The following is a 72,089-nucleotide window of genomic DNA, read 5'->3' as shown; positions in this document are numbered from 1 at the left end:
TCACACCACCACCAGACTTCAAGAAGAAACTGCCCAAGTTTCGAAATTATCGTGCGTAAGTCACAGCTGACTTTATTTTGATTTGCAAGTTTTCGTGTTGATTCCTTTTTTACTAAGGTAGTATCTCAATCAGTTTCTTGAATTTTGGTTACTTTGCACAGAATTTTCTACCTCTCTAGGTTAATCGCGACAATGAATTATGGCTTGATGAAGTAGATGGATGTAATTCAATAATGAAACAACCGCACCTTAGATAGGACCGGTGTGCAAATTAACGGGGGGATTCCGGCGATTCCCCCTCACAAAAAATGTTATCCCTGGCAAAATACAATTATTTTTATCCCTGCCAGGGATGTTTTTATTCCCCTCAAAGAAAAGGGAACTGAAAGCATAGGATATCGTTCCCTAACTATGGAACAAACACGATTGAAAAATCATCCTTGTCCAATAATGGTCCAGTCATCAAAGATTTCCCTGCCGGAAAGTATGCAACCTTGTGTATTAGAGGACACCGTTCTTCAACTGAACAACTCACCGACCGGAGACAACAGCATTGAACTTCTCATGGCAGAGTGATGATCATTTACATACATTAAAGTATTCACAAGAAACTTGTAGATAGGTTAGACGGCCTTAAATTTGAACTTGGCAACAGAAATTGGGTTAAGTTTTCGGTGTTTGAGTTTTTGGCTTTTCTTAGAATGTAAATATTCTAAGTGTTTCTAAATTACTTGCAAATCAGCAAATGTTATCATAAGATTTGATGATATAGGTTAGACCCAATTCTAAGGTGCTTAGAACCGCAAGCAAATAGTTCAGATCACTGACTGGTAACATAAATACAAATTTGCATAAGAACCTCCCAAAAAAGAACCTACCTACCAAAATGAAATCACAATTACGCCAGTGAGTAGGCACCCCCCTCCCCCGCCACCCCCCGTCGTAAAACAAAAAGCACAGTGGATAGGACTCGAACTTACGACGAAGTTGTTAGTGCTTGCAGCAGTGTACTGAATTAACACGAGCATTTGCCAGCCTCCGTTATGGAGTGGTTAACGTAGCGTATTACGTATCCAATGAAGCCATGTTTCTTCCTGCGCGTCCATTTTATTTCACCATTCAATGTCATCATCGAACGTGTGGTGTAATAATTATGTTTTTGGCTGACGATACGTGTCGTATACACGTTTTATTATTTGCGTTCAGTCGGTAAAATGGTGAATCTGGTATTTGTAGGAAATATTTTCATTTTTATTTCAATTGAACTGTTGTGCTTTAAGTCACAACATGGATACATGTTTCAAAAACCATGGATCAGATATCAGTATCTAAAGTCTGTCAGTACGCAACATTGCATTTAGCATAATTGCACGAACGATTCCATTCTGAATTATTAAACTGCAGACGCTGAAACTGCTTTTCTTTCTTTGTGGTTCTATGTTCCTCAATACATACTTGTTAAAAAAAAAACCACCGAAAACATCTATTCTTCATAAACTTTTTAAAATCTAAGATTTTATATGCCTTACTTGGGATTACGTTCCAAAGGCAGAAATATGAAATCCTTTCTTCTACATTCCGCAGTTTCTTGATGGGTCTCCTTTATAGCACAACGCTAGACCAACTTCGTGCTCTGACGTCAGACGAGAAATGCCTACGTTGTAATGTTAGGTCTGTTAGGTTCGGTTCCCTTAACATAAATACATAGCAAATATATTATTTATGCTAAGAGAACTAAACCTTTCAAGCCTGCTCTAACATCTTAAGCATGTAGCGTAACAATGGAAGTATTACACGGTGACGTCAGAACGCAAGGTTGCTATCGCGTTGTGCGATAAGGGAGACCCGTTTCTTGATAATTCGAAACTGTCATAGGCATAGCAAACGAGGGGTGGGTCACCGCCAGGGACCTTCCACCTTATGCTCTATCACAAAACCACAGCCAGTACCAAAACACAACAAATAAAGTTTTAAGTTCATTATATGCTCAGATCCGCTAACCTGGATTGGGCATATAATTTAAAGTGCTTGGATCTGAACCACTTTGCAATGTACTTCCACCAGGGATCGAACCCGGGACTCTTTCGTTGTAAGGCGGTACAATTACCACTACGCTACCCAGAGGCTCAGCAAGTTAAATAATTATATTTCTGCCATATTTCTGTTTGATTTTCGACAACAAATGTTAAAGGTAAGAAACCAAGCCAACAAGATCTTGTCAATGCTGCATATATTGATTTAAAAATAATAATTCACCTCAAAATATTTCTGCATCATAAGACTGGACTACAATTTAGGAAAACTGGAATTATTGTTTGTTTGAATTTTTGTTGTAAGTCCACTTTATACAGAGATAGGTTAATCGGGACCAGAGAGCTGCACATCGGCCAGAATCGCTTACTAGGCCCGCCTGGCTACAGTTCCTAAATAAACACAACATACTATCAAAAGAACTACATGGATTTATTGAAAATGAAAGCACAGCAAGTGCAACACATACATTAATCGAAAACATCTTGCAAGGTATTAACGATAAAAAATTAGTTCTCGGAATATTTTACGACTTGACAAAAGCCTTTGATTTAGTAAACCACAAAATATTAATTTCTAAAATGGAACACTATGTGATAAGGGGTAACGCACTTGAAATTATGAAATCATATTTATCAAACAGAATGCAATGTGTTGAAATTAGCCACGAAAGAGAAGGAAACGTAAGAAAATACAAATCCACTCTAAAGACATTAAAATATGGAGTTCCCCAAGGATCAATATTAGGCCCACTACTTTTTCTTTTGTACATAAATGATTTACCATGTAATATACAGAATACAAAGATTTTGTTGTACGCAGACGATACTAGAGCAATAATAAAGGGAAATGATGTGAACGAGTTGGAAGCCAACATTGAAAAAACAATGGAAGAAATGAAATTGGTTTGACAGTAATAAATTACTATTCAATGAACAGAAAACAAATTACGTGCTATTTCACACTAAACAAAACAATAAAATTAAAGATGTAGTAAAGAATAGCCATCTTCCAGTAATATTAGATAGAGAAACAAAATTTTTAGGAGTTACTATAAATGAAAATCTAAATTGGTCAAACCACGTAAAAATACTTGTTAGAAAACTAAATTCCAAAATATTTGCACTGAGGTTATTAAAACAAACACTTCAAACAAATTCACTAATTCAGGTATATTATGCAATGTTTCATTCACTAATAAAGTATGCAATAGAATTTTGGGGGAACTCACCGGCAAGTTTAGAAGCATTTAGAAAACAAAAGCAAGCCATTAGGATTATAGCAGGTATAAAGCCTAGGGAATCGTGCAAAACGTTGTTTAAGAAATTTAAAATATTAACCCTCCCTTCTCTGTACATATATGAAATGTCATTATATGCAAGAAAATATATTGCGCTGCGAAGTTCAATAGAACACACACATAACACCCGAAATAAACAGCTCTTAAAGCCTTACTTCACCAGGCTAAAATTAGTTCAAGAAGGACCCCAACAGATGGCAATTAAAATATTCAACCATTTACCAAATGATATAAAAGCAGATAGTATGACAAGTTTCAAAAATAAATTAAAGAAACTATTAGTTAATAAGGAATATTATAGCGTTAGTGAATATCTAGATTGTAAATTATAGAAAATTTGTTATTATATATTTTTCTTTTATATGAACTGTACTGAACCCTCCAAATACCAATGTATATGGTTAATATGGAGTAATAAAATTGAAATTGAAAATTGAAATTAAAACTATAGACCTGGGTTTTGACCCGTCAAGCATCGAAAGCCCACGGGTAACTGGAAGGCCTTGCAAGACGAAGCTCGCTTATCTTCAGCGTACGCTCATTCCGGTTTTGCACCGTCTCTAGATACACGAGTCACGCAGTCACCGTTGCCAACTTTTAGATTCTAAAATGGTCAAGGAGCACCTAAAATGTTCATCACTTTTATCAATTTGAAATTGCAGACATTTATTCCTTGCTAGAAAACATTTGTATCACTCACACCCAGTGGGGCGATTGGTGGCAAGGACAGTTAATTTCCCTTGGTACATGAGGTTTAGCAAAAGTGGCTAAAACTGGGGGAGGGGGGAACTGCATCCTCTCGGCCCCGCCCCTAATCGCCGCCACTGCTGACACCTGTAAAGGAGAAGGAACCAAGTATCGCAAAAAGTGCCATCGTAAATATTTTGGAACTTTGTGACTGCTGGTTGTTCTACATTATCCTTTTTTTTGGGGGTGCTCCTCTATGGCGCAGTGGTAGTGTCGTCGCCTTGTAATCAAGAGGTCCCGGGTTCGATACCCGGTGAAAGCCTATGGTGATTCGGATCCCACTTTAAACTATAGGTCCAGTCCCGATTAGCCGTATTGTGCATAAATTGACCAAATAAATGAAACAATCAATCAAACCCAAACAAATTCGGAAAATATGTGGAAGTTGGTTTGACATAATAATGACATTAATTTGAGAAGTTACAAAATCTTAGGCGCAGTGGCGTAGCAACATATCGCCTTGGGCGAGATTAGAATGCAAGGCCCCATCCGCTTTAAAGTTTGAAATATTAATGAAAATCGATACACAGTCATTAATGAAACGTCAGCAAATTATTATATTTATATAATAGCCTATAATAATAATTAATTTCTGACGAAAATTATATTTAATAGTACGCGACAGAGAAATTTACACTTGGCAGAGCTACAGTAACATGTTGGTGGAAATTTCATTAACCAAAGTAGTAGTAATAGTACGTTTTTTAAGATGTTCTTTAGGCAGTAAGACAACTGAAATATCCTTAAATGTACTAAACTTTATTTTTTAAAAAATAATCAGAAATACAAAGTAAGAATCTTGAAATAGAAACTATATATTATTTAATGAGTCGTTATTTGTTTCCTCATTTCAAAGTTTGTAGGATGTAAATGTCACAAACCATGGCTTAAGTAGAAAATATCGAAGGACGCAAATAAAATGTCGGTGCTTGATAGAGCGGGGGGGAAAGGAGTGCGCTAAACCACAATCCTGTCTAGAGGCCCAAAGTATCTACCTACAAGCTCTTCGACACAATCTGTTTCAACATCAACAAATCTTAAAACGATAGTCATTTACACCATAAGTGTGAAATCTTTGGTGTAATCAATTAATACAGCTAATTTGACTTTTTTTAATTAGCAGTTTTGACTTTGTTGCACATTAATTGTACCAGTTAACTTTGAATTTTAGGACTTAAACGATAATAATAATTGTGAATCTCATTTTGTTTTTACGTCTTAATGTTCTTGTACGTAATATTAAATATTTGACGTAGTGCTGTAACAAATTCTTAAAGTACGCGTCCGTAAGAAATACATTTGGGTCCCTCAAGTACAGTCAGATTCTTCCAGGAAATTTATGTAATTACTTAGAATGGCTGGTTGTGGCTGCACTTACATTAACAATTATACAAATCGATGCTCTACCTCTGAATTTTCACATATTACAACAGTAGTTGTATTTGTGGTGGGATAAACTCAAGAAAGTATGAACCCCCCCCTCAAGCAGATTTGCTATACTTAAAACTATCTTAACATGAGCATATGAGCTTTTTGCTCAAGTGTGAAACCCCCGTATAATCCAAGATTTTTATGAAAAAGCCCTCATGGATTCCATGAGAAAGTATGACCCCCTCAGATTGATGAGGCTACACTTATAAAAGCTACTTCTGTGAGATTGTTATCCATAAATTTGTTAAAAATATGCCACTCTTGGCCATACTTAAAACTAGGCTATCCACACACATACACATGCATACACCTACATACATATACACATATACACACACACACACACACACACACACACACACACACACACACACACACACATATTTACTTCTGGTTTAAGTTCAATTGGGCACCAGCTTCAATTTGTTTATCTAATATTGAAACAATGTAATTCTTCTAGAATTGCTCCGTGACTCTCTCATTTCTTACGTCATAAACATATGATTTTTCACCTATGAGAATGACACTGCATATGGTGTCATCGGGTAAAGCCTCGTGAAATTCACAGATAATTTTAATGTTTGTTCTGTCATTCACCACAACTTGTTTTCTTTTTGAAGCATTGATGACAAACATGGGTCTCCGTGTTTTGAATTCATCTGGTGTGTAATACATATCCGTATTGCCTGTAGTGACCCTTTTGAAAGCCGAAAATGCCTCATATAATTTAAGAAAATCATCCTTGGACATGTCTAAATTGTAATTTTCTCTAGGAAATACCTCATTTCTGCCATTTTTAAGATATATGTTCTTGATGTTGCAGCTATCAAATCTACTCGAATTTTTTTCCTGATTATTGTGTCTCCCAGTCTGAAACAGTACCACCACAAAATCAGGCATGTCAAATTGTATACTGGAGAATGAATTTGTGGCATCAAATTCATAATATGTGCCAGATGCGGGCTTCTGTACGCATTGATATGTGTAAAATTGCAGAGGAATCTGTGGATTTTTTATTATATCAGCTTTGTATTTAAGAGCGTAACTGGCCTCATATTCAACAACTGGGATTCTTAGCTCCATAGTCTGAATAATGCATTTGCCTGCATCTGGTAAGGTATTAGGCAAAGCTTCCCCTGTAGAATTTAATGTACTGTACCTCATCAAAGCATTATTATCATTGGCAGCTCTTCTAAATGTAATTCTTAAACCACCCTTCCACATAATATCTTTGTAATCCGAGAAGAATCCTGGCAACAGGCGCATCGGGAACAGCACAGTGTGGTTCTTAGATAATATTTTATCACCAGCCTCAAATCCACCTATTTTGTAGTAAGAAGCCTCGGTTTTGGATAATTTTAGAGTGGCCAAAGCCGTGGAGGTAATGCCGGGATAATCTATTCTGTTTATAACAACGCCATGCTTTCTGATCTCAATTTCAGAGAACAGATGCGGCACAAAATTGTCTACCAATCTTATATTTGAATTTGCCGGGTAATCTGTTCCATCGAGCTTTACAACATCAAATTTGATGTATAGATCTGCTCTGTGGGGGTGTATAAATCCGTCCCCTACATCAAGATCAACCTCAACCTCCGTATTGGGTTGATTTAAATTTGCAAATGTCCTCCTGTTTGGGGGGAATGATTGCAGCTCATAACTCTCAATATTTTCCATTGTATGTATTTTTATTTAAATGTTAATCTCTACGATTGCAGTTGTTGTGGCTCCAGCAAAATCAACTAATTCTTCTTTTTCATTAGTGACCATCAATTCAATGTAATCTATTCTATTATGGCACACAGGAAAATATAATGTTGGGGATGGATTGTAGATGATTGGCTCCATGAATTCGGAATTAGGTTTGAATGTTGCAATGATGCCAGTTTGTTTGTGAGTGCCTATGCCATTTGATTTGGTGATCATACCCTCAGCCACATTACAGTGAATATTCAGAGTCTCTATGGCTAAGAATTTGGGTATATTCATAGCAGTGTGTTTGATGCCTGCTTCAAGTTTCGTGTTGTTCTCAAATCCCAACAGCTCTCCTATAGTACCCAGATGCACTGTTTCTGTAGCAGATACAATTTCTACTCTGTGAGTGACAGAATTTTGACTTAATACTATACCTCTGGGTAATTGAGCATTTAGAGTGGACAGATTATATTGCCCTGGAGTGATGACAATTTTTTGATCCCCTACTGCAATTGTATTGTTGTGGTGTGTAATATTAGGGATCAGGTACATGCCGTAAAATGCTCTGAGAGCTATTGTTTTGGGATACACTATATCATCATGCAATTTGAGTTTCAATATTGAATTTTGGCTGGTGAGATGGAATACCCCCATGATGTTTCAGATACCACAAGGCCTTTTGAAAATTTTCAATTGATGGTTTATTTATTTGAGACATGTATCTGAGAACGGATAAACACAAATGTCCGCAATTAACATCTTTGAAGTTCTGAACACGGGCATTATTGTAATAAAGATTAGCTGATTTTAGATATTTTACTAAATTTTCAGGTGGAACACCTCCAAATGAATCAAACACAAATGCCTTATTGTTTAAATATTTAAGATGGCAAATCCAGTGAGTGCCCTGATTTTTGTACTCATCCAAATTAACAATGCCACACTCTTTGTTGAGTGGTTGTTCCGGTAAAGAATCAGACATGTACACACCTCTAAAATGTTTGATGCCCAGTGGCTTGATTAAAGCTTCAATATCTTGGTTTGTAAGCGGCTCTTGTTTTTTTTAAACTTACTCATGGCTCTCTTAACACCTTTGCCTTTTTTCTCCATGGCCAGGTTATGGCGCTTCTGCTCATCTAATTCTGCCTTATTCTTCTTGGCATCTATTACTGTTTTTGCTATGGCAGCTGATCCCCCAGCCAAGCTCCCAACAGCCCCGAGAGCAGCTAAGATGGCCGGGATGGTAAATATGAAACCCCCCACATGTGATTTTTTCCTAGATTGCTGTAATTTTTTTAATTGGGGGGTGCTAAGCAACAATTTCATACCATGTCCCTTTGCAAGACAAGAGCTTTTTTTCTTCCGCTGCTTTTTGGTTAAAAGACTGTCAATAGTTTTAAGAGATTTGAGACCTGCATAAGGTATTTGATACATAACACCCTTTGCCTTCATTGTAGGTTTATTATATACATATTTACAGCCCCCACCCCAGTTTTTGTTTGGTGCTCATAGCTATGGTGGTTCCCAATGCTGCTATTTTTTCACTCAAAGAAGCATCTTTGCTTACAAATCTACCAAATGCAGCCTCTTCTAATTTCTTGTCTGCAACATGTCTCTTGTCAAGGTCGGTATGTGTGTTGTATGCTATGTCATGGTCTCTACAAGCAGCATCTAGGGGATTAACACCAGGGTCCCCTCTGTTTAATCTATGATCCAGTTTTGTGCCTGGACCACAATACTGATAGCCTGGAATGTGTAGTTCAAATGGCAGCTTGTTTATAATGTCATTAACCAGGCCCCGACCCTCAGAAATATTCCAAAATTTAGGTGGTAGAGTATTAATAATTTTTATGAGATATCCAATCCCCTTAGGGTCATTCACTATAAAATTAGACAATTTTGTGCTTATCATGTCCATAATTCCAACCTTTTCATTGTAAAAATTGTGGTTGCCAGCATTTTCCTCCCCAGCTATCACCAGCAACCTATCTACAAGTTTCCTGACATCATCAACCCACACAAATTCTTTAGGCAGGGTGTTGTATTGTTTGATTCCACTGCCAGTCTTGATCTGTGACCATATGGGCTTGATTAAATTATTGTATTTTGCTCCACTGCTAGACTTGACTCTTTTTTGTGTGGGATCATTGTTCTGGTATAGAGCATCTGATTTTATTAATATTTCTTTGTAATGTTCATAATCTTGATCTGTATAGCTGCCAGGCCTTTTCCTAGTCATCAATTCCCACAATCCAGGTGTTCCGGGGTACTTAACAAAAGCACCTTTTTCTCCGAGACGAGATTCTGAATAAACAATGATATCATCCCCCATAAAAGTTACTCTGAAATTGCCGATTCTATGAATAATGCTGCCATCAAGCTCTGTGTCGGCATATAAGCCAAAAACCTCATCTTTGTTGTCTTTAGGTGTGGTTAAATATTTTTGAGCAAGAAGACCCAATTCAATAGGATCCAGAGTAGCTTCAATTCTTCGAGGGGCAACAGGACTAGGTGTATGAATGCTGGAAAGTGGGGTGAATGGATAATCTAATATGTTCCTTGCAGCTACAGGTACAAGCTCCGTGATCAAATCTTGATTTTGCTCTGTAACAGTTTTGATATTCTTACCTAAATTATTAATAGCATCAATGACAGGCTGTTCTGTTTGTTTGTGTTTTTCATAAATTCCCCGGTTCTCTGATTTCCATCCCTTAAATCTTTTTACAAGATAATCTCTTAACTTAAGATCATCAATGACTGGTCGTTTCATGGTTGTTTATTTATGTCTCAACGTCTAGAAAATCGTTGATTTTATTTCTGTATTTTCCAGTATTAGGTGTTCTTGTCATATCAATTGTGACAAACCCATAACTGTCCTGGTTCCAGCACTTGCTGCAAAACTTGGAAAAATCATTGTAGCTCAAGTCCCCACCTACATATTCATCGTGTATGTGTTTGAGGTTGGTATGATCTTGATGAAACACACATATAAAATTGCTGTTGTCTCGGATCAGTTGCTTCGGAATTTTAGAAAAAGTCTGTGCCAGGTAGAAGCAGTCAATGTTTTTGTGCCGGCCCTGTGTAAAGAAATTTCTAACCTTGTTTTGATTATCCAGTATAATGTCATCAAACACAACAACAGAATTATCGAGACATTCATCTAATGGCTTAACATCTGGTTCAAAAGTGGCAATATCCAATCCATCATATAGCTTCATTAGCTGCTGATATTTTAATTGTTCCAAGCTCTTAGAAAAAACATACAAGTTCCTGTTTTTCCAGTCTAACCAGTTGGGTGCCAATAAAAAATTATCAACCATTAGTGTAGTTTTACCACAAGCCGATGGCCCAACAATAAGACATCTAATATTATCAGGCAGCAACTTGCCATTTCTCTTATTCTGCTGTTCAGGTTCTGGCAGCCTTTTTATAACATCCCAGGTGCTCATATTATCACTTTGTCTGCATCGATCCAGCTGTTTTCCGGATGACCCAGCCATTTGACAAATAACTTGTTGCCTTTTCTGCGGATGATTTTTTCTATGAGATATGTGTCGGGCTGTTTAGTTTTGCTGAGCTCTTGTTCATAGAATCGGCCTTTGAGAATTTCTCCTCGGTGATCTTTTATTATATATGTGTTAAGGGTCCCGGGTTTAACTTGAACCACTGTAAATAATTCGGTGCTCCAGTTTCTCGTAAAGCCTCTCTTGAATAAGTGCTTATATTTGCTGATTCTTACTTGGTCGCCCACCCTGTATTTGGCCCTTCTTGTTGTTGGCTGGTATCTAGGATAATAAACAGTCCTGATCAATTTTTGCTCATCAGATGAAGTTACTTCAGAGGGTTTCATGTTGATTGTGGAATGGACAGAGTTGTTATATTTATGTAGAAGTTCTGGAAGAATATTAAGCCATTTATAATTACCTTGCAGTGTGAATTGTTTATACATAAGATTTTTTAAGGTTCTGTTGAATCTCTCTACAATTGAGGCTTTGAGATCACTGTAACTCGAGTAATGTTTTATTGACTGGCTTTTAATAAATTGTTGAAACACTGAATTATAAAATTCTTTGCCATTATCTGTTTGCAAATAGCGCGGTGATCTTCCTGAATGATTGATGATTGTCCTGAGGGCTTCTGTAACACATTTTCCAGTCTTGGATTTGAGTGGCACAGCCCAGGCAAATTTTGAAAATGTATCTATTACAGTGAGTAGATACTTGTAGCCCTTGTTGATTTTGTCTAAGTTTTTCAACTGTCCACTTGCCAACTCAATCAAGTCGCTCTGCCATAAATCATCTATGCCCTTTGTAACTACTGGGAGTCTCTTATAATTATGTCTGGCTTGTCTGTGTAATTCATCAACAATAATTTCTCTAGACATAATATGTAAACAAAAATATTGCAACTATAGGGTGTTCAGCAGCTGATACTGCAGGATTTTCTAAATATAATTTGTCCCCTATTTGTATTTTAAATTCCAAAGTGCCATCATCTTCAGTATAGGCTGTTTCTAATGTATTGGGGTCGGTAAAATCCTCCAATTCTACACTGGTGATTTTTGGTTTGTTGTCAGCATTTGTTATTGATAAGGTGGGGTAGTGGTGTGCCTGTGGTTGAAGCCAATATTTGATCTTGATTGGTCTAAGTGTGCCTCCAACAAAAAACTGGTAATAAAATTGTGCAGGGGACAGCATATATATTTTGCCACCTGGTGTAAATGGTGAATCATATTCTTTGTTGGGGATGCTGTACAATTCAAGAATTACTGTATGTTTTGGATTCTCGATTATGCCTGTTATTTCCTTTTCTGCTGTAAGCAATCTGCTTGTTACAGATTCAAGGTGCTCATTGATGGTCCTAACAACATCATCGTGGCCTGGCTTGATCTTTATGTCCACAACAAGTTTCTTGTATTGTTGCACAATCTCTTGAAGCTGGGTGGCAAAAACAGACAGAGCATTTGCTTGATTGGATTCCATGGTTCCTAGCTGTTGCTTGATATTAGCTACAATTTGTTGCAAATTTTCAACAACTGCCAATTTTGAATTTTGAGCAGTAAGATCATGGACCTGTCTTCTGATATCCTCAAACAAGGCATGCAGTTCATTAATATGTTGATTGGTTGGTAGAGTAGCCACTGTCTGAGTGAGTTGTTTGATCTCTGCCTGGATATTCTTGATATCTTCTGATTTCAATATGCGATTCACTGCCCTCTTAATATTTTTAAGTTCCTGTGATGTAGGAAGATTTGAAACAGTATTCTGCAAAGATTCAAGTGCCAATTTCACATTGTTTAATTCAGTAGCATCAGCCACATTTTGCATAGCATTTTGGAGCAGGGCTATATCTGCCTGAGAGGGTGTTGATTGTTGTAAAATTTCAAGTTTTGTTTGGATATCATCGATCAAGTGATGAAAATGAGATAGTTCAGATTCAGTGTTGAGGTTTTCAAGCTTTGTGATTTGTTGCTGGACACTGACAAGTGTGTCTACAATACCGGGCAGGCGAGTTTCTTGTACATTTGCCAAATCACTTTGCACTGCTGCTATTGTACCTTCAAGATGGGTTATGGTACTTTGAATTTTTCCAAAATCTTCATATGTTTCAAGTTGCAGCTTAATGTTGGCAACACTCCGAGTTATTGCATTCAAAGCATCAGAAGATGGCAAATTGTTCATAAAATTTTCAAGTGTCTCAATTTTTTCTTTAACCTCGGCTATGGCATTGTGCAGAGGGTCCAGGTTAGGTATCTGGAGTGATTGAATCTGTTCTTTTAGAGTGGAAATCACTAGATCAAAATCTTCTTGTGATTTTATGCTTTTGACAATTGTTTGGAGCTGTGTCTGGACATTATTTATCTGCTCTTCCAATTGTTGTTTCAATTGCTCAGAGTTGTTAGCCTGGGTCTTAAATTTGGCTTGAAGAGCTGCTACAGCTTCTTCCAAACTTTGAAAATTATCTAATGTTGCCAAATCAGTATATTTCTGAAGCAATAACTTGAGTTCGGAATCAATTTTAAGAAGAGGGTCCATGCATTGTGATTGTAAATTTGTAATCTCTAATTGAAGACTGGCATTGAGTGTGGTTTGTAAAGCTTGTAAATCACTTCTTAATTTCTTGACTCTGACATCAAGCATCAGAATCTCATCACTGTGATCTTCATGTCTTGTATGGCCAAATATATCATTAGGCATTTTGTTTTACTGGTTATTTATTATAGAGTATCTGATTCTTAATTCTATAAAAAAGGGTATAAGCTTGTCATATGATCCCGGGACCTCAATATATAAGCAGTCACCAGCAGAAACAGTATAAACAGTGCCAGAAATCATGTTTGAGTGCTTGATTCTATAAATATTTCTCCCTACTGAAATTTTAACATCACCCTCAGGGGTTGTAATAAATTGCAATTGACCACCTACAGGTAATTGGTAATGATTTAAATTATTGTTAAATATGTACAATATTTTGCCTGTTTCTTCATCATTATCTGTAAGTATGCTGTTCAGATGAATAATTAACAAGCCACTCAGTTTAGACATTACAGATTGTAAATCAGGAGAAGGTTGTGGTGTTGGTAGCTCCATAATACCTTGTTTTTTAAACCCAAATAAGTTCATAGGCATGTTTATTTATTTCAAATCATGCTCTGTAATTGGGCATTGTTTGCCACTTTTCAAATCACAATGCCCCCAAGGTAAAGTATGTATGTCACATGATAAAATGCATCTCTTGTCATCATGTGGGTCCAGGGCCACTTTTGTTACAATATTGCTAGTCAGCAAGTGATTCTCACTCTGAATTCTATTTTCTGATGTTCTGATTGAATTCTGGGATTTGATGCAATTTTTATAATCTTCAAATACAAGCTCTTTTTCAACAGTAACTCTGCCAATGCCCTTGGCCTTTTTGACAACAGCACTACATGTTTTAAAACTGTACATCTTGGCACTTAACCCAGCAAATTCCACAATAACATCACCAAGTGTCTCATCTTTTAACTTGCCAGGTACCTTTTTGTTGTGGGGTTGAACTAATGTATGTTCACTGGTATCAAAGTATTGAAACAATTCAGGCTGTGACATATCTTGATAAACATCTTCTGTTTGAATATCAAGAATAAAACTATCCGTGTCCATGTACAATAATTTTACACGATCACCATAAAAAGGTTTCAGCACATCATAATATAATATTAACATATGTAATTTGGACAATTCCAATATCACAGCCCCTACATAAATAGGTTTATCAAATTTGATCTTTGTTTTCATCATGTTGAAAAGTGCCATGTGCTCATCATAAATTCTTCTGTAATTGAAATTAGGCTTTGCAACCAATTTTTTGCTCAGGCTGGGGTCAGTAATTATTTTAACATCGGTATGTTTTCTGACATTTTCAATAGTTTTGCCATATACAGAATTCACCATCAATTTAAACAAGCCCTTATCAAATTGGCTCTTTGCAGATGTTCGAAGCTCCGTGTTTGTATCAATATATGGTTTCAACCATCTTGAGTGCCTGAACCTTAAGACTTTGCCAACTTTGGTCACTTGGACACCATGTTTCATCAGGAACTGGAGGTTTTTGTAATATATGACATATCCCTGTTTCGGCTCCAGAGTCATCATGAGCTTCTTCTGTTTAGAGCCAGGTGAGCACTTAACCTCGGGAATTGGGGACAGATCAGAAAATTTGTTGTGCAAATGATCTGGAAATATCTGATCAACCTCTAAGAAGAGGCCATGTTCACTGTCATCAAAATTCTGAAGATCTTCAATATTGAAATCTTCAACCCACTCAAGCTCTGCATATGGCAGTTTTTGCATCATGGCGTGACCATAGAGGTTGTTTGCATCTACATACAGTATATAATTTGATGGCCGTGCTGGATCATAATCAGGCATATACTTGTTATTTGCTCTGGCATATCTCTGGGAACATTGCACCATCCCTCCTCTTATACATTTCTCCATAAACAGATACTTATCTTGATCGTGGATCAGATCCAATTGCTTTTTGGTATTGAAAAACATTGCAGACCATGCTAGGCCCGGGGCACTGAAAAAATACACTGGGTCCAGTCCATAATTTTGCATAGAAGATTTTCTGAATGTCTGTATTACATCGGCGGAGATGGTCACATCAAGTTTCAAATAAGCCATGTGATAATCACGAAATGTCTTGCATTTTAAACTCTTCCACATCAATTTGGCATGGTGATAATCTTCATCAGTGATTCCAGATCCTCTGATTTTGCTGTAAAATGCTTCTTGCGGTGGCAGGGAACACTCATCAAATTTAGAAAAATCTGTAACATAGTCATATGGATATACACCCTTCCGCCTAATTAATTTCAGGTCCTGATTTGGAAACGAGGCACGTGTGATTTTCAAGTCATCATCAGATAATTGAGAGGCCAGTGTAGCCAGGCTAGCAGGTAAAAATCTGTAAGAATCAAGAAATCTTATGTAAATAGGAACACCATCAACTTTAATTATCTTGCTAATAGATATATATTTCTCGTCATTTTCAGCTAAAATATTTAAATTCTGCTTGTCAAACCCCTCGTACCTGATCAGATGATGGAAATCATAATTGGATGCTCCATGGCAAAATATGGGGATACATCTTGGTCTCTTGATCTTAATATTACAGCTATTACACAGGGCCATTAAGAATTTACCATCTGTATGAGAATGGTGATGTACCTTGATATTTGTATCTGAAAATTCAGAATCACATACCGGGCATTTTTCTGCATTGTTGAAATCCTCAATCTGTTCCTCTGTTAAAGGCAACATGGGTTTTGATTTTAATAAGACATTAGATGCTATGTCACGGCACACATTTTCTATTCTATGTGCAAATTCTTTGATGGCATTTGGTCCCTTGTATGAATATTCTTTAATAACAACACCATCCTGTACAACTACATAACAAAAGCTGGAAGGTTCATGTAGCTGGTATGGTGTACTTGAAGATTCTTCTGGATCTGGGCTACAGAATGCAAGAGATTTGAGATTCGATTCGAAATCACAGACAATATATGCTGGGTGTTCCAACAAGGCTTCATACTTTTTGAATTTGCAATTTTCACTTGGATTGGGCATCACCATATGAACAGGTTTATGGTTGCCACAGTATTTCAGATGCTCAATTAACTTGTTTTTTGCAATTTCTGCACTCTCTTCACAAACACCATTCACCATTTTTCTACCATCAAATACAGTTAAGCATCTTCTGCACAACTTAAATATTTTTTTATATTTGTCTAGTTGTGTTCTCACTAAAGCTTCAAGATTATGTATCAGAGTGTAATGATATGAGCCATCCCCTTCAATTAAGAGCAGATCAATCGGAATTGCAGATTCATCATCAAGTGTACTGATTCTGAGAGGTGCTATCGGGCAATTGCCAGTGGAACAAATAAATACATTAATAGATAATTGTTTGCCATTGATGTGCCTGGCCTTTTTTTCAAATTTATCAATATTCTGAACTGACATTGGATATTCCAAACCCTCCATTGCCTCGTCAAAATCATGTTCATGCTGTTTGTAATAATTTATTCTCTGAGGATTTCTTGAAGCTGGAAACAGAGCAGCTAATATACACCACAAAAAGCATTTCTGGTCGGTATTTTCTATATTAACCACGGCTCTTTTGTTTTTGATATTAGCAGGCAATGGCAGATATGTAGATCCTTGTAATGGGCTGAATTCAGAAATATTAACATATAACTTGTGTGATGAACCGCATAGGCTCCATCCGGACTCTTTTGCCGCAAATTCAGAGTGTTTGATGTTTAATTGATCTATTAGCCTGCTTATTATTTTGTCTGAATTTGAATTTGAATATACAGCTACAGTTTCTGTTAAGTGGGGCTGTGTAAATTTTGTGCCGTTTGGTTTCTTATATTGTACAAACAATTTGAGGGAGAGCTTATAAGAGCCATTTTGTGCATTAAGAATTGCCTGCAGATCAGAATTTATACTGTTCAAGAAATTCTCAATGCCACATCTTGGCTCTGATACAAACTTGTGATCCCTTAATTGGCCGTTAAAACTGCTACGGATAGGTTCATGGCGTGGCTGCTTTGCTGCTCTGGCATTAACAGGTGCTTCATGCCTTCTTTTCAGTGCTTGTGAGGGCAATGTTGATGACTGTGCAGAGCAAGTATTTTTATGTATATATGTGAAGTATTGCATGTTATATTTTCTATTGCATTTGGGGCAAATTTTTGTGGGAGTTCTGCTTTTGTCTGGATTACAAATTTTTTGATGCTTGGCCCAATTGGGGCTGGATATATTCTTATTGCATTGATTACAATGTTTTTGATTTGGCATTTTTGTTGTTGTTTATTATATACAATTTCCTGGGTTTCAATTCAAAACTTTATACTGAATAAAAAATATCAGTTGGGGTTCAGCACTGCACTTTGTGTGTGTGTATGTATATATGTGTGTATACACTTAATATTTTTGGCTTTGGTATTTATATACAATTTCTTGGGTTTTAAATCTAATCTCTATGCTGGATCAGTTGGGTTCAGCACTGTGCTTTGTATGTGTGTATGTATATATGACATTACTTGGGTTATTCCGCCAAATTATATGCTTCAAGTCTCCAATCCAGCAATGGTGAAGAATCTGCACTGTACCCTGGCTTTTATAGTTTTACAGAGCCAATAGAAACACTGTAGGGGTACATTCAGAAACATGAGCTATTCTCTAACATTTTTGCCGAAGTACTTTCTTCTGAATGAACCTCCCGTTTTTCTGCTGAGCATACATGCAATCCGTACCGCAGCGCCTCCACGCTTAGGGGAGCGGAATTGTCTGGAACTAATCGATGCAATCCATACCGCAGCGCCATTGCCTCCCGGCGCGGCGGTGGACAACTCTGGAACTAATCGATCAGAATAAAACTGCCGGAGCTCGCTCTAATAAGACTCAATGCGGGCAAATAGAACTGTGCACCGTGCGGAAAGTATCGATCCCACCGCTTTGGGGCCGTCATGCGCACATATTGTTCAAGTATTGATCTTATACTTTCTCGGGGCTTGATTTTATATATGAACAGATTACAACAAAGAAACTGAATGTAACAAATGCAAAATATCCCAGTTTCTATTCAATCCTTTTATCTGAATTGAAGAAACCAACAATTCACATATCCCCATACCGCCGTATGCTTGTCCTATTATTTTACTAATAGGCAATGTTCTTGAAGAGTCCTAATAGGCAATGTTCTCAAAGAGGCCTAATAGAACAAGATACGGCGGTATGAGAAAATATGTGAATTAAAGATATTTTAGTAATATACGACGTCTAAGAAAGGAATATTCAGCTCCAAAGTACTTTGTTTATTGCTTGCTACCATTTCCCTATTACTGGCAAAAGAAGTTAAAAATATTGACATAATGAAAAAAATGGACTTGTTCCCAAGTATTCACCGAGTTCAGGCATTTGCACATAGATGGGTCTGTTGTCACGGAGCAATTCTAGAAGAATTACATTGTTTCAATATTAGATAAACAAATTGAAGCTGGTGCCCAATTGAACTTAAACCAGAAGTAAATATGTGTGTGTGTGTGTGTGTGTGTGTGTGTGTGTGTGTGTGTGTATATGTGTATATGTATGTAGGTGTATGCATGTGTATGTGTGTGGATAGCCTAGTTTTAAGTATGGCCAAGAGTGGCATATTTTTAACAAATTTATGGACAACAATCTCACAGAAGTAGCTTTTATAAGTGTAGCCTCATCAATCTGAGGGGGTCATACTTTCTCATGGAATCCATGAGGGCTTTTTCATAAAAATCTTGGATTATACGGGGGTTTCACACTTGAGCAAAAAGCTCATATGCTCATGTTAAGATAGTTTTAAGTATAGCAAATCTGCTTGAGGGGGGGGTTCATACTTTCTTGAGTTTATCCCACCACAAATACAACTACTTACAACATATCTTTCTTTGACATTTATGTATTCAAAAGAAGAAAATACAAATACTTACTTATCCCTTCCCCCCAAACAGAAGGCGGAACAGGATACAGAGAACACTGGAAGCTAGTGTAGAGCTATCAAGGAGAAGAAACTTTCCCAAAGCACTTCATTTCAGATTTAAGCACATTCCTGAAAAGTAGAACTTGGATCAGGAAATTCGGAAGATAAATAATCTTCGTGCCCGTTACAGAGGGCAATAGCTGCATCTGAACTTGTAGGGACGAAGGAAGAGCTGCTAATATACTTTGCTCCGTGGCAGTTTGAGGTGCTTTACCATTTACATATTAAAATCGGGTAGGCTATACATGGCCACGAGACAGAAGAAGAGCCAAGATAAAGAGCTTTCTATTCAAGAAAATAATAAATGAATAAAAATGTCCAAGCAATTTTTGCGTTGGTTTCACATGAGAAATGAGAATTATTTTGACTTTTTCGTGGCCCCTTAGGCTTAGAGCTCCCGCCCGCCTCTGATTTGACGTATTTATTCAAATTAAAACGTTAAACTAGAATAAAAGCCAGATAAGAAAGGTTTTAATTTTATTGCCCACAAACATTAGCTTTTTCTATCTTTCTCACTTCCATTTATTACGTTTTTCGTATCAACTTCATGGGACGCGAGGTCCCTACATGTGCAAGGCCCAAGGTGGTCGCCTTATTGCAGAAATTCAAATATTTCCATGCGTAGTGAAATATACGGAAGGGATTTCTTGAGAAGCATTCAAAATCTACTAGATAAAATATGGAAGGATGAAGAAATCCCATCACAATGGGAAGAAGGTATAATATACCCCATATATAAGAAGGGGGCCGCCTACAAACAGAAAACTATAGAGGCATCAGCAAACTTAACACCGGATACAAAATTCTCTCTAATATACTTTTCCGAAGGCTCTCCCCGTATGTAAACAAAATAATAGGTGACTACCAATGTGGCTTTAGAGAGGGAAAATCGACCTCAGACCACATACATACAATTAGACAGATATGCGCAAAGACAAAAGAATTTGGAATAAATACATATCACCTCTATATAGATTTTAAATCTGCGTATGATACCATACGAAGGAACGAGCTGATTGAAGCCATGAGGGAATTCAACATCCCACAGAAATTAGTAAATCTAGTAGAAGAGACTCTAAAAAAAGTGCGATGTAGAGTACAAATAAGAAATCAGCTATCTCAAGAATTCGAAACAAAACAAGGATTGCGTCAAGGAGATGCCCTGTCATGTACGCTATTCAATATTGCACTAGAAAAGGCTGTCAGAGAATCAGGCATAGACACTAGAGGAACTATAATAAACAAGTCAGTGCAAATGATGGCATATGCAGATGATGTGGTTATAATAGCTAGAACAACAAGAGCATTGCGTGAAGCTGTAGCTAATCTCCTTACAGCAGCACAAAAAATGGGGCTTGCAGTAAATGCTGCTAAAACAAAATATATGGAAATAACCAAGGTGCATACTAGTACTACACATCTTGAAGTTAACGGGCTCTCCTTCGAGAGAGTACAGGAATTTAAATATCTTGGTGTGTATATAACAGAAAAAGGAGATTCTCTGACAGAGATTCAACACAGAATAAGTATGGCAAATAGAAGTTACTTTGGACTTGGAAAACATATGAAGTCCCGGTATATCAGAAGGAAAACAAAAGTTAAGCTATAGAAAACGTTAATAAGACCTATTTTAATGTATGGATGTGAATCATGGATTATAACTAAGAATGCTGAGACAATGATCGGAAGTTTTGAAAGGAAGATCCTGCGCAGGATCTATGGTCCTATATGTGAAAACGGATTTTGGAGAAGAAGATACAATAATGAACTATATCAACTCTACCAAGATATAGATATTGTGAAGGAAATTAAACTAATACGGTTAAGGTGGCTAGGACATATATACCGAATGCCAGATAACTCGATGTGCAAAAAGATAACGTTTATGCATATGGAGGGCAGGAGAAAAGTAGGAAGACCACCTTTAAGGTGGGTTGATTCGGTAGAAGAGGACCTAAGTATGCTGGGAGTTAGGAGTTGGAGAAGGAAGGCGCTGGATAGAGATGGATGGCGGAAGATTCTGAAGGAGGCCAAGGCCTGTGATGGGCTGTAGTGCCAGAAAAGAAGAAGATGAAGTGAAATATAATGGCCGTTGGCAACACTGACAGTAGTACTCGCGTCTACTTGCAAGAACTACATCGAGTCTCACGGGTCTTCTTAAGACCCGGGTAATAGAAAAACCTGCCAGGCATCGATGCCTTTGCTCAACTGTGACGTGAAACTCGCTTGCGCGATGTGGAACATCTGGGCTGAACGTGCGTGTTGCATATTCTTGTAGGCACGCCTCCTCGCAGACGGGTTTTTTCCAGGTCTTGTGCAGGTCTCTTCTTAACTTGACCTTCACTTTAAAGTGGGATCCGAAACACTGTACCTTGTACCTCCACCGGGTATCGAACCCGGGGTCCGTTGATTACAAGGCAACGACGTTACCACTACGCCACCGTGGAGGCAATGGTTCCATAAGATCCTTTCGAATTCTGTACGGAACTTGGAAACAGGAACAAGTTATCTGCAATAAGATCTACTTTTTCTCTGTGCTTGGACTTTGTAGTTATCAATCGCGTTCGAAGATACAGTTGAACCTGAGTTATACGTAGGTCAAGGTGAAGAGAAAATAATACGTATAAGTGAGAGTTACTTACAAATCAGATTTAGATGCCACGTCATACCATTCTTAAAATACTGTAATTGCATCTATTCTGTTTAAGAAGATACAGTATATTACAGGTTATTTGTGTCATAAGTGGTAAATTAATGAACCTAAAAAATTGATTCTTAAATACATTATAGTTGCCACTTTTATGTACCTAAATAGTGTCCACTTTTCGAATCAATTTTACTTTCTGGTCAGCTTACGTAACTTTTCCTCTTTGTGTTCTCCATGGGCGACGAGTAGCAACAGAGAAGGTTCACTGAAACTCTCATTTCATTATAGAACACGGCAAACATCAGCTATCGGCATCTATTTAACGTGTGTACTTTCGTATCGCGATTATGTTCAAATGAAAATGCGTCTCTTGTTCTGAATTGGAGCACATGTTACACCTCCGATTTCATGCCGCACCTCCATGCCTTCTCTGTGACACCGTCGCGCCGCACGTCTTTCTCGAAACTTCAGACTGACCGCAGCCATGCCCGTTTATCCTGTTTCGTATTTGAAACTGGTCTTGCGTTTTTGTAACGACAAGAAATGTATACTTCTGTGACACTTTTGTAGCTTGGATACCTACAAATCAACTGTATCTTATGAAAGTTAATACATATAACAGAGAATTACGTATAAATGCATTACGTACAAGTAAGATTTAATTAACACGTTTTTAAATTATATTTTGCCGCGACCTGCAGTAATGTACAGCACAGCATTACGCAGAACTGAGTTACGTATAAAGCAGTCTCAACTGTAATCAAATTGTTTGAAGGTTCGTTTCAAAGTCAAGCATCGCTTGTATAACTACATACATAAAGGCACTCCCTGCTCATTGCACCATGCCATGAAGGCACAAAGGGGGTGCGAGAGCTACGTACTTGTACATTCACGATATCGCCCATTACGGAGGTAATGTAATCACCACCACGCTCCAGCTGTCCTTACTCCCAGGGACATTCACAGAGACCCATCTTATTGTAGGCTGGGTAAACCTCGGAGCATTTTTATGCAGGGACTTTGCTTGCAAAATTCCCACCTGAGACCACTAACTTCGATAAAACGCGGCCTTATCGCATGGCAATCAGACGCCCTACCTACCTAAAAATAAAAACAAGCACAGAAGAAAGCAAAATCCACGGTTAATACTGATCAAATACACTGATATAGGCTAATTAGAAAAATATATTTATCGCAGTACTTTCCATGAATGATCAATTCGAATACATTTTGCCCAACCAAAAGTTCCATATGTTTTTCCTTTTTGTATTTGGGGCTACAGCCCAATTACCTTCACTCCGTGAAGGCACCAGACCGAAATAATTGGGGAGGAGGGGCTACATATTTTTGTTTCAAATTCTCGAAGAGAGGAGGGGAAGGGGTAGGAGGCTAACTAATACCGGCTAATTTTAATTTTTAAAATTTGATTTAGTTTATTTTACTTCGCTTTTTCTGCCACTTTTGGCTAATTTGCGAAGATGGGGATGAGTGATGATGTGATGAAAGTGATGAATCGACACTCACAAACACCCATGCCCAAGCCGGGATTGGAACCCGGAACCCCTAGCGTAGTAACGAGACGTGCTAACCACTCCGCAACGGGGGCCGGCTAATTTACTTAACACTTTATTACGGTATAATTTTACCATTTTAGTCAGACCCAAAGGTAAATCGCTAAGTAAGATTGAATGAATAATTATATTTTACTTCTGTTATCTGTCACTGATGGATCATGGCTAATCGCGAAGATGAGGATGAGTGGCGACAGGAGGAAATTGATGAAAGAACACTCGCAAAGAACATCCATGTCTAGTGCGGGATTCAAGCCAGGAACCCTGGCGTCGTAGGTCGCTGTGCTAAACACTCCGCCACTGAGTACATCCACTTACCAGGCAGACAGCAGAGTCAGTTTCATAGCAAGTTTGGAGGCTCATGATTGGTCAAATGATCAGTGGCCATTGCTAATTAAATCAGATCTGTGGGTGCCCCCCCCCCCCCGTACGATTTTTGAACGCAACTTAATAAAGTAATATTGCGATCTCACTAAAGAAGGAAATGTACTTCAACATTACAGTGCCCTTGCCTCTGAAGTATTGTGATGAGAAATATAATGCAAGAAAGAACCTAGTTTTTTTCCCCTTATTTTCGGTCGAAATGCTTCTACCATACTATAAACATGTGGAGTGCGCTAAGGCAGGAGCTTCACCCCCCCCCCCCCCCTAGCCCCACGCAGCGCCTTCCCTGCCTCCATTTCTCTACACCATTGGCCCATCGTAAATATTGATTGAAGGTAACCTTAGAGGCTGTGGAAAGAGTTACTTATATTGATAAATAGATGGCAGCACAAGAGAAACCTTCTTATTTTGTTCTATTTGGAAGAAGTAACTGCGGAATTTTAATATTTTTTTACTGCGTGGTTGTAAATATAACAAAAGCTTAACTTGTGTGGGTAACTAAGATATTGACTTTCGCATACGGTATAAGAAACCTCAAAGTCGAAGAACGCGTAGTATTACTTGTATAAAAGTTCTAGATCTTGCGAGAGCGAGAATAGTTTTGTGAAGACTCAAGACTTCTTAAAAAAATTGGAGGAGAGAATGATCTTTTTGGAAGCCCCATAAACAAGCAGAAAAAAAATGAGGTGAAGGCAGAACCTTGGATATTTATTACGCAGGGAGTCTTATCCCAACAATCGTTCCGCTGAATTGAAAAGGTCCAGGGCCGTAACTATGCAAGGAGCCAAGAACAGATTCAATATTTAGTGCTCTGGGAATTGAATACAGTTTCGCTCGATATCGACAGGTTATGTCTATTTTCTGCTTCGTTGCAGCTTTATTTATACGCCTTTATTTTCATGTTGTTTGAAAGGTAAATTCGTCGTACTCTATTTATTATTGCAAGGTACCATTACACTACTTACATTCGTTTTTATCTGTTACTTTGTCTATTATTACTCCAAAATGAAGTGATTGTGTACACAACTAGGATCTTTTTCCACTTTGAAAACTATATTATTATTTTTTTAAACAATAATTTTAGATAATTACATGGTATTAATTAAATCAAAAATTAATATTTCTATGCATTGAAATTTAATTGTTTATTAAAATTAAAACAGAAACTCTACACACGCACTTGCACACACCAACCTTGTTATATTCTGTCAAGATATTAGGTGGATTGAGGGATGGATTTGCTTTATTTTACTTCGTTTTTCTTCCACTTTTCGATAATCGCGAAGATGAGGATGTTACTGTAAGTAACCATATCAGAAGCTAAAACTTATAATAGCAATATTAGCCCAAAATAATTATTAATGATGAGGAAATACGTGTTTGTGATAACAGAATATGTTTACACTTTTCTGTTGAAATGTTCAAAGGCACTGCTGCCTATGGTTGCTTCAATATTTCTCACCTGATAATCTAGTTGCATTTATTAGCAGACTTTGGGTCAACCAGGAAAATTTTATTATAGTCGCATCGAGCGTTTCTAATCGATCGATGAATCGTGCTCGAGTTTCCGTACGCTATCGGTTCATTGTGACCTACATAGCCAAGTATCGTAGTTGATCACAAATGTGTTTTCGACAAATTTTCCTGGAACTCTTTGTACTGCGATTCTGTAATTGAAGTCCATGAACGACTCGGCATCAACTATATTTCAAGTATGGGACAGATTGTAATTGTAACAATACTTAAACTAAAGAGGTAGAAAGAGGCGACGCCAAACAACCCTCATGTTTTTATTCAGTGGCGGTGAAATGTTGTTTCGGTTTCGATGTATGAGCCTGTTATAAAGTTATATATTTATGTATAAAACATGAATTTTGTTTTTGTGTAGAGATGATACCGAGAACAAGACGAAACCGAGACTTTGTGTCAGAGATTCTCGGTCACATTCGGAACTTTGGTGTGATATTTTATTTATTTTCCTTCTCTTTTCTGGTACCTTTATCTGATTCCGAAGGTATGGATGATTGATGATATGATGAAGGGACACTCGCAAAGAACATCCATGCCGGGACTCGAACCCGCGACTCCTGTGTTAACCACTCTGCCACGGAGATCGCCAATTTACCAGAATCATATTTACTTTACCATGCGACTTTAGACATACCAAATGCATGCATACTTGATTATTTACAGTAATTACGCAATTAGTCCGTTATTTCCAATTGCGAGCCTCGAAATTTCCAGGTTCGAGTCGTAACCTTTGCATGGATGTCCTTTGTGATTGTCCTTCGTAAATGTCATCTAATCATCGCTCATCCTCATCGTAGCGATTAACCAAAAGTGGCATAAAAGCGATGGGAAATAACAAAACTACAAATGCAAAGAAACTGTGAGCATGTGCTGCGTGGTTGCATAAATTCAGGATGAATATTTGAGACCTCCACACACTGTGAAGATTGCTTCGAGTCGAGACCAAGATGGGAATTAAACAGATGGATATTAATCGAAACGAGACAGGGAATTGGGTGTACAGTTGCAACTCGAGGCGAGACAAACACTCTTCTAAGTTTCGTCTAGTCTCGATCCATCCCTATTTGGGTGGACCTCACGGTGGACTAGATGGCTTATTGTTAGCGAACTCTGCTTAGATTATACGCATTTTCTATTTTTTTCTTCATTTTACATCCTTTTCTGCACCACTAGGCTAATAGTAGCGATGAGGATAAATGCTAATTGCATTTAAATGGATTACCAACACTCACAAAAGAACACTTCTTCCAAAGCCAGGACTCGGAACATCTGTCTAACTGCTTCCTCGCTGTTAATCACATTGTCGTAATTTTGCTAAACATTTTACCAAGTTGCAGGTTTATTTACTAATCTTCGTGGAGTGTAAATTGCGAATTTAGCTGATGAAGGCACCTACAATTCAACATTCCCGGTTACTGCAATTTTGCAGGCCAACGATGCTCTGGCGCCTGGTCTCGCAACCAGTACAATCCTTCTGCTGTGTCGTCTATGTCTGTTCATCCATTTCGTCTTATCACCATTCACTCATGCCTCCCCGATGACGAAGTGGTAGCGTCGTCGATTGTAACAAGGGGTCCCGGGTTCGATACCCGGTGGAGGAACATAGTGGTTCGGATCCCACTTTAAACTGTAGGTCCAGTCCCGATTAGCCTCTTGTGCATAAAGTGGACTTAATTCTCAAAACTTATCACCACTCATTACCATCATCGCAATTAGCGAAAAGAGGCATAAATGCAACGTCAAGTAACGTAAATCAAACTAATCATCGCTTATTGGTGTTTCCTTTTTAGTACACCTGTATTGATTCCATCTAATCCTCATCTCGTTGCTGCCATTGATTGATTGATTGATTTTATTTTACTTCGCTTTTTGTGCCACATTTGGCTAATTTGCGAAGATGGGGATGAGTGATGATTAGACCTTGGATTTCAGGTTTTTAACCTATTTTTTTCCTTTACAAGTATGTAAGAAATAATAAGTTATGTCAGCGTTTCCTTTTTAAAAGCGCAACAACTGGTGAAGTTTTATAGTGCCAAAAAAACTGTTTTGCTTATTAGAACTGTTTTAGGTTTATGCGCCTAATTCAAGCCTTTTTTTTAGGTTTTCATATATTTTTAAAGGTTTTACAGGATTTTTATGTCACAAAAAATTCAATGACGAACGTGTTTGAAACATACTCTCTGTCAATTTTCCTTCCTCCAAGTTCACGATGGTTTTTTTCAAACCTCTAAACAAGGCAAAATGTCTGGCGCCACTGTTACCTGCATAGCCCAGTGCAAACTTCTGATCCGTGTGGTCTTGCTCATTTTCGCGTCACTTCGGTGCTTTGTGGCATTCACGCCTTCCAAACTAACATTTCGGCACTGAAGTTTGCACCACTGACTATGTTATTGTTGTAAGATTATTTTCAGCATATAAGATGATCCTCACAGACAAAATTGCGTAGTTTGACTGTGGATAACATGAAAAAGATTGTCGCCTAACTATACGGCGAAGAGTGCATTTTAATAGCAAATTTCCAATGGTACGTTTTGCCATCGCCTTAGGGTTAGGCTACACACATAACGTTATGCAAGATAGTGCATATTTCTGGTTTGTAGGTGTCCCATTTTCATTGCCGGTGACTATATCTAATCAACATTTTTCAGGAATTTTGAACTATTTTTTAAAAAATTAACCTACTTCAGAATTTTTTAAATTCTAAGATTTTTAGAACCTATTTTAGGATTTTTAGAGCCTATTTTAGGAACCTAAAAGCACACTTTTTAGAACCTAGAAATCCGTGGTCTAGTGATGATATGATGAAATTGATGAATGGACAGCCTAGGCCAGGATTCGAACCCGGAATCCCTGGCGTCGTAGCGCGATCGTTGTTCCGAATAGCCTAAATGTAATAATATAAATGTATAAAACAATAATAACAAACACGAACAGGCTATGGTCCTCCATAGCCGGATTTGTGACATTCTGTGAAAGTGATTCTAGTGACTTTGTGATTTTCTACATGCATAATTGTGAACTGTGACTGTGAGTGTGCATTTGTGTGACAAAGACAGTCTCTACACAGAACTTCTTATCACACTTTTCGTATTTTCCGTTCGTTAGTTCCTCGCCCGCGAGACGCGAACAAAGAAACTGACGTCATCAAGGCGTGGTGCTGGCCTAAACAAGCATCTTTCGTTACCAGCGTGTAGTGCAATCCGGTTTGTCAATTTTCGGTCGGTTCGCGGTTCGTGAACGCGTCAAAATGGAGCGAATACTCACAGCAAAGACAGTGCTAAAACGTGAGATTACGCGTCTAGAGAATCGTGTCAATTCCGGGACTTTAGACAATGCCACGATCTCTTTGTGTGGTGATAAAGCGACGCAAATATCAAGTGACTGCAAACAACTACTAACCGATCTTGCTGCAAGGGACGCTAGTGACTTCGAAAGGTATGAAGGTGAATTAGGTGTGGAAGAAGGCAGACTTGATCAGATTGTCTACAAGCTTCGGTCAGTACAATTAACGGCATCAGGAAGTCATCATCACGTGACAGCCCATCCCAGCAACAAGTAGGTGAAGTTAAACTACCGAGATTGGAAATTCCTTCCTTCAGTGGATCGCAGGAGGACGGGCTAAGTTTTCATGATTTGTTTAGTGCAAGTGTCGACAAAAACGCGAACTTAAGTGGTGCACAAAAACTTCAGTATTTGAAGGCTTCTCTCAAGAGCGAGGCAGCCTTGCTTATACAATCGTTAGCAGTGACAGACGAAAACTATCAACACGCGTGGGAGTTGCTCAACAACCGCTATTCTAACAAGAGGGAATTAGTTAGCAACACTGTCCAGCGACTGGTGAATCAGCCGCAAGTGAATGAGAACTCGCACACACGTTTACGTCGTCTTATCGATACTACAAATGAGTGCATTCGTGTTTTAAAGGTGCTCGGTGTACCTGTTGAATCTTGGGACGCGATTCTAGTTTATCATACATCAAAAAAGCTCGATTCTGAGTCAAGAAAACAATGGGAACTCTCTCTCACGTCGCAAGAAGTGCCTAGTTTTTCCGAGTTGGCCCAGTTCCTAGATCAGCGTGAGCGTGCATTGTCGTCAATGGCAAGTGAAAACAACAATCGGCGGAAGGCGGTGAGTCATAGTAAGCTTTCAACCTCTTCCTTCGTAACGTCAGCTGTTTCCTTCTGTCCGAAATGCCGCACCAAGCAACACAAACTACACAAGTTTGCAGAAAACAAGTTAGTTAAAACCTCTGGTGTACCACTAGTATTGTTATGTACTGCTATTGTTAATGTTAAAAACAAACAGTGTTATTTTCACCCTTGTCGTGTGCTCCTAGACTCGGCATAGGAAGTGTCCTTTGTGTCTGAAACGCGTTTACAAAGGTTGCAGTTACCTAAGCAACGCACAAACATAAATATTTCTGGCATAACTGAAAGGGGTGTTTACACAGCCAATGCTATAGCCAATGTTCAGTTTCTGTCAAAGTGCAAGACACAACTGTACAGTGTAAGGGCTGTGGTAGCGAAGAAAATTACAGGTAATTTGCCAAGGGTGTAAGCACCAGGGGCGTGCACTTGGTCACACGTACAGGGCTTACCCTTAGCTGATCCTACATTTAACGTGAGTGCTCCTGTGGATATTTTACTAGGCTGTGACATTTTTCCTTTATTGTTGGGAAGTGGATGCTGCGTGGGACCTCCTGGTACTCCATCAGCATTAGAAACAGTCTTCGGTTGGGTGTTATCAGGGCAAATTGATGGTAGTGTTGGTAATGCAAATACCAACTCAGTCTCATCTTTCCATGTGTCATGTGATTTGAATACTAACGTACGTAATTTCTGGGAACTTGAAGCATTGCCAACCCTTAATCATTTAACGTCAGAAGAGAAAAAGTGTAAAGCACATTTCATAGCTACTCAACAACGAGAGAATGGTCGATATGTAGTTAGCTTACCATTTAAGAATAATGATGTTGTGTTAGGGTTTTTAAGAGATACAGCAGTTAGGAGACTTAAAAGTCAAGAACGCAGACTTTCTCACTCTCCTGAAATTCGTAAACAGTATAATGTTTTCATGACTGAGTATAGAGAGCTTGGGCATATGGAACTTATCCGCCCTGAAGAAATACATAAGGTGCCTATTGAAAGCTTTTATTTTCCTCATCATCCTGTATTTAAAGACAGTACGACTTCACCTATTCCTGTAGTTTTTGATGGCAGTTGTAAAACGTCTACAGATGTTTCTCTTAATGACACTTTAATTATTGGTCCTAAGTTACAAAGTGATATCATTAGTGTGATATTACAATTCAGAATACATCAAGTAGCCCTAACTTCTGACATCTCAAAAATGTATGGACAAGTGAAAATTAATCAAGAGGATACAGACTTTCAGAGAATTGTGTGGAGAGAGGATCCTAGTGAACCATTTCAAGACTTCAGATTATTGACTGTCATTTATGGTACTGCTTGTGCACCATACTTAGCTACGAGGTGTCTGCAACAATTACGTGAAGATGAAGGTGCAAATTTCCCTCTTGCTTCAAATGTGTTACTTAATCATGTGTACATAGATGATTTCTTAAGTTTGAGTGATTGTACGGAGGGTGCTATAGAACTGTACCATCAACTAACCCAACTCCTGCTTAAAGGTGGTTTTGAACTTCGCAAATGGTCCTCTAATGATCCTAAGGTGTTAGACAGTATTCCAAGCGAATTGCTTGAAAGAAACGTGCCGTTTCAATTTAATGACAGTGACTGTAAGAAAACATTGGCGATTCAGTGGTGTCCTTCCTTGGATCATTTCTCCTTTAATGTAGTGAGTCGAATTGTGCATTCTGTGTTGACCAAGCGACTTCTCCTCTCAGAGATCTCTAAGTTGTTTGATCCTTTGGGCTGGCTATCACCTACCACAGTGAAAGCCAAATTATTGATACAAGAACTGTGGAAATTAGAACTTGACTGGGATGATGAACTTCCAACTAATGTAGTTGATAAGTGGGTTAGTTACTGCAGTGATTTACCAAATTTGCAAACTATTAGAATTGAACGTTGCATCATTCGAAAAGACTGTATCGAGCTTCATTTAGTCGGGTTTTGTGATGCATCTGAAGCAGCCTATGCAGCGGCTGTTTACCTTAGGTGTGTGTGTGCTGATGAGCAAGTTCAGGTAAAACTTGTTGCCTCAAAAACAAGAGTGGCTTCTCTGAAAAAGATAACACTTCCACGACTGGAACTTTGTGCTGCATTATTGTTGGTTCGCCTCATTAGTTATGTGCGAAAAGCATTGCCAGTCAACTTCACAACTGTTACCTCCTATTCGGACTCCAAAATAGTTTTAGCTTGGATAGCTTCATGCCCTAGTCGTTGGAAAACTTTTGTGGCAAATCGGGTCTCTAAAATACAAGAGGAAGGTGATATAAAGTGGTGTCATGTCAGCAGTAAAGACAATTCTGCCGACTGTGCAAGTCGTGGTATTCCCCCTTCCAGCTTAGTGACACATTATTTATGGTGGCATTTTTACATGAGCTACAATTGCTTGAAAACAAGTGTGACATACAAGAAAGTAGTGAAGTGAGTGTAGAACAGAATCAGTCTGTTGTAAGCCTTGTGTCAACACAAGACAACCCATTATTTGAGAGGTATTCTTCTCTAAATAAACTGCAACGTGTAGTGGCCTGATGTAAACGGTTCATTTTCAATGCCCGCAACAAAACTAACGAACTGCATGGTCCATTGAGCACTAAAGAGTTGTGGGACACACTTCTGGTGTTAGTGAAAATTGTGCAACAGAGTGAATTTGCCAATGAAATTAATGCTCTTAACAATGGTTTACCCATATCTTCAGGGAGTACCTTGCATAGTTTAAATCCACTTCTTGATGAACTAGGTGTTCTCAGGGTGGGCGGCAGATTGAAATACAGTAACATTCCATACAGTGCCAAACATCCTATTTTGCTGCCCAAAAAGTATAGATTAACAGACTTAATTATTGCATATGAGCACATTATTGTTTTGCATGCAGGGCCATAAATGGTTCTTGCAACGCTACGCCAGAAATTTTGGATAATTCATGGTTGTGACAGAGTGCGTCAATTAGTGAAAAAAATTGTGACGTGCCATAGATATAATCCCACCATATCAAAACAACTAATGGGAAACTTGCCATCACCAAGAGTAACAGTTAATAGGGCATTCTTACAATGTGGAGTGGATTACGCTGGACCAGTAATTCTTAAGGAAATGAGTGGTCGTTCTCGTCGAAGTTACAAAGGCTACATCGCATTGTTTATTTGCTTTTCCTCTAAGGCTATTCATCTTGAAGTAGTGAGTAGTGCAACCACTGCAGCCTTTTTAGCTGCTCTTAGAAGATTTGTGTATCGACGAGGAAAGCCACGTGACATGTACAGTGACTGTGGTACTACTTTTGTTGGTGCAAACAAAGAGCTAAAAGACATCTTAAAAACTGTGAACAATTGCAAGCACAATGAAGAAATAGCTACTAATCTGAGCAGTTTGGGAATACAATGGGATTTCAACACACCTCTAAATCCTCATGCAGGAGGATTATGGGAAAGTGGAATAAAATCAGTGAAATATAAATTTAACAGACTTTCACGGTGGCAACTTACACAAAATTTGATGCAACATTTCTGGAAACGTTGGTCTCGAGACTATCTCACCCAGCTGCAACAACGTTCGAAGTGGAGAACACAACAGAAAAATCTTCAAGTTGGTGATTTAGTTCTCATCAGAGATGATCAGCTTCCTCAACAGCAATGGAAACTTGGAAGAATATGTGAGGTTCATCCAGGTACTGATGGACTCGTAAGGACTGCTACAGTGAAAACAAGTACCGGCAATTACAACAGACCAATTGTAAAGCTATGTCTTTTGCCATTTAATAATGATCGTGAAAATTGAAAAATTGAACATTTATTCAATAATTTCAAATAGTTCTAGTGTACAATATGTGTAAAATTGTTTTTCATAATTTTTGTTTGCAGTGTACCATATTTTCTTTTTTTTGAAATTATATATTTCAAGGTGGGCGGTATGTTGGCCCCACAATGTACTTGGATCCAACATGGCGGCCAATACATTTTTCTTTATATTTGCCAAGTAGGTGTTGGCAACACTTGTCTTCGAGTGCGCAGCAAGTATGGCTGCAGGACGTCGTTTTGTGTCTACAGTTTTATCTCTTGTCATCTGTGTGACAGGGAATGTGTAATGTATGTAAACATATGTGTGTGTCATTAAACAGGTATTTTACATAAGGTGAGTGTCCTTTGCAAATTCACCTACCCAACCACGGAAAGTTTTTGGATACAAATCGGAACGGGGCTCGCTCCCCGACACAGATTATGTATTGAATCCGGCAGAAAGCGTTTCCGCCAAGATAGGAGGGAGGGAGTTGAAATTTAGTTTGCAATCGTGTTGCTATTAAAGATGACCACATGTTCTCCCAGCGATTTCGTATGCACGCAAAGCCATGGTTCAGTCTGGCGAAGTAGGATGGATATCTCACAGCTGAAGAACTCTCGCATTCTTGGTTCGTTCCTTCATCACGTTATCTTGCTAACGCCAAGACGATTTTCGGCTGCCTTCCGTCTGGTGAATTATAATTCGACAGGTGAATGAACTCATTTCCATATCCACTCGTGCTGTGCTCATCCGAGTTGAGATTTAATTTATTTATGATTCACCAGGTATTCTCGATCAATCATTCAACGTGAAACCATCCTTAAATTTGAAAGAATAATTTGGAAAGCTTCCAAATAAAATATTTGATATGTTAGGTTTTTATTCGTGAATATTTTCCGTAACAATATAAACTTTGTTCAAAGTCCACGGTGGAAAGGTTTTGTTTCTCATGACAGTGCGCGAATATTTGTCTACTGTACACAGCGAAAGGAGCATTGTACCGTGAATAAAATAGGACAAAAGCTACATTCTTCGATGGGCATGTGTCGTTCAATCTTCCTACGAAGCGAGAATATCTGAGTTTTTGAAGCCTGGGAGCACAATGGCGTTGGATCCCTCTGCAGATTTAGCCATGGATATAAGTACCTGCTTAGAAAGTGTAGTATGAACACACATTCTCTCCCCATCCTGGGAAACGGTGGTAAATATCTGAACATCTGTTACATCAAATAAATGTATCTTTGCAAGCTGCGTTTAAAAACATGTTAGTTGGGGAGGAAAAATTTCAAACAAAATTTTCAGAAGCGGCGGAACTTGGAACAACCCAGCCAAGTGATCTGTATTTCACATTTATTAACTGATTTTTTTGCACTTCACGTTTTTAGCGCTCTCCATATATTTTCGAAATACCAATATATAATATACCAGACATGTGTTACAGCCCTCTAAGAAATCGTCACGATTTGGGAAAGACATATGTAAATTGTATCAGAAATTTCAATAGACTTACGTAAGTATTAACTGTGTAACAAAATTCCACTTGAATTCTCATGTGGCCTGACATCTAGCGAGCCAATTAGTAAACGTTTGTTTTGGAAATGCGAACTGCCTACTGACGCTGTTCGTCATGCTTCCTGATGGTGTTATGTTCTTCTGCCATTCTATGGAAGCTATTAGTTCTTCCTAATAATACTATAAACTGTAACAGTTATAAGCAGGGAGTCGGAGTGATAATAAAGGAGCGCTCCAGAGGGGAGTGGTTCGATTTTTTGATACGCGGTGGTGGGTTGCCACACATTCACCACAGAGTACTCTGTGCATTCACCATCTGTCGGCCCCGCTTTCTAGTGCAGACGGGATCGACAGACATTATGCACTATAAGAAAAGTGAATTGTCAAGTTTGTGTTTATTACATTTGACTTGTGTCGTAAAGGCATATCGGATATAAACTTTATGTGACATTTCAATAAGAAGTATCAACACTCGACACGTCTTGTTCTTGACACACGCAACACGCTTGATGTTTTCTATTTCAGTTCATTTTACGTTCTACACCTTCGGTTAATCATGAAGAAGAATGGCGAACTGAGATAATGGGTGAAAGGAGGGCATGCACAATGGTACATGGTCCATGATTCGAACCTGGACCCTCTGTCTTCGTAGCGATTGATAACTATGCTCGTTTAAAGATTTTACATCGTTTTGTTCTGTATAAAATGTCAATGTACATCGAATTTATGAACACGATTTATCAAATAACACTCCCTCCCCAACATGCACCTCTGCATTCCAATGATTATTTTTTTATGAAATAGAAGGTTTTGTAGCTTCTGCTTATTTGTATGTGTTGTGGTTTACTATGACTGAGACTGAATGAAGGGACAAACACAAATGAATATGAGAGCACACATGCACAGGTCGCGATTCGAATCCAGAAGCCTACTAGTGACGTAACAAAATCGTCAGGGGTCCGCCCGCAAGAAACAAATTTGGGAAAAAAATGAGTTGCATTCTTGTCTACAGATTAAAATGTGGGGTAGAAGATCGAGAGAAAAAAGGTAAGACAAGAAAAAAGGGCTTGTTTTTTCAATATAACTCACTCTCTAGCCTTCTCAAACCCGAAGGTTTATGCCTGCTGCAACACAAGCCTTCCATCTGTCCCTATTCCGAGCAAGATCAATCCAATCTTTTCCATCCTCACCGATTTCCTTTACGTCCGTCTCAACGTTATCCCTCCAACTTTGTCCTGGCCTTCCTGCATGTCTCTTACCATCAGGTTTCCCAACAAGAATAATGTAACTCTTCTTTTCTCTCCCATTCGTGAAACATGGCCTGCTCACCTACACTCCGTACCAGGTATCTCAGGAGCAGGCGAACGAAAACAACTCTCTGCGGAAGTAGTGACGCGAGATGGCTTCACCAATGAACACGTGAGAGGAACGGGATTGCGTGGAGGGAGGGGGACTGTAGTTACCAGCCTTCCCAGCAGCGTGTACTCTTCGCTCTGTCCATTCAATTCCACCTCCCTTCTCTGTCGCTATGCGCGACCTTGCTCCAGAGTTATCTGGGACAGTGTACTTGAGTTGTTTATTATAGCACCCTCTCAAATTTTTTACAGTGCGAAACTTATAAACGTCACCGCTGGACAAGTGGTACATCAACAACTGTCCGTGACGAATGTGGCGAAATACATATACGACCTTTGCGTCGAAGTTCGCTGGGATTGCACTTCCGTTATCACTTTTTTGGGCTCTAATTTAGGTGTTTTGTGTGTGACGGACGGAGAAGAGATGAGAAATGTGAACGATTTACTTCATTTGGAAAGCGACCTAACTCTTTTCCACGCACTTTGAAGCTCACTTATCGTTATATTGCCTGTTGTAGAATGGAGCGCTACGTTCCTGTGAGAAATGATTGGATGACGTCATTACTCTACATTGAGCATGGACAGAAGTAATGCTCTGGAGGGGCTGTCGAGCCATGCGTTATTATTATTATTAATAATGTAAGTATGAAGAAGAAAGGAGGGGAACCCCCGAAGTAGTCCATCCTCCACCCGCCTACATTCAGGGGTATGCACTTAGTGTCATGGAGCCTTTAAAATAAACCAGGACGTCATAAGCGCGGAATTTTACGGTTCCCACGTATTCTCTTTTTTTATAATTTCATAATTCAGTACAATACAACACAATGATACCACAAAACAATACAATGTACTGAATCGGATATTCGGGTAACCAGAACAATATACTATTATTGGTAGTAGTTGAGTTGATAGTGGATAAGAGAAGTATGAGGGTATAACAAATGTCGGATAGTGATCTAAAAGAAAAAGAGGATTAAAGAGAATCGAGTTAGCTAATGAAAGTATGTAATTAAGAAAGAAGTAAGAAAGTCTATTTACTGAAAGCCAGCAAAACAGAAAAAGAGAAGAAAGAAAATAATAAGTAAATTTTAAAAAAAATATTTAATGAAAATAATCTAACTGGGAATAATCAATAGTAGGTTTATATGTGGTTAATATTGGTTATTGTCAGAGGCACATATTTTTGGTACAGGAAAAAGAAAAATTTCGGAACAAAAACAGAGTCAATTTCGGGTTCAAAAGCAGTAAATAAAATAAAATTTCGCTGTTATAGCGATGATAATGTGCTATATAGAATTACATTTTTGTTTTAAAAAATGTGAATATAATCCTAAATTTGATTTAGAAACTGCACTTACTACACAAAATAAACATCTCCCTTCTAACAACAAAGTTATATCGTTACCAGAATATTAAGTTTATTCCTGTTTAAAAGGGTCCATTCTTGCTTCTCAAATATTTACAGCAGAATTAATCAATTTTCCGTAAATTGCATAATTCACAGGATAATTCTGACTTAACAAAGTATCGTGTCGGTAAATATACTCGAAACTTCTATTTCGGATTTTGCAGTTTATTTCGCATTATTTCGTGACAAAACAGTGGAGGAAAATGCACCTCACACCTTTCAGAAACATTAAAACTTAACATTACAATGTTTTATTTCACATATATTGATTTTTGTGACATAAAAATTCTGTAAAACCTTTAAAAATATATGAAAACCTAAAAAAAAGGCTTGAATTAGGCGCATAAACCTAAAATAGTTCTAATAAGCAAAACAGTTTTTTTGGCACTATAAAACTTCATCAGTTGTTGCGCTTTTAAAAAGGAAACGCTGACATAACTTATTATTTCTTACATACCTGTAAAGGAAAAAAATAGGTTAAAAACCTAAAATCCAAAGTCTAATCATCACTCATCCCCATCTTCGCAAATTAGCCAAACGTGGCACAAAAAGCGAAGTAAAATAAAGCAAATCAATCAATCAATCAAAGGCAGCAACGAGATGATGATTAGATGGAATCAATACAGGTGTACTCGAAAGGGAACACCAATAAGCGAAGATTAGTTTGATTTACGTTACTTGACGTTGCATTTCTGCCTCTTTTCGTAATTGCGATGATGGTAATGAGTGGTGATAAGTTTTGAGAATTAAGTCCACTTTATGCACAAGAGGCTAATCGGGACTGGACCTACAGTTTAAAGTGGGATCCGAACCACTATGTTCCTCCACCGGGTATCGAACCCGGGACCCCTTGTTACAAGGCGACGACGCTACCACTTCGTCATCGGGGAGGCATGAGGGAATGGTGATAAGACGAAATGGATGAACAGACATGAACGACACAGCAGAAGGATTGTACTGGTTGCGAGACCAGGCGCCAGAGCCTCGTTGGCCTGCAAAATTGCAGTAACCGGGAATGTTGAATTGTAGGTGCCTTCATCAGCTAAAGTCGCACCTTACACTCCACGAAGATTAGTAAATAAGCCTGCAACTTGGTAAAATGTTTAGCAAAATTACGACAATACGATTAACAGCGAGGAAGCAGTTAGACAGATGTTCCGAGTCCTGGCTTTGGCAGAAGTGTTCTTTTGTGAGTGTTGGTAATCCATTTAAATGCAATTAGCATTTATCCTCATCGCTACTATTAGCCTAGTGGTGCACAAAAGGATGTAAAATGAAGAAAAAATAGAAAATGCGTATAATCTAAGCAGAGTTCGCTAACAATAAGCCAGCTAGTCCACCGTGAGGTCCACCCAAGTAGGGATGGATCGAGACTAGACGAAACTTAGAAGAGTGTTTGTCTCGCCTCGAGTTGCAACTGTACACCCAATTCTCTGTCTCGTTTCGATTAATAACCATCTGTTTAATTCCCATCTCGGTCTCGACTCGAAGCAATCTTCACAGTGTGTGGAGGTACCAAATATTCATCCTGAATTTATGCAACCACGCAGCACATGCTCACAGTGTCTTTGCATTGTAGTTTTGTTATTTCCCATCGCTTTTATGCCACTTGTGGTTAATCGCTACGATGAGGATGAGCGATGATTAGATGACATTTACGAAGGACAATCACAAAGGACATCCATGCAAAGGTTACGACTCGAACCTGGAAATTTCGAGGCTCGGAATTGGAAATAATGGACTGATTGCGTAATTACTGTAAATAATCAAGTATGCATGCATTTGGTATGTCTAAAGTCGCATGGTAAAGTAAATATGATTCTGGTAAATTGGCGATCTCCGTGGCAGAGTGGTTAACACAGGAGTCGCGGGTTCGAGTCCCGGCATGGATGTTCTTTGCGAGTGTCCCTTCATCATATCATCAATCATCCATACCTTCGGAATCAGATAAAGGTACCAGAAAAGAGAAGGAAAATAAATAAAATATAACACCAAAGTTCCGAATGTGACCGAGAATCTCTGACACAAAGTCTCGGTTTCGTCTTGTTCTCGGTATCATCTCTACACAAAAACAAAATTCATGTTTTATACATAAATATATAACTTTATAACAGGCTCATACATCGAAACCGAAACAACATTTCACCGCCACTGAATAAAAACATGAGGGTTGTTTGGCGTCGCCTCTTTCTACCTCTTTAGTTTAAGTATTGTTACAATTACAATCTGTCCCATACTTGAAATAAAGTTGATGCCGAGTCGTTCATGGACTTCAATTACAGAATCGCAGTACAAAGAGTTCCAGGAAAATTTGTCGAAAACACATTTGTGATCAACTACGATACTTGGCTATGTAGGTCACAATGAACCGATAGCGTACGGAAACTCGAGCACGATTCATCGATCGATTAGAAACGCTCGATGCGACTATAATAAAATTTTCCTGGTTGACCCAAAGTCTGCTAATAAATGCAACTAGATTATCAGGTGAGAAATATTGAAGCAACCATAGGCAGCAGTGCCTTTGAAAATTTCAACAGAAAAGTGTAAACATATTCTGTTATCACAAACACGTATTTCCTCATCATTAATAATTATTTTGGGCTAATATTGCTATTATAAGTTTTAGCTTCTGATATGGTTACTTACAGTAACATCCTCATCTTCGCGATTATCGAAAAGTGGAAGAAAAAGGAAGTAAAATAAAGCAAATCCATCCCTCAATCCACCTAATATCTTGACAGAATATAACAAGGTTGGTGTGTGCAAGTGCGTGTGTAAAGTTTCTGTTTTAATTTTAATAAACAATTAAATTTCAATGCATAGAAATATTATTTTTTAATTTAATTAATACCATGTAATTATATAAAATTATTATTTAAAAAATAATAATATAGTTTTCAAAGTGGAAAAAGATCCTAGTTGTGTACACAATCACTTCATTTTGGAGTAATAATAGACAAAGTAACAGATAAAAACGAATGTAAGTAGTGTAATGGTACCTTGCAATAATAAATAGAGTTCGACGAATTTACCTTTTAAACAACATGAAAATAAAGGCCTATAAATAAAGCTGCAACGAAGCAGAAAATAGACATAACCTGTCGATATCGAGCGAAACTGTATTCAATTCCCAGAGCACTAAATATTGAATCTGTTCTTGGCTCCTTGCATAGTTACGGCCCTGGACCTTTTCAATTCAGCGGAACGATTGTTGGGATAAGACTCCCTGCGTAATAAATATCCAGGGTTCTGCCTTCATCTCATCTTTTTTCTGTTTGTTTATGGGGTTTCCAAAAAGATCATTCTCTCCTCCAATGTTTTTAAGAAGTCTTGAGTCTTCACAAAACTATTCTCGCTCTCGCAAGATCTAGAACTTTTATACAAGTAATACTACGCGTTCTTCAACTTTGAGGTTTCTTATACCGTATGCGAAAGTCAATATCTTAGTTAGTCAAACAAGTTAAGCTTTAGTTATATTTACAATCACGCAGTAAAAAAATATTAAAATTCCGCAGTTACTTCTTCCAAATAGAACCAAATCAAAAGGTTTCTCTTGTACTGCCATCTATTTATCAATATAAATAACTCTTTCCACAGCCTCTAAGGTTACCTTCAATCAATATTTACGATGGGCCAATGGTGTACAGAAATGGAGGCAGGGACGGCGCTGCGGGGGGATAGGGGGGGGGGTGAAGCCCCTGCCTTAGCGCACTCCACATTTTTATAGTATGGTAGAAGCATTTCGACCGAAAATAAGGGGAAAAAAGCTAGGTGCTTTCTTGCATTATATTTCTCATCACAATACTTCAGGGGCAAGGGCACTGTAATGTTGAAGTACATTTCCTTCTTTAGTGAGATCGCAATATTACTTTATTAAGATGCGTTCAAAAATCGTACGGGGGCGGGCGCGGGGGGGGGGGGGGGGCGGGGCACCCACAGATCTGATTTAATTAGCAATGGCCACTGATCATTTGACCAATCATGAGCCTCCAAACTTGCTATGAAACTGACATGCTGCTGACCTAATTGTTATTTATATCATTATGGCAGGCTGTATACGGTATAATTTTCTATTTCTAAATATCCGATCATTGCCTAATCGAAAAGTTATATTGCAACACCTACTTCTGGAAGAATCTGTTCACTGCTTTGCTCTAAACGAAACCTATCTCGCTCCAAAATGCTAGTACCATCTACTTTCCATCCCGGGTCGTTACATTCGCTACCATCTATGTAAGACCAGGGGAGACTATTCCATACGAATTCTTTCAACATATCCAAAACCTCAGTAAACATTATATCATAGCAGCGGACATCAATTTTGATAGTCGCAGCATGCAAGACAAAACAAACCTTTTACAATTTCTGGACCAAAACACCACAGCGGAATTCCATGTACTGCCCAGAGCCACACGTCCCATAAGTAACACTACCCCTGACGTCGTTATAACATCAATATCTCTTAGCGCCTATTTGAACATATCTGTGCTGGATTCCATTATCAGTGATCATGATCCAGTAAAAATCACTCTAAATCTTGGTAACCGCAATATAAGCAGTAAAATACAACCCCGAAAAATCTGGTGTTACAACAACGCAAATTGGGAAGCATATAGTGCACAACTACAGCAAGCATTTTTTTGACCCACTTCCACCACCAAACAATTCAGAGGAACTCGATACGGCGGTGGAACATCTTACGGCACAGATTACCAGTGCGTCAACCACTAACATACCTACGACCACTCTCAATAGTTACAAACCAAAGCTACCTCCGCAATATCTTCATTTAATCACAGCATCACGACGAGCATACAGGGATTACCTACAGACGAGAAATCCTGAATCACTTTACTTACACCGTCAATGGCTGCGTACAGTTCAAAACTATATAAAAGCTTATAAACAATGTCGAGGGATTGAAACGTGCAACCAATTGAGTGATGAAAGCCATCCTACAAAATACTGGAAACGTTTCAAGGTGCTCACTGGACAATGCAGTAGTACACCTTATCCGATAACAATCAAGAACGCAGCTCTAAACACTGACACTGAAAAAGCTAATGCCTGTTCCTATTACAACAGACGATATTCTCAATACTGTGTGTAGGAAGAGAAACACTGCTCCCGGCTTGGACAATATTACATACGTATTGATTAAACAGGCCCCACTTGCATTGCTGTCATTTCTGGCCATTATATACAATTTTATCCTCCGCACAGGACACTACCCGACAGACTGGAAGATTTCGAAAGTTCTAATGTTTCCAAAGCCAAACAAAGATAGCACTAATTCCGGAAACTATAGACCTATTCAGCTCACATCAACCTTTAGCAAAACATTCGAACGCATCATTGTTCGACGCATACACATGCACTTACAAGCTCACAATTTACTTCCGTTGCACCAAGCAGGCTTTAGACCTCAACACAGTGTCCTAGATAATTTGTTAAAACTAACGACTCGCATCACAAATTATTTCAACACTTCCAAACCATCATGTCTAGTGCTATTCGACTTGGAGAAAGCATTTGACACATTATGGCATGCTGGACTCATCTACAAGCTCCATAAATTCCACCTACCGCTTTGCTATATCAGATTAGTCCACAGCTTCCTAACAAATAGGATCGCCTATGTCACTGTAAATAGAGCAATGCCATACCCCATTTTCCCTTACTCTGGCGTTCCACAAGGTGCTGCATTATCACCACTACTCTACATACTATACGTTGCTGATATGCCAAAAAACCCAGATCTTTCTATCTACCAATTCGCCGACGACACCGCATTTCTCGCATGTTGTTCAACCATCCAAGCTATAAACAAAGCTCTCCAACCAGGTATAAACTCCTTCCAAAGATGGTGTGAAACATGGCGTCTCACAATTAATGCTCTCAAAACACAAGCATTGGTGTTTCTACAGACAGGCTGTCGCTCGAGGATCCAAAGGAACCCAACATTATTAGACATTAAAATACAGGGAACTCCTATTCTGCCTACCACCACTGCAAAATACCTGGGAGTCATATTTGACTCCAAGCTAACCTGGAAACCTCACTTGCTCAGCATTGTCCAGAAAGCTACAAATCGGCTCAGGTTACTCAAACGGCTAATTGGAACCTCATGGGGACTCAACTCCCAGGTTATCTTACATACCTACAAGGCTTTCCTTCGACCAGCAATTACTTACGGCACCAGATTCATTTGATCATAAACTACAAGTTCTGGAAAGACATTCTCTTCGTTTGGCCTTCAGAGTAGTCCTACCAAGTCCTACACGACTACTGTATGAACGAATTACCTTTCCCGAAATCACAACTCACATCGAAGCCGTCCGTCACAAATATATAACTGGCCGAATGAACTCGCACCATCCACAACTTCTCAGCATAATGTTCGAAGATGCTCTACCCGACTGCCTTCCTACATACCACTGCACACCATTACAGCATCTCTTAACCATGTACACCTTCCTGATAGATCCACAGCATCCAGACTATCAGCTATATAATATTAATCATCCTTCGGAACTACGGCACGTGATATATCCAACACATTCCACACCATAGCAAATTACTACTTTCCTAACTGAAGTAAATTTCCCACTACCGGCACTGCATAAATAAGATCCGAAGGAACTACCCTCAGAACAAGTAAATATGTACCACTCCAATACTGAAACCACTTAGACCATCACCTTGCAACGCAAAACATGTATGAAAACAATTCTCTTACCAAAGAGAAGGTGTACCCTTCTAAATGGACAACGATAACAAAAAAAAAAAAAAAAAGCTTTGAGCGCTCTCTACATGTTTTCGAAATACAAACATATAATCTACCTGTCACGTGTTAGAACCCTCGAAGAAACCGTCACGATTCTGGAAAGACATCTGTGAATTACATCAGAAATTTCAATGGACTTACTTACGTATTTACTTTGTAAGAAAATTCCACTTAAATTCCCATATGGCCTGACATCTAGGGAGGAAATTAGTAAACCTTTGTTTAGGAAATTCTAACTGTGTTGAGGGCGTACTGATGTTGTTCCCCATTTTTCCCGATAGTGCTATCAGAGCGTTCGGTTTCTTCCCGTAAGCCAAGTGAATAGAGCGGTGACCCACCGAAACAGTGGCAGCACCTTCGCTTGCGACGAGCGTCTTCTGCTTGCAGTGCGGCCGCGCTTTATGTAGAGTGTTGTGTTTTCTTGTGCTAGAATAACATTGGATACTTTTATTAATGACAACGTTGTTACGTTATTGAGTTTAGTGTCGTTAGATTTGTGATTGATCCGTTGTGACTACTTTGTGTTGTGTTCAACGCATTATTATTGTGTTTGAGACAGCAGCAAGCGAAAACTACAAAATGCCTACGAGTTTCGTACCCAGTTGTAGATCTGGATATGACCGCTGTTCTTCAGGTAGTAGACTTTTTTTTGGCCACCTAAAGACTGTAATGGTTTCTCAAAATGGGAGAGGAGAGTACCATCCCTAGAAAAGATTAAAAAAAATTAAGTCATAATTGCTATGTGTGTGATATTCATTTTTCCATTGACCTTTTAGTGAAAGTGGATTCGTTCATAGTGGATAGCGGGACAGTAGAAATTTTTCGACAAAGGTGGAAATTGAAACCAGAAGCAGTTCCTCATATATTTCCTAATCTGCCCAAAGTTAAGACAGTTAAGAAGCGAAAATCTCCCATGAAAAGGCAATCCTTGCGGACAGATGATAATGAAGTAAGTAGTCGTCGCAATATAAAGGATCAAAAGCACATACAACTTTAATAAAATGGAATGCTGTCCTTAGAGATAATCGAAATTCCTTTGCTTCAGAAAGTAACTTTAGAAAGTACTTTAGAAGTGTCCGCATATTTGTGGAAGAACAATTACAGGTACGTTTTGACAGGAAAATTTAATGAAGATCCCCTAGAACGCTATTTTGGTATATTGCAGTCGTTCACTTGTGATGATCATCCCTCCACTGTGGTTTGTCTGCACTTACATATGCTGCAATCAATTTACGTACCAGCAAAACTTGCTTTGTTCTCGAGCGGAAACTGTGAATACAGGACTGAATCTCCTCTGACGTCTTTTGTTAATCAAATGCAAACTCTGGCAAGAGCAACCGAAAATAAAAATATTTAGGTGAAGAAGCAAGCTGAAAATAAAATAAGGGAAAAAATTTCCATTGTTGAAGATGAAATTCAAATACCGGACTGGGAAAACAACTTACCGAACTTAAATGAACAAAGTGTTGGTAAATAATACTTGGTGTATCATTTGGCAGGATACATATTGCGGTATATTTCAAAAGTGACGGCTTGTAAACTGTGTACAACTTTTCTGCACGGGAAACCAACTAATGTACCTGCCCCAGGCTAATCCAAGACTATGGTTCCGGCGACGGCTGTAAATACCTTACCATTGCATCGAAAAGTGTTTATGATGTGCTGTTACGAGGGGAAGAAGATGTTGCAGAAAAATTATCATGTGCTAATAGTTTATGAGGTGATATATTTTTTGAGTGTTTGGACAATTTAAATATAATTGCTGTAAAAACTTCGCAATTAGGATGTCGTGAAGATCATGTCCTGCGTACGCTACTACCTAAACTCGTATTTCAATATCTGAAATGTCGATTTTTCTTCCGCACGAAGGAGATAAGAAAGGAATTAAGAGGCTCGAAGAAAGCAAAATCATCTCGGAAATTCTCCAAACTAACCAGCTGCTGAGATCTTCTCCAAACGTAAGTAACATACCTTTTTGTTTCTTAGTTATGTAAGCAACGCGAGCATCTTCCGCGCCGTCTCAAACGTCACCACTGCCATCTAGGCGGTGGACCACGGCAACTCAGGGAGTGCGCACTCTCTTCTATACGCTCTGGTGCTATGTTATTCTCTCATTCCATAGAAGCTATTAGTCGTCCCTCGAAAGATTGTAACCTGTAACAGTTATAAAATATCGAAACTATATTAAAAGACTCACGATGTTTTAGGAATCAACGTACCATCAGTCACGCCCACTGATTGCAGGGAAGATTAAATTTATTAATTCGCTCTCTCGGTGGTGCAACTAACTGTAAATATCTCTGCATAGGAGAAATCTACAACAAACTGTTGCACAATATAAGGTAAATATTTAGAAGTTAAATATATTCACTACATATTCCATCGTGGGTACGAGTACATAATGTGTATTATTATGCCTTAAGTTTACCTTGTTTGAATTATTAAGTTCACTTCGTGCAAAGTATGTTAACTGGGGATCCGGAATCTCATACAAAATCTTCACACGTGGCGTAACTTTGATTCTTCTAGTCAAGAGCTGTGCTTTACCTTTATAGGGAGAACTTTTTCATGGGCTTTTTAAAATGTAATCTTGTAAATGTACTCAAGAAAATAGTTACAAACTAGCATGTATACACAAATCCATATGCACATAATATTGCTCAACTATCACGCAATAGTTTGAAATTAAAAGTGATTTTCTATCCCTTAGCAACAAATATTAAATCAGAAAGATTGTACACCCAGCAGCAAAGATAATAGTAGACAATTTGCTGATCATGATTTTCATTTATTTCATTTTGAACAACACAAGGTTGATAAAGAAACAAAAAAACAAATAAACATAGGACATTTAATGCCCCAGCTACAATGCAATTTCATTTCTTAAAATGAAACAAGAAATAACTGGAAAAAAATTATGAACGTCGCTTACTACTATCTCTGCCATCACATGTACTATTTTGTAACAGTTTGTACTAGTAGGGAATATCTTGTTCATGATTACCGATTGCTGTTGCCGTTCATAGAGGCATATCTTAGCATGTTCTTGCTCTGGAGTACTAGTGAATTATGGGAAGCTGGATGGTACCCAATTATGTTGCTGTGGGTCATCGAAACTCGACCTTTAAATTTGTGGTGCGATACACATGTTTGTTTCAATTTCATCTTAAAGTAAAAATATATTGAATCTAACGATCATATTTCACAATTACAGTGTATGAAATACAAGCAGTCACATAGTAAGCTATGTTAGCACCAACGTTGTTATAATCAGGTAATTTTACGTGGCATTATCAAGGTTCAACATGTTTCTTCACATTTCAACACACACCCACATAAAAATTTGCTCCAGTTCCACTTCATGTTCAACATTGGACTGTATCCAAACTGAATGTGCAATTTCGATGTGATCCAAAATGGAAAATCTCCAGACTGGTGGAATCTGATTGAGAGTCTCAAAATAGCATTTCAAACCAAAAATATTTACATTAATTGGCTAGGCAATTTATGCTAGACGGGGATACTATATCATCACCTTGTATTTGTAATTTATGATTTTTTTTATTTGATTTAGTTTATTTTACTTGGCGTTTTGTGCCTCTTGGCTAATTTGCAAAGACGGGGATGAGTGATGAAATGATGAAATTGATGAATGGACATTCACAAACAACCAAGCCCGACCGGGATTCGAACCCGGGATCAATGGCGTCGCAGCGCGATGTGCTAACCACTCGGTCACAGGGTCGGGCGTATTTGTAATTTATGTATGAACATTTTTAAGCTTAGAAACTATAAATTCACAGAGTACAAACTTGAAGCAATAATTGCTGTTTGATTCGAAATTTTCACACTTTTCTTGTGCTTCCATACGTCTTGTAAAAATAATGTATTACACGGAAGTCAGACCATTTATGCTTCACATTGAACTAACCATGATATTCTATAGTTACAAAATAAACATTAGTGGATCCGTTTGTAACTACTCCGCTAAGAGCTTAGCCTATAGCATTTCCATGAACTGAATCACTTCATGCATGGGATCATAAGGCCTCATAGCAAATCTCTCTGTAATTTATGGTTCTTAGCTGTAAAAATGCTAATTACCTAATATAAGAAACTTGGAGGGAGTACGAAAAGTCCTATGTTTTCAATTATTGATTTTTAGACAGATTTTCTCTTCTTTGATGTCAAGTTTTATGGTGTTAGCATTTCTGCATTCCTTGCATGTATACAAACTGATTTGTAATTTCAGGAAAAAGGAAAAAATAGAATTTCCACTCAAGCAGGGGGTTTGAGGATTCTACGTATTGACATCAAGCTTAGATTAATTTTAAACATTGAAATACTTAGATCACACCAGAAAAAGGGATAATTTTTCACGTTGAGTACTCCAAAACAACCACCTTAATTTCATGGCTTAGAGGCCTTAACTACAATTTCTGGGCTACAACCAGATGTGTTCTATATACGGCTAATGACATGCATGGTGGTATATAGTAACATCTGAAATTTGTTATGTCAATACATGTTCTTGTAACTAATTCATGTTCTGTGCGTTAATCAATTGTAATTTTAAAACAACTACAATATTTTAGTAGTTGGAATAATAGTTAGTGGATGTTGCTATTTAATATTCGCAATTTAATTTACACGTACTTAGAACTAATTTGCACCGGTTTTAATTAATTCGCACGTACTTAGAACTAATTAGCTTGTACTTGGAATACTTTACATTTATGTATTTGCATGTTTATAACTTTTATGATTATATAATTATTTATTTTATGAAAAATATGTATATAGAAGGTAATTTGAGGTACTAAACGCTATGGACATGGTTTTATATTCATTACTGCAAAGTATGCAATGTATGAAATGATAATATTAATGTTTATAATATTGAAAATAAGTTTTCTATGGTTTATGAACCGCTATGAACGGTGGTAATGGGTGTAGGTACAGGTCCAATTACGATTGGGGACTGTCCCGGTACTCGAACCCGCGATATGTAACGTTATTAATTAGTACTATGCAATAATTTCATTATGTTATGAAAGACGGTGGTTTCACACGCTAGACAGAATACTGTCTCCGAATCTGAGCTCCCCTCTGAGAGTAGACAGAGAGAATGAATTAATATTCAACACAGGTATCAAGAATGAAGCCTTTGTTAATGTAGGTCAAGGCGAAAGGGTTGCGGGCGAGACGGGTTGTTGTTGTGACGGGTGAAATACTCGACAAGTCATTTTGGGGAAAATAAATTGGTTAGAGATACGATCCGCTTCGATTTCAGGTGGAAAAAAAAATGTATCACGGGGTGATTGTGTCCCGTGAAAAAGACAAGAGATTGTAAAATGCTAATTTTAAAAGTCTCCCGCTAAGCGGAAAAGTCCGTCTGTGTGTGGAGCGATACGGGCAGTAAAATAGTAATCGCCAATTCAGGTACAGAATTTGGACGAAAAAAAGGATTTTGAGTTAAAAGGACAAAAGTTAAAGGTGATATAATTCAAGGCGGGTGGATGTAAGAAATTTATCTAATGGAAAGAGAGGCTGCGGGTTTTAAATTTGGACGTCTAGAGTTAACAAGGCAGCGTGAATTTAAAGGGATTGTTATTTCAAGTGTGGAAAATAAGGGTGGCTGGAAAAGGCCTTGAACTTTGGGGTATTTAAACTTGGGAATCCGAATTTCTCGGCACATTTTTGTTATTTTTCTGCTGTGTTTGCTGTTGCGTGTGATCGACTGAGAAAGAGAAGGAGAATGCAGATGCATATTGTAAGTATTGCATTTTTTTTATCTAAGTACAAGTGTTATACGAGAATGGAATTTGACTAGTGTTTTATCCGAAATACAAACTAACTTGTTAAGTTCTATCTCGGTTGTGTTTTTTTTGTTTTAGCGGCAAAGTGTTTAGCGTGGCAAGACGGAATAAAAGTGAATTCTAGTAACAGTCGCGATTAATGTATTTGAGATTTGTGCAAGATCCCTAACAAGGATCGAACCTAGGACCGTTTGCACCAACAATATTAGCTTTTTTACTCTACATATAACTATAAACCTTTTATTTTTTAAAAGAAATAAAACTCACAAGTCTACTACATACAAGTTTATTGTTCTAAAACTAATCTACTACAAAATAAATACAGAGTCAAAGTAATTTTACAAAAGGTTATACATAGCGTTTACACAACGCTTTACAGTTTTTTTATAAGTCACCTTGTACACATGTTGTAATACATAGCGTTCACACTACGCTTTTCATTTTTTCAAGCAATATTGTACATAGATAGTAAACAGCTTTATCACTACGCTGCTATATTTATACATTATAACTACTCAAAGTACAATGCTTTTAAGTTGTTACTTTGTGGAACAAATAGCTTCCCAGAACTCGTTCTCCAAAGAAAAATCATGTATGTGAACCTGGTGCGAAACCAAGGCACATGTACATTCGGGTATATAGATATATCCCTGCCCACAAAAGTGAAACTTCTTTGTTGGCTTTTTAATATATTTAAATAAACAGTGACGTACGGGATTACCGTACAATTCCCTTCTGCGTAAGGTCTGTACTGGCGCCCCAGAAAAGTACACTTTATTATTATTATTACAGGTGATAAATTCATTTATATACATTACACTTTTTTGTTCTGTTTTTGATTTGTTTGGAGCCCACAAATCATTGCATGTATATGCAATATGATGATTATTGTAGAAAAATTTACTATGCAGAAATTTAGTATACAGTTTCATAACTAGTTCGATATCTACACTGTCCACTTTTGCATCGAACGCCTTTCTGTCATGTATAAATTGTCTTTTATGACTCTGCTGGAAGTAACAGCAGATAACACCCTTGTAAGTTTTGACCAACTGTTCCATTTTCACTTTTTCTATGCACTCGAGATTTAGACATTTGTGGAGTTTTTCTTTTGGTTCGCCAAGTTCACATTCAGAACATGTAGGGTTGGGATAATTTTCTACTATTGCTTGTGCAATAGAGAAAATAAGACACTGGTCTTCGATGCAGTATTCACTGCAGGCACACTGTAAATTAATTAAAGGCACTTGAGAATTTTGTCCATACAATTCTCTCATTTCTTTTTAAGTTTGTTCCAAACAGTGACAGAAAATAAGTTAGGGGTAACTCACGGCACATATAATGTAAAAACATAACACAATAAATTCCACACATGGATGAGTTTGGGTTTTGAACCACCGTTTCACTGATGCACCATGAAATACAGTTCTTTTTTATACATTTTAGTACATTTGCACTAGGAGGCTGACCAAAACTATCAAAGTACAGGGCCTCCTTATCACTGTTTATAAACAAACTTGTCCAGTGTATCCCTGTTCCAGATTCATTGTCGGTGTTAATAATCAATGCACCAGGCAATTGCACATTTTTTGGCAATGTATTATTAGCAAAAACACCTCGAAAAATAAAAGACAGACATTTGTCTGATTGAACAGTTTTTTCAATTTCAATGTTATTCATTGTTCACTATCCGAAAATGCACTATCCTTGGAACAGCAACTTTGCTCGGTTAAGTAATACACACTTCAAGCGTCGTTGTAAAACGAAGCTAATTATGAATATCTACTGTCCGATGTTGAGGTGTTCTGTTTAGGTGCAGTCCTTGTGGCTTCTCCTATAATATGCTGTTGAAGCATGAAGCTACGGAGATAAGATGCGTATAAATGTGCGTCTCTAAGAGCACATTTGATTGTCCTTAATCTGTGATAATTGCGACAGCAATTTTGTGCAGGGAAGGCTAACAGTGACGCTTTAGGGCATCCTAGGTCCTCGAGGTTAACCACAGTGCGGTGAAGTACTGTAATCAGAAACTTGCATTTGTCAGCTCCAAAAGAATAAATAACTGATGTGATTTCGGTGTACTGGGAAAGTACAGAAAACAATTTTGAATAGCAAAGTTCACCGATAGGCCATTCGAGAGAATGCTTGTTTTGTGTTTGCCACATGTTTTCGTTTTTTGCTCCAATATCTAAAGTATCCCATTCGTAAGGTGGTAGAAATATCCATGATTGCATACTATCGAGTCTGCATCGACAATAGCTAGTTCTTTAGGAATAAATTTGCCAGAATTGTCTCGGAATCCTTGAAAATCAACGACAGTCCTCATATTGTGATCCGGACTCCTTCCAGGCTGGTACTCAACTGATTATTATTTTGAATTATCTGGGAAAATACCTCTGTGCTTGTCTATCTGCAGTAAAGAGTCGAATTCTCCATAAATAATGCACCTGACCGCCGTAGGCAACGGTGCAGAGAATGACAGTTTAGCATTTACACTCCCATCGCGTAATATGTCCCAAGTAGAGTCATTTTCCATTGTGGGTGAAAGAATAAAGGGATACAAAGCAAATCCATTATCAAAATCTTCTCGGGAGAGACTATTTCCTGTATCCTGGTAATGTATTCCTGTTCCAGAGAATAAATTGTAATATGCTTGGATAATATTTTTGTCTGTGAAGTTTGGGCAGAGAGGTTGGTTTGGAATGGTTCTAGTTCCAATGTGTAGTTGAATTTTATTCAAACCGAAATGATGGAAATTAAAGGGTTTTTTATGTATTTGACCATTGAAAGCTGAATTTTCAACAAAACCTAATATTACACGTTTAGGAACAGTGCCTAAAAATATATTATCTAGATTATAAGAAGTAATATTTTGAGGGATAGTTATTGATTTTACTTCCACGCGTGTAATTGGGTATTTAGCTGTAGTAGTTTCAAGAGCGTTTGCATGAGCAAGACCTATGTCTGGAGATACAGTAACTCTTTTTACATAAAGAGAAATGTCCTGTATTTCTACACGATAAGAAGAATTTTCGGCGGCCATCAATGAAAATGCATCGTTTGATCTATGTAATTTAATTCTCATGGACACATTGTTCAAGAGAAGACGAGGTTGACACATAAAATCAGAATACAGTCGACCATACATGTCGAATGACCGACTTTGCGCAGCAAGACTCATTCGCTTTTCAATTCCTTTATTTTCAATTAGATTTTCTAATTTTCCAGGCGTATCGCGATACCAGAGAGAAGCAGTGAGAGGAGATTTTTTAGCCTCATTAGAATAGTTGAGTAATGTTTCAATGTATGCCCCGTAAGCGTAACACCCTGCAGAGGACGAAATCAATTTGTCATTTAACGAAACGTCGACCTGACTGAATGCTGTATGTAGAAAATTGTTTCCGGGGGCAACCAGGTTATCGGCAGCTAAGGCCGTACCATCTGGTTTAGTTATTTTACATTTTAGGTACAGATAAATGTGAGCTGGATCAATGTATGCCCCACTGTCTCCAGTAATGGCAAACTCGACTGGACTGTTACTAGTTAAAGATGAAATGGGACGATACTCCACTAAACAAGAATTTTCAATGCTAGTTTGACTTAATGGCAGAGAAAACAAATCCAATTCTGTATTTGTGCATTCCGATGAGTTACAGTTTACTAACGACATGGTAGTTAATTAGCGAATATATCTCTGTGTACCCTTCGCCTCTTTTTGCGTGACTGGCAGGTAATAAATGGAGGTTCGAATTTTATAGTTTTAGCCTTTCGTTTCTGTCTGCCTTTACCTGAAAGAATCTGAGAAGTTTTTCTCTCACCTTTTTCACGAAGAACTTGTCCCGCCTGATTTACACGATCTCTGAAAGATTGTTTGAGAGGCCTGTTTTGTAGAACATCCCCAACAAATTCCATTCCCGATTGTAATTAGCACCCTGTTTTAATAAAGGGGCAGCAAAACGAAAAAAGCTTTTAAATATTGAACCGAGGGCTCCGTGGCCTTTTTGATACGGAGGACCGGAAAAATAAGGTAAACCTGTTCCCGCCTGGTTGAGATAATAATCTCGATATAACTGACGTCTATCGTATCTCATTGTCGCTTGAAATGTAGTTTAACACTCAGATCTCCGAAGGCAAATGAGAGTTTACGACCTGTGTTGTCTCTTAAAACTATTTCTATTGTATCAAATAAATATTTCGATACAGGCATATAATGAACGGGGTTAAATATTATAGATTGTGACCGGCCATAAGGGACCGAAGAAAATGTAAACATTCTTAAAAGAGGTGCCTTTGTATATCCTACAAACTGGTAACTGAGTACATTAGTGTATACCAAAACCTGCTGGGGATAACCGATATTTAGGTTTGTTTGTTTCGAACTATGCTGTTTTTTAACAAGACTTCTATTTGGTTCGAATCCTAACTGCAGAGCCAAAATATCAGAGAATTCAGTGTATATATATTCTTTGGGTATGTTTAGAGAATGAAGGATAGATTGGAACTGATCTCTCCGGACTGGATCTCGACTTTTCTTACGGGGGCGAATAGAATCATTAATCAGATCAGATCGGTTTTTTGAACCCTGAATTATTTTTCCATTTATGTACACTGTTCCATATGCGTCCCAATTTATATATTGAGAAGAGAATAGTCTTTTAAGTAAAAGTTCTGTTTTCTTCTGAACAGTTGTCGGTACTGAAGCAAGAATTTCTTCCCTGAGAGTAACACTAAGAGGGGGGTCGTCTTGTTGGATTGGTTCACTTATTTGTGGTAGCTTATTTTCTTCTTCGATCAATGGTAGGTGTATGGGAATAGGCTTAGTAAAATTAACAAATAGTCGAAGTGCCTGTTGGTAAAGTTTCCATTTTTCATTTTCCCCTATATCTTCACGTGCTAATATTATACGAATATTAGAATCTAATCTTGATTCGTGTCTCTGAGCTTTCTCAACGGAAGCATGCATATTAGTGGCAAAGTCCTCGGGAACAAGAATCATATTTCTCACGCTCATTGTGAAAACAAAGCACTACCTAACGCTGATATAATTGGACCGATTAAAAATGGCAAAAAGCCGGCGCCTTCTTGAATTAATATTTTATTTTTATTTTTGAGCGAAGTGCCCTTCGCCGCTAGTTTACGCAAACTGGCCTTATACATTTGAAGCTTAGTTTTTTGTACCCCTGAAAGCGGAATATTACCACGTACTGTATTGGCTGCACATTGTCCTAGTACACGAACTAGTCCTGGTGTTGCTCGTTGCAAAAGGCGTTTCCGTTGAATAGATTTTAATTTACACAATAATTTAAGTGCCGGAGCATGTTCTTTTAGCTGTGATGTCATTCTGACGTTCGCACAAGAAATTGTTTGTTTACATGCTTTCCAGTGGCATAAATAGCCATTTGTTCATCGGGGAAAATATGCGCCCTCATACTTAAAATTTCAGGTGTGTTTTGTGTTAAATCAAACATTAAATAACTGTGTGGTGTTTCAGTTGCATCTTGAGAAGCTTCCAAAACACTTTTACTATTGTCAGGTTTGAATTGTCGTGCTAAATGGTATATTTGGTGTTTGTCACGTGGATTTTTGAATATCACAAGATAGTGTGAGTTGAGGCTTATGTCTCTCATTTTAGCACCTTTGTGAAATAAATTTTGTACCATAAAAATAACACTTATGTTTTTGTGATGAGAATATTTCGTAAATATATCTACAACAGCTGAATCTTTGCTGTTTTCACTTATTAGATCATCAATGACAATTAATCCAGGAGTTTCAATATCCATATTTGCTACATCAGGGATTCCTTCAATAAACTGAATATTTGTATTTTGGCTTAATTTTAATCTGGGAGGAACCGCACCATACGCCCATATTACTGTTTTTGGAACTTGTGTAAACATTTTATGTTTATAAAATAGAAGCTTATCCACAAAAGTGGTTTTTCCACTTTCTGACGGCCCACAAAAGTAGTATGATTTGTGCTACAACCATTTCGACAAAGTATGAACCCCCCTCAGGCGATTTGCCTACACTTAAAACAAGCTCAACATGCCTATATGAGCTTTTTGCTCAAGTGTGGAACCCTGTCTAATCCAAGATTTTTGTAAAAATGCCCTCGGGAATTTCCCGGGAAAGTATGACCCCCCTCAGATTGATTTGCCTACACTTACAAAATCTACATCTGCCAGATTTTTGTCCATAAGCTTGTTAAAAACATGCTCCTCTTGATATTTTTTTTGGCTACACTTAAAACTAAGCCAAACGTATTAACACACACACACACACACACACATATTTACTTCCGGTTTAAGTTCAATTGGGCACCAGGCTCAACTTGCATATCTAGTACTAAAACAATGTAATTCTTCTAGAATTGCTCTGTGACTCTCTCATTTCTTACATCATAAACATATGATTTTTCACCTATGAGAATAACACTACATATGGTGTCATCAGGGAGTGTATCGTGATATTCACAGATAATTTTAATGCTTGTCCTGTCATTAACCACAACTTGTTTTCTTTTTGAAGTGTTGATGACAAACATGGGTCTCTGTGCTTTGAATTCATCTGGTGTGTAATACATGTCAGTATTGCCAGTAGTGACCCTTTTGTATGCTGTAAATGTTTCATATAATTTAAGAAAATCATCCTTGGACATGTCTAAATTATAATTTTCTCTAGGAAATACCTCATTTCTGCCATTTTTAAGATATATGTTCTTGATGTTGCAGTTATCAAATCTACTTGAATTTTTTTCCTGATTATTGTGTCTTCCAGTCTGAAACAATACCACCACAAAATCCGGCATGTCATATTGTATACTGGAGAATGAATTTGTAGCATCAAATTCATAATAAGTACCAGCAGCAGGCTTCTGTACACATTGATATGTATAAAATTGTAAAGGAATCTGTGGATTTTTTATTATATCTGCTTTGTATTTAAGAGCATAACTGGAGGCATATTCAACAACCGGGATTCTTAGTTCCATAGTCTGAATAATGCATTTGCCTTCATCAGGTAAGGTATTAGGCAGAGCTTCCCCTGTAGAGTTTAATGTACTGTACCTCATCAAAGCATTATTATCATTGGCAGCTCTTCTAAATGTGATTCTTAAACCACCCTTCCACATAATATCTTTGTAATCTGAGAAGAATCCTGGCAACAGGCGCATAGGGAACAGCACTGTGTGGCTCTTAGATATAATTTTATCACCAGCCTCAAATCCACCTATTTTGTAGTAAGAAGCCTCGGTTTTGGATAATTTTAGTGTGGCCAAAGCTGTGGAGGTAATGCCGGGATAATCTACTCTGTTTATAACAACACCATGTTTTCTGATCTCAATTTCAGAGAACAGATGCGGCACAAAATTGTCCACCAATCTTATATTTGAATTTGCCGGATAATCTGTTCCATCGAGCTTTACAACATCAAATTTGATGTATAGATCTGCTCTGTGAGGGTGTATAAAGCCATCCCCTACATCAAGATCAACCTCAATCTCTGTGTTGCTTTGATTACATTTGCAAATGTCCTCCTGTTTGGGGGGAATGATTGTAGCTCATAACTCTCAATATTTTCCAATTTTTTGTATGTATTTTTATTTAAATATTAATTTCTATGATTGCAGTTGTTGTGGCTCCAGCAAAATCAACTAATTCTTCTTTTTCATTAGTGACCATCAACTCAATATTATCTATTCTATTATGGCACACAGGAAAATATAATTTTGGGGATGGAGTGTAGATGATGGGCTCCATAAATTCAGAGTTAGGTTTGAATGTTGCAATGATGCCAGTTTGTTTGTGAGTGCCTATGCCATTTGATTTGGTGATCATACCCTCGGCCACATTACAGTGAATATTTAGAGTCTCTATGGCTAAGAATTTAGGTATATTAATAACAGTGTGTTTGATGGCTGGTTCAAGTTTTGTGTTGTTCTCAAAGCCTAACAGCTCTCCTATAGTACCCAGATCCACTGTTTCTGTAGCAGATACAATCTCTACTCTGTGAGTGACAGAATTTTGAGTTAATACTATACCTCTGGGTAATTGAGCATTTAAAGTGGACAGATTATATTGCCCTGGAGTGATGACAATATTTTGATCCCCTACTGCAATTTTGTTGTTGTGGTGTGTAATATTAGGGATCAAGTACATGCCATAAAATGCTCTGAGAGCTATTGTTTTGGGATACACTATATCATCATGTAATTTGAGTTTCAATATTGAATTTTGGCTGGTGAGATGGAATACCCCCATGATGTTTCAGATACCACAGGGCCTTTTCGAAATATTCAATTGATGGTTTATTTATTTGAGACATATATCTAAGAACAGATAAACACAAATGTCCACAATTAACATCTTTGAAGTTTTGAACACGGGCATTATTGTAATAAAGATTAGCTGATTTTAGATATTTTATTAAATTTTCAGGTGGAACACCTCCAAATGAATCAAACACAAATGCCTCATTGTTTAAATATTTAAGATAACAAATCCAGTGAGTGCCCTGATTTTTGTACTTATCCAAATTAACAATGCCACAGTCTTTGTTGAGTGGTTGTTGTGGTAAAGAATCAGACATGTACACACCTCTAAAATTTTTGATGCCCAGTGGCTTGATTAAAGATTCAATATCTTGGTTTGCAAGCGGCTCTTGTTTTTTTTCAACTTATTTATGGCTCTCTTAACACCTTTGCCTTGTTTCTCCATGGCCAGGTTATGGCGCTTCAATTCATCTAATTCTGCCCTATTCTTCTTGGCATCTATTACTGCTTTTGCTATGGCAGCTGAACCCCCAGCCAAGCTCCCCACAGACCCAAGTGCTGCTAAGATGGCCGGGATAGTAAATATGAAACCCCCCACATGTGATTTTTTTCTAGATTGCTGTAAATTTTTTAATTGAGGGGTACTAAGTAATAATTTCATACCATGGCCCTTGGCAAGACAAGAGCTTTTTTTCTTGCGCTGCTTTTTGGTTAAAAGACTATCAATAGTTTTAAGAGATTTAAGACCTGCATAAGGTATCTGATACATAACACCCTTGGCCTTCATCCTAGGTTTATTATATATATATATTCACAGCCCCCACCCCAGTCTTGGTTTGGTGTTCATAGCTATGGTGGTTCCCAATGCTGCTATTCTCTCACTCAAAGAAGCATCTTTGCTTACAAATCTACCAAATGCAGCCTCTTCTAATTTCTTGTCGGCAACATGTCTCTTGTCAAGATCAGAATGTGTGTTGTATGCTATGTCATGGTCTCTACAAGCAGCATCTAGGGGATTAACACCAGGATCACCTCTGTTTAATCTATGGTCCAATTTTGTGCCTGGACCACAATACTGATAGCCTGGAATGTGTAGTTCAAATGGCAGCTTGTTTATAATATCATTAACCAACCCCCGACCTTCAGAAATATTCCAAAATTTAGGTGGTAGAGTATTAATAATTTTTATAAGATATCCAATCCCCTTAGTGTCATTCACTATAAAATTAGACAATTTGGTGCTTATCATGTCCATAATTCCAACCTTTTCATTGTAAAAATTGTGGTTGCCAGCATTTTCCTCCCCAGCTATCACCAATAACCTATCTACAAGTTTCCTGACATCATCAACCCAGACAAATTCTTTAGGCAGGGTGTTGTATTGTTTGATTCCACTGCCAGTCTTGATCTGTGACCATATGGGCTTGATTAAATTGTTGTATTTTGCTCCACTGCTAGACTTGACTCTTTTTTGTGTGGGATCATTGTTCTGGTATAGAGCATCTGATTTTATTAATATTTCTTTGTAATGCTCATAATCTTGATCTGTATAGCTGCCAGGCCTTTTCCTAGTCATCAGTTCCCACAATCTAGGTGTTCCAGGATATTTAACAAAACCACCTTTTTCTCCAAGATGAGATTCTGAATATACAATGATATCATCTCCCATAAATGTTACTCTGAAATTGCCAATTCTATGTATGATGGTACCATCACGCTCTGTGTCAGCATATAAGCCAAAGACCTCATCTTTGTTGTCTTTAGGTGTGCTTAAATATTTTTGAGCAAGAAGACCCAATTCAATAGGATCCAGAGTAGCTTCAATTCTTCGAGGAGCAACATGACTAGGTGTATGAATACTGGAAAGTGGGGTGATTGGATAATCTAATATGTTCCTAGCAGCTACAGTTACAAGCTCTGTGATCAAATTTTGATTTTGCTCTGTAACAGTTTTGATATTTTTACCTAATTCACTAATAGCATCAATAATAGGCTGTTCTGTTTGTTTGTGTTGTTCATAAATTCCTCGGTTCTGTGATTTCCATCCCTTAAATCTTTTTACAAGATAATCTCTTAATTTAAGATCATCAATGATTGGCCTTTTCATGGTTATTTATGTATATTTCAATGTCTAGAAAATTGTTGATTTTATTTCTGTATTTGCCACTATTGGGTTTTCTTGTCATATCAATTGTGACAAACCCATAACTGTCCTGGTTCCAGCACCTACTGCAAAACTTGGAAAAATCATTGTAGCTCAAGTCCCCACCTACATATTCATCATGTATGTGTTTGAGGTTGGTATGATCTTGATGAAACACACATATAAAATTGCTGTTGTCTCGGATCAGCTGCTTCGGTATTTTTGAAAAAGTCTGTGCCAGGTAGAAGCAATCAATGTTTTTGTGTCGGCCCTGTGTAAAGAAATTTCTAACCTTGTTTTGATTATCCAGTATAATGTCATCAAACACAACAACAGAATTATCGAGACATTCATGAATTGGCTTAACATCTGGTTCAAAAGTGGCTATATCCAATCCATCATATAGCTTCATCAGCTGCTGATATTTTAATTGTTCCAAGCTCTTAGAGAAGACATACAAGTGCCTATTTTTCCAGTCTAACCAGTTGGGTGCCAATAAAAAATTATCAATCATTAGTGTAGTTTTACCACAAGCCGATGGCCCAACAATAAGACATCTAATATTTTCAGGCAGCAACTTGCCATTTCTCTTAATCTGCTGTTCAGGTTCTGGCAGCCTTTTTATAACATCCCAGGTTCTCATATTATCACTTTGTCTGCATCGATCCAGCTGTGTTCTGGAAGTCCTAGCCATTTGACAAATAACTTGTTGCCTTTTCTGCGGATAACTTTTTCTATGAGATATGTGTCAGGCTGTTTTGTTTTGTTGAGTTCTTCTTCATAGAACCGGCCTTTGAGAATTTCTCCTCGGTGATCTTTTATTATATATGTGTTAAGGGTCCCAGGTTTAATTTGAACCACTGTAAATAATTCAGTGCTCCAGTTTCTTGTAAAGCCTCTTTTGAATAAGTGCTTATATTTGCTGATTCTTACTTGATCACCCACCTTGTATTTGGCCTTTCTTGTTGTTGGCTGGTATCTAGGATAATAAACAGTCCTGATCAATTTTTGCTCATCAGATGATGTTACTTCAGAGGGTTTCATGTTGATTGTGGAATGGACCGAGTTGTTATATTTATGTAGAAGTTCTGGAAGAATATTAAGCCATTTATAATTACCTTGAAGTGTAAATTGTTTATACATAAGATTTTTTAGGGTTTTGTTGAATCTCTCTACAATTGAGGCCTTGAGATCACTGTAACTCGAATAATGTTGTATTGACTGGCTTTTAATAAATTGTTGGAACACAGAATTATAAAATTCTTTGCCATTATCTGTTTGCAAATAGCGCGGTGATCTTCCACTCTGATTGATGATTGTCCTGATGGCTTCTGTAACACATTTTTTAGTCTTGGATTTGAGTGGCACAGCCCAGGCAAATTTTGAAAATGTGTCTATTACAGTGAGTAGATACTTGTAGCCCTTGTTGATTTTGTCTAAGTTTTTCAGCTGTCCACTTGCCATCTCAATCAAGTCGCACTGCCATAAATCATCTATGCCTTTTGTGACTACTGGCAGTCTCTTATAATTATGTCTGGCTTGTCTGTGTAATCCATCAACAATAATTTGTCTAGACATAATATGAAAACAAGAATATTGCAACTATGGGGTGTTCAGCAGCTGATACTACAGGATTTTCTAAATATAATTTGTCTCCTATTTGTATATGAAATTCCAGAGAGCCATCATCTTCAGCATAAGATGTTTCTAATGTATCGGGATCTGTAAAATCCTCTAACTCTACACTGGTGATTTTTTGTTTGTTGTCAGCATTTGTTATTGATAAGGTGGGGTAGTGGTGTGCCTGTGGTTGAAGCCAATATTTGATCTTGATTGGTCTCAGTGTGTCCCCAACAAAAAAACTGGTAATAAAATTGTGCAGGGGACAGCATATATATTTTGCCGCCTGGTGTAAATGGTGAATCATATTCTTTGTTGGGGATGCTGTACAATTCAAGAATTACTGTATGTTTTGGATTCTCAATTATGCCGGTTATTTCTTTTTCTGCTGTAAGCAATCTGCTTGTTACAGATTCAAGATGCTCATTGATAGTCCTAACAACATGATCATGGCCTGGCTTGATTTTTATGTCCACAACAATTTTTTGTATTGTTGCACAATTTCTTGTAGCTGGGTGGCAAGAACAGACAGGGCATTTGCTTGATTGGATTCCATGGTCCCTAGCTGTTGCTTGATATTAGCTACAATTTGTTGCAAATTTTCAATAACTGCCAATTTTGAATTTTGAGCAGTAAGATCATAGACATGTCTTCTGATATCCTCAAACAGGGCATGCAGTTCATTTATATGTTGATTAGTTGGTAGAGTGGCCACTGTCTGAGTAAGTTGTTTGATCTCTGTCTGGATATTCTTGATATCTTCTGATTTCAATATGCGATTCACAGCTCTCTTAATATTTTTAAGTTCCTGTGATGTAGGCAGATTTGTTACAGTATCTTGCAAAGATTCAAGTGCCAATTTCACATTATTTACTTCAGAAGCATCAGCCACATTTTGCATAGCATTTTGGAGCAGGGCTATATCTGCCTGAGTGGGTGTTGATTGTTGTAAAATTTCAAGTTTTGTTTGGATATCATCGATCAAGTGATGAAAATGAGATAGATCAGATTCAGTGTTGAGGTTTTCAAGTTTTGTGATCTGTTGCTGGACACTGACAAGGGTGTCTACAATACCAGGCAAGCGGGATTCTAGAGATTCTTGTACATTTGTCAAATCACTTTGCACTGCTGCTATTGTACCCTCAAGATGGGTTATGGTACTTTCAATTTTTCCAAAATCTTCATATGTTTCAAGTTGCAGCTTTATGTTTGCAACACTCCGAGTTATTGCACTCAAAGCATCAGAAGATGGCAAGTTGTTCATACAATTTTCAAGTGTCTCAATTTTTTCTTTAACCTCGGCTATGGCATTGTTCAAGGGGTCCAGATTAGGTATCTGGAGTGATTGAATCTGTTCCTTTAGAGTGGAAATCACTAGATCAAAATCTTCTTGTGATTTTATGCTTTTGACAACTGTTTGGAGCTGTGTCTGGACATTATTTACCTGCCCTTCCAATTGCTGTTTCAATTGCTCAGAGTTGGTGGCCTGGGTCTTAAATTTGGCTTGAAGAGCTGCTACAGCCTCTTCTAAACTTTGAAAATTATCTAATGTGGCCAAGTCAGTATATTTCTGAAGCAATAATTTGAGTTCTGAGTCAATTTTAAGAAGAGGGTCCATGCATTGTGATTGCAAATTTGTAATTTCTAGTTGAAGACTGGCATTGAGTGTGGTTTGTAAAGCTTGTAAATCACTTCTTAATTTCTTGACTCTGGCATCAAGCATCAGAATCTCATCACTGTGATCTTCATGCCTTGTATGGCCAAATATATCATTAGGCATTTTGTTTTAGTGGTTATTTATTATTGAATATCTGATTCTTAATTCTATAAAAAAAGGTATAAGCTTGTCATAGGATCCAGGGACCTCAATATATAACCAGTCACCAGCAGAAACAGTATATACAGTGCCAGAAACCATGTTTGAGTGCTTAATTCTATAAATATTTCTCCCTATTGAAATCTTGACATTAATCTCAGGGGTTGTAATAAATTGCAATTGACCACCTACAGGTAATTGGTAATGATTTAAATTATTGTTAAATATGTACAATATTTTACCTGTTTCATCATCAACATCTGTAAGTATGCTGTTCAGATGAATAATTAACAAACCACTTAGTTTAGATATTATATCAAAAGAGGGTTGTGGTGTTGGCAGGTTCATAATAGCCTGTTTTTTGAACCCAAATAAGTTCATAGGCATGTTTATTTATTTCAAATCATGCTCTGTAATTGGGCATTGATTACCACTTTCCAAATCACAATAACCCCATGGTAGAGTATGTATGCCACATGATAAAATGCATCTCTTATCATCATGTGGATCCAGAGCCACTTTTCTTACAATATTTGTTTTCAACAAGTGATCCACACTCTGAATTCTATTTTCGGATGTTCTGATTGTACTACATGATTTGAGGCAATTTTTGTAATCATAAAATTCAAGCTCTTTGTCTACAGTCACTCTGCCAATGCCCTTGGCCTTTTTGGCAACAGCGCCACTACATGTTTCAAAACTGTACATCTTGGCCCTTAACCCAGCAAATGCCACAATAACATCACCAAGTGTCTCATCTTTTAACTTGCCAGGCACCTTTTTGTTGTGGTGTTTAATTTTTTAATGTTCAGTGGTATCAAAATATTTAAACAATTCAGGCTGTGCTATATCTTGATAAACATCTTCTGTTTGAATATCAAGAACAAAACTATCTGTGTCCATGTACATCAGTTTTACACGATCCTTATAAAAAGGCTTCAACACATCATAAAACAATTTTAACATGTGTAATTTGGCCAATTCCAATATCACAGCCCCTACATAAATAGGCTTATCAAACTTAATCTTTGTTTTTTCATGTTGAAAAGTGCCATATTTTCATCATAAATTCTTATGTAATTGAAGTTGGGCTTTGCAATCAATTTTTTGCTCCGGCTGGGGTCAGTAATTATTTTAACATCAATATGTTTTCTGACATTTTCAATTGTTTTGCCATACACTGAATTGACCATCAATTTAAACAAGGTCTTATCAAATTGGCTCATTGCAGATGTTCGAAGCTCTGTGTTTGTATCAATATATGGTTTCAACCATCTTGAGTGCCTGAACCTCAAAACTTTGCCAATTTTGGTTACTTGAACACCATGATGCATCCGAAACTGGAGGTTTTTGTAATAAATGACATAACCCTGTTTTGGCTCCAGAGTCATCATCAATTTCTTCTGTTTAGAGCCAGGTGAGCACTCAACCTCAGGAATTGGGGGCAGATCAGAAAATATGTTGTGTAAATCATCAGGAATTGTCAGATCAACCTCTAAGAACAGGCCATAGTTACTGTTATCAAAATCCTTAAGATCTTCAATATTGAAATCTTCAACCCACTCAAGCCCTGCATATGGAAGTTTTTTCATCATAGCATAACCATAGAGGGTGTTGGCATCTACATACAGTATATAATTTGATGGCAGTGCTGGATCATAATCAGGAATATATTTGTTATTTGCTCTGGCATATCTCTGAGAACATTGCACCATGCCTCCTCTTATACATTGTTCCATAAACAGATACATATCTTGATCCTGGATCAGATCCAATTGCATTTCAGTGTTTAAAAACATTGCAGACCATGTTAGGCCCGGAGCACTGTAAAAATACATTGGATCCAGCTTATAATTTTGCATGGAAGATTTTCTAAATGCCTGAAGTATATCAGCTAAGAGAGTGACATCAAATTTTAAATATGCCTTGTGATAATCACCAAATGTCTGGCATTTTAAATTGTTCCACATCAACTGGGCATGGTGATAATAATCATCAGTGATACCAGATCCTCTGATTTTGCTTTAAAACTCTTGTTGTGGTGGCAGAGAACACTCATCAAATTTAGAAAAATCTGTAACATAATCATATGGATATACACCCTTCCGCCTAATTAATTTCAGCTCCTGATTTGGAAACAAAGCACATGTGGTTTTGAATTGATCATCAGAGAATTGAGTGACCAGTGTAGCCAGGCTAGCAGACAGAATTCTGTATGAATCAAGAAATCTTAAGTTGCTAATGGCAACATATTTCTCATTATTTTCAGCTAAAATATTTAAATTCTGCTTGTCAAACCCCTCGTACCTGATCAAATGATGAAAATCATAATTGGATGCACCATGGCAAAATATGGGGACAAATTTTGGTCTCTGGATCTTAATATTACAGCTATTACACAGGGCCATTAAGAATTTACCATCTGTATGAGAATGGTGTTTCACCTTGATATTTGTATCTGAAAATTCAGAATCACATACCGGGCATTTTTCTGCATTGTTGAAATCTTCAATCTGATCCTCTGTTAAAGGCAACATAGGTTTTGATTTTAATAAGGCATTAGATGCTATGTCATGGCACTCATTTTCTATTCTATCTGCAAATTCTTTGATGGCATCTGCTCCCATGTATAAATTTTCTTTACTAACAACACCATCCCGTACAACAACATAACAAAAACTAGAAGGTTCATGTAACTGGTATGATGTACTTGAAGATTCATCAGGATCTGGGATGCAGAATGCAAGGGGTTTGAGGTTTGATTCAAAATCACAGACTATATATGCTGGATGTTCCAACAAGGCTTCAAATTTTTTGAATTTGGCATTTTCACTTGGGTTAGGCATAAGCATATGAACAGGTTTATGATTCCCACAGTATTTTAAATGTTCAATTAACTTGTTTTTAGCAATTTCTGCATTCTGTTCACAAACACCATTCACCATTTTTCTACCATCAAATACAGACAAACATCTTCTGCACAACTTGAATATTCTATGAGTTTTGTCTAGTTGTTTTCTGACTAAAGCTTCAAGATTATGTATCAGAGTATAATGGTGTGTATCATCCCCTTCAATTAAGAGCAGATCAATCGGAACAGCAGAATCATCATCAAATGTACTGATTCTGAGAGGTGCTATCAAGCAATTGCCACGGCCAGTAGAACAAAAAATACATTAATAGATAATTGTTTACCATTAATATCCCTGGCCTTTTTTTCAAATTTATCAATATTCTGAACAGACATTGGATATTCTAAACCCTCCATTGCCTCATCAAAATCATTTTCATGTTGTTTATAATAAGTTATTCTCTCAGGATTCCTTGAAACTGGATACAAAGCAGCTAAAATACACCACAAAAAGCATTTCTCATCATTATTTTTTATGTTAACCACGGCTGTTTTGTTTTTGATATTGGCAGGTAATGGCAGATATGTAGATCCTTGTAAAGGGCTGAATTCAGAAATATTAACATAGAACTTGTGTGAAGTTCCGCATAGGCTCCATCCTGATTCTTTTGGAGCAAATTCAGAGTGTTTAATATACAATTGATCTATCAAACTGCTTATTATTTTGTCTGAATTTGCATTTGAATATACCGGTACAGTTTCTGTTATGTGGGGCTGTGTAAATTTTGTGCCATTTTGCTTCTTATACTGTGTAAACAATTTGAGGGACAGCTTATAAGAGACCTTTTGTGCATTTAGAATTGCCTGCACATCAGGATTTACACTGTTCAAAAAATTCTTAATGTCACATCTTGGCTCTGATACAAAACGGTGATCCCTTAATTGGCCGTTAAAACTGCTATGGATGGGTTCATAGCGTGGCTGCTTTGCTGCTCTAGCATTAACAGGTGTTTCATGCTTCCTTTTCAGACCAGATGTAGATAGTTGAGGGGGCAATGTTGATGACTGTGCAGAGCAAGTACCTTTATGTTTATAAGTGAAGTATTCCATGCTATATTTTCTATGGCATTTAGGGCATATTTTTGTGGGAGTTCTGCATTTGTCTGGATTACAATTCCTTTGATGCCTGGCCCAATTGGGGCTGGTTATATTCTTATTGCATTGATTACAATATTTTTGATTTGGCATTTTTGTTGTTGTTTATTATATAAGATTTCCTGGGGTTCAAATCAAAATTCTATGCTTAATAAAAAATATCAGTTGGGTTCAGCAGTGTGTTTTGTATATTTAGTGTGTGTGTGTATGTGTGTATGTGTGTTATTATTTTTGGCTTTGGTATTTATATAAAATTTCTTGGGGTTCAAATCAAAACTCTATACTTAATAAACCTATGACAGGTTGTACAGGATAGCCTACATGCACAAGGATAGAATAAGTATTGATCCACTGAAGCACTGACCTTTCACAATTGCATGTCTGCACAGGCATGTCGTGATGTGCATGGAAAGGCATTGACCTAATACCATGTGTCATGTATTGATCTTATATAACAAACTAGGGCAAATATGTACCCTTTGTTCAATATATTAGAAAATTCTATATATTGAATCAAACAAACCCATAATTCAATTTATTCAAATCTGCTATATTTAAAAAAATAAGAGGAGCATTGCAACAACACATCTGTACTCCTCAGCCACTCTCACAATACTAACTGATATGTAATACAAAAAGCTCTTGCATCATAATTTGTTGCACAACATAATGCAAAAGCTCTTGCATCATAATTTGTAGCACAATGCCAAAGCTCTTGCATCATAATTTGTTGCATAATATAAAAGCTCTTGCATCATAATTTGATGCAAAACATGATGCAAGAGCTTAGTTTTAGGTGTGGGCAAAAAAATATCAAGAGGGGCATATTTTTAACAAGCTTATGGACAACAATCTGACAGAAGTGCCTTTTGCAAGTGTGGACAAATCAATCTGAGGGGGCTCATCATTTCACAGGAACTTCCCGAGGGCATTTTTACAAAAATCTTGGATTAGACGGAGTACCACACTTGAGCAAAAAGCTCATATGGGCATGTTGAGCAAGTTTTAAGTGTAGCCAAATCTGCCTGAGGGGGGTTCATCATTTATCGAAATGGTTGTAGCACAAATCATACTACTCACAAACCATCATTGCAAAAGGGTGTGTAAAACGCAGTTCCATGTTGAACAACACACGTTCTCGGCTTGAAGCGCAGACACACAATGGCACATTTATATATTATCATAAGTTTTAAACCTAACTATAAACCACAAATTAATTTTATTTTTTCAGGATGAAATAAAACAAGAATGTTTTGTATGCTGCGAGGTGGGGTTCAGGGGGAAGATGGCCCTCATGTATCACCTCAGGACCGCTCACCGCCTTCGACCGGTGTCCCCTCCCCCGTCGCGCCGGAGGCGTCGAAGAGAGGGGAGATGCGGTTTCTGTGGAAGACGGAGGATCGAGGGGGAGTGCCCATGGATATCCCGCCAAATTGAACTTATACAGAGGGCCTTAGGCCTCTAAAGAACAATAAAAAAATAAAACAAAACACTCGTTTTTTATTTAGATACCACATGGCACGGTCTCAAAATTTTCAATTTTTCTACGTTTTGTGTGGACTGCTTGGTGTGTTTTCTGCTCAGATTCAGAAACAATTTCAAAATTGGCTTTTCGTTTAATTTTACGTGGGTTCTCAACAACTCGCTTTTCAATTTTCCCTTTGACCAGTTGCTTAAAATAATCAAAATTAATCTGGAGTCGAGTTCTGTAATTCATGGTAATGCCCCTTACTTTAATAACATTTTTCTCATCCTGAGGATCATGTTTGTTCACCATCTTATATGCATAGTTTTTGGGACCACCACCCAAAAAGCATGTAATTTGGTAAGGCTCTTTAATCTCATCCGTCATTTCTCCAAGAAATGAGCCTGTAGGAATAAGTTTTTCATGTTCTCTTTCTACATAGAACACAGAGTCCGTATCCACGTAGTAAATACTTTCCTTGACTTTGTCCATAAAAGAATATAAGTGCATTCTTCCTTAAGCAGTAATAAACGCAGAGACAAGTACATTTGAGAGTACTAACGGTTCATTTTTCCTTTCCAGATCAATATAATTCACTAATAAACAAGATTCGGAAATAGGGACAACATTACTGATTTCAACCCTTCCCTCGGAGTTTGTATATGAATGAATGAATGAATGAATGAATGAAATAAAATTTCTGGGTGAGTCGGCACTTAAGGCCATTTCGCACCCTTCTATGTATACAGGGAAATGTCCCCTTATCTAAAATTCTGACTGAAATTTTAAAAAAAGGGGTGTAGATAGCCCCTTGGGAAAAGTAAAAGTGCAAGGTTGTAAAGAGACCTGCACGAGACAAACACGACACACAAAAAATCAGAAAAAAAAACTAAAAACCTCCTTACAGACGGTGGAAGAGTCCAGCTCTTCGCAAACAACTAAAACCATTTGTTAAAATACTGCTGTCATCACCCAAGATGGATGACAAACAGCAAGAAAGGTTAAAAGTCTGCCGGAGGTAAGCAAGATCGACACATTCAACGAGAATGTGTCGAATGCTTAATAAAACATTGCAAACACGACACAACGGAGGGTCCAGTCCTTGGAGCAGGTGCCATGCGTTAGACGGCTGTGTCCTAGACGCATGCGAGTAAGAATTACTTCTTCTCGCCGAGAGGGACGGGACGAGGAACGCAAAGCACCTATGGTGGGCTTAACAGCGTGAAGCTTGTTCCCAGTTTCCGCATCCCCCTCGGCCTGTCAAGTGTCAAGAAGGCAACAACGGAACACATTCTGCAGGTCGCTAGCTGGCAAAAGGTGGACGAGAACGTCACCGTCTGCATCAGCAGACTTGGCGGCAGCATCTGCTGCTTCGTTCCCCAGGATGCCCACGTGGCTAGGGACCCAACAGAAGTGTACATCCGCGCTGGCAGATAAGGATACAAGCCGTGTGAATATGCATTGCACTACCGGATGCCGGGAATACGGTGAATCCAGAGACTGCAACACGCTGGTCGAATCACAGCACACGAGGACTTTCTTCAGCCCATTCACGTCTGTAAAGTCCAGTGCCTTTAGAATGGCGCACAACTCTGCCGTATAGATGGAACAGGCAGGATGTAGCGAGTAACTGGAACTTTGAGAGTCTAGGACGAAGGCACAACCAACTGATTCGACTGTCTTGGACCCATCCGTGTAAAACACATTAAAATTGGGGTGCTTCGCACGAAGTTCTAAAAACCGTTGCTGGTATACAACCATTGGTGTCTCTGACTTTGGAAGAGCAGTCAGAGAAAAATCGATAGAAGGTGCAGGAAACTCCCAGGTAGGGAGAGGCGGAATGAGTGGAGAGACGCCAGGAAGATCACTGTCATCACAAAGTGCTGACAGGATGTCGTCTGCACGAACACCAAATGGTCTAGTGGCACTAGGGTGGAGCCGATACCTTGCCAGCCTATTCTCGTCTGAGATGGTGTGAAATGAGGGATGTGAAGGCATCGAGCGAAGATGGAGGAAGTAGTTCACTACCAGCCGCTGTCTTCGCAGAGACAGCGACGGCTCAGATGCCTCTACGTACAAACTGGCGATAGGGCTGGTCCGAAAAGCACCTGAGCACACACGTATACCAGCATGGTGGACGGTGTATAGGATGCGAAGTCTAGATGGGCGGGCAGAAGAATACACAACACATCCATAATCAAGCTTCGACCTGATGAGTGCACGATACAAGCGAAGCATTACCGTCCTATCAGCACCCCAGGAAGTATGGGATAAAACACGTAAAATGTTGAGAACTCGAAGACAAGAGAACTTTAACTGGCGAAGGTGAGGTAGCCATGTTAATTTCTTATCGAAAATGAGGCCCAGGAAGCGGACCTCATTCACGAAGCACAGGGGAGACTTCCCCATGTACAGGTCAGGATCTAAATGACATGTACGCTGACGACAAAAGTGAACACACACGGATTTCTCGGATGAGAAGATGAAACCTGTTTGGGAGGACCACTCAACCAAACGGTTTATCGTCAGTTGGAGTTGACGAGACGCTGACGC

This window comes from Lepisma saccharinum, chromosome 2 (genome assembly GCF_977018435.1).
Source record: "Lepisma saccharinum chromosome 2, izLepSacc3.1, whole genome shotgun sequence".
Classification (NCBI taxonomy): domain Eukaryota; kingdom Metazoa; phylum Arthropoda; class Insecta; order Zygentoma; family Lepismatidae; genus Lepisma; species Lepisma saccharinum.
Note: the sequence above shows the minus strand (reverse complement) of the source record.